This window comes from Mauremys mutica, chromosome 8 (genome assembly GCF_020497125.1).
Source record: "Mauremys mutica isolate MM-2020 ecotype Southern chromosome 8, ASM2049712v1, whole genome shotgun sequence".
NCBI classification, from domain to species: domain Eukaryota; kingdom Metazoa; phylum Chordata; order Testudines; family Geoemydidae; genus Mauremys; species Mauremys mutica.
Window position 1 is genome coordinate 86120606 of NC_059079.1, and position 72089 is coordinate 86192694.

Sequence of the window (72089 nt, forward strand, 5' to 3'; positions counted from 1 at the left end):
AGGTCAGAGGGTGTAGGGAAGCAGTGAGAAAGGCAAAGCGACGGGTGGAGATGGACCTAGCGAAGGGGATTAAAACCAATAGCAAAAGGTTTTTTAGCCATATAAATAGGAAGAAAACCAAGAAAGAAGAAGTGGGACCGCTTAAAACTTTGAACGGAGTGGAGATTAGGGATAATCTTGGACTGGCACAATATCTGAATGAATATTTTGCCTCGGTCTTTAATGAGGCTAATGAAGGGCTAAGGAATAGTGATAGAGGGACCGATGGGAATGAGGATATGGGGATAGACATTACGGTATCGGAGGTGGAAGCCAAACTTGAACAGCTTAACAGAAGTAAATCGGGGGGCCCGGATAATCTTCATCCTAGAATATTAAGGGAATTAGCGAGTGATATTGCTAGCCCATTAGTGATGATTTTTAATAAATCTCTAAATTCGGGGATTGTACCGTTTGATTGGAGATTAGCTAATGTAGTTCCTATATTCAAGAAGGGGAAAAAAAGTGACCCGGGTAACTACAGGCCTGTTAGTTTAACATCTGTAGTATGCAAAGTCATGGAAAAAATCTTAAAAGAGAGAGTGGTTACGGAGCATGAGGCCGATGGCAACTGGGATAGTTTACAGCATGGATTTACGAAAGGTAGATCGTGCCAAACCAACCTGATCTCCTTCTTTGAGAAAGTAACAGATTTTTTAGACAAGGGAAATGCAGTGGATCTAATATATCTGGATTTCAGTAAGGTGTTTGATACGGTACCGCATGAGGAATTACTGGTTAAATTGGAAAAGATGGGGATCGAAATGAAAATCCAGAGGTGGATAAGGAGCTGGTTAAAGGGGAGACTGCAGAGGGTAGTATTGAAGGGGGAACTATCGGGTTGGAGGGGGGTTACCAGTGGAGTTCCTCAAGGTTCGGTTTTGGGTCCGATTTTATTCAATCTATTTATTGCTGACCTGGGAACCAAGAGTAGGAGTGGGCTGATAAAGTTTGCGGACGACACCAAGTTGGGAGGTATTGCCAATTCGGAAAAGGATAGGGATATCCTCCAGTGAGATTTGGATGACCTTGTAAACTGGAGTATTAGTAACAGGATGAAATTCAATAGTGAGAAGTGTAAGGTTATGCATTTAGGGATGACTAATAAGAATTTTAGTTATAAGCTAGGGACGCACCAGTTGGAAGTAACAGAGGAGGAGAAGGACCTAGGAGTTCTGGTTGATCGTAGGATGACTATGAACAGGCAATGTGATGTGGCCGTTAAAAAAGCTAATGCGGTCTTGGGATGCATTAGGCGAGGTATTTCTAGTAGGGATAAGGAGGTGCTAGTCCCGTTATATAAGGCGTTGGTGAGACCTCATCTGGAGTATTGTGTGCAGTTTTGGTCTCCCATGTTTAAGAAGGATGAATTCAAACTGGAACAGGTACAAAGAAGGGCCACTAGAATGATCCGAGGAATGGAAGGCCTGTCGTATGAAAGGAGACTTGAGGAGCTCGGTTTGTTTTCCCTAACCAAAAGAAGGATAAGAGGAGATATGATTGCACTCTTTAAATATATCAGAGGGATAAATACCAGGGAAGGAGAGGAATTATTTCAGCTCAGTGCTAATGTGGACACGAGGACAAACGGATATAAATTGTCAGTCAGGAAATTTAGGCTTGAAATTAGACGAAGGTTTCTAACTATCAGGGGAGTGCAATACTGGAACAGCCTACCGAGGGAAACAGTGGGGGCGAAGGACCTCCATGACTTTAAGATTAAGCTAGATAAGTTTATGGAGGAGATGGTATGATAGGATACCGGGCTTAGTCAATAGGTTAATTAAGTGCCATACTGGTAAATAGTACAATGGGTCAATGATATGATATTCTTAACCTTTTTCCAGAGGGTATGGCTGGAGAGTCTTGCCCGCATGCTCGGGGTTCAGCTGACCGCCATATTTGGGGTCGGGAAGGAATTTTCCTCCAGGGTAGATTGGCTGTGGCCCTGGAGGTTTTTCGCCTTCCTCCGAAGCATGGGGCAGGGGTCGCTTGCTAAAGGAGTGGGGGGATCGGCTTATGTGGCCTGCATCTTGCAGGAGGTCAGACTAGATGATCATAATGGTCCCTTCTGATCTTGAATTCTATGATTCTATGATTATACAGACATATCTGATGACCTTCAGGGTATATTGAATGTCTTTTTCCCCCAGACATTTTAAAATGAGGGGCTTGGGGGAAATGTAAAGATGGGATGCTGAGCTGTTAAGGGTGTAAATTGTGGGGAGCATATGGGGAGGGAAAATTGAGGTTTTATAAGATGCCTGGATAACTGGTGTTGGATCATCTTAAATTGTACTGCTGCACAGTCATTTTAAGTTTTGTCATTTTAAGTGCCTACAGCTTATGGCTAAGTGCCCTCATTAGCATTTCTATAAATCTGATAAGTATATTAGGCTCATGCAACCAAATAATATCTTTGTTAATAACTTTTTGATTACAGGCTGATGGTGGGGAGGAGAGGTTTGGTGAATTGTATTCCTCTCTAAGAAGAACTAGTTGCAAAGAGTAGCTAGAGTTTGCCACAAAGTTAATGGCAACTGTACAAACATCACTGATTCCTCTCTGTTAATGCACCACAGGCCTAGTGGAAATCCCACGGTTAGGAAATTAGTCTTAATTTCTTGTAGTGTTACGTGACAGGGTGCTGGGCAGAACTGCTGACTCAGCTCTATCACACCAACTCCCATTAAAGGAAGTAAATTGGAGCTGGCTAGAGAAAACCCGTGCCTAATTGGGGAATGTGAGACAGCTGCCCACCAATTGGCCTGGGGCTGTAAAAAAGCAGAGGAGTGAGGGAGTGGAAGCAGAGTGATAGCGCTTCCCTCCTGGCTGCAGACACTAGAACCCAAGCGGTGTATGGTGAAAAGGTGGTGGGAGCACAACCTGTAAATAAATGGCACCAATGGTTACTGAACCCCAGGGTCTCTGTGTGACTCTGTCAGCACAGCAGGAGCAGGAGCTAAGAGGGCAGGGTAGGCCTTACCATGAGGCAAACTGAGGTGGCCGCCGCAGGTGCTAGACTGTCAGGGGGTGCCACTAGGACCCAGACTGTAGAAAATTGTGTCTGCTGCTGGTGCATATGTATTCTCTCTGCTCTACATGCACAGAGATGGTGGAGTGCTGTGCTGGAGGAAGGAGGGCACAAGAGACATAGGCAGGTAGGAGAAAATGTGAGAGGGAATAACAGAAAGCAGCAGGAGCTGCAGGGAGAGAGAGAAGAGGAGGAGCCTCTTATGTACCTCTCTAGCACCCCCAGGAGCCTGGTCTGATTAACACCAGCTTCTCAAGGAGCTTCCTGTTTCCTGCTGCTTCCCTGAACCCACTTGAGGAGAACAAGCAGTCAACTGAAGTAGTAGGAGTCAGTTAGGCCCTTAAGACGCTGATATCTTCCCTCACTCAGGCCCTGCTACGATCCTGCTTATTTGTCCCCTTCAACTGAGTATTGCAAGCCACTATAGCTGGCGCAGAAGAGCAATCATGAGTGAAAGAAGAAAATGCCCCTCTGGGTCAGCATTCAGAAAAAGAAAGAAAGCAAAGGAAGATTTTCTATCTAAGCAGGAAGGCGCTCTCCTGAGATACATAGACATAAATGTTCACGGTGAGCCTTCCGGCCCCAGTGAAGATGTGAGTGGTGAGGCGATGCCTGATCTTCCAGTTAGTCAGAGTGCAGGTGACCTGGCAGCTATTGCAGCACCATATCTCCATCTCAAATGGATGTAACCATGCACATTCCTGAAGAAAATTGTAGATCAGAGAAGAGTGTGGTGGAGGTGGAAGAAACAGCTGCTGCTGAGTTTAGTTCCTTAAGTCTAGATGATCCAGGACTGTGGACCCACTTGAGCAGTAGCCTGAGGGACTTCCTTGTACTGCATGGGCCACAGCAAGTGAAAACTTCATGTTCCCCAAAGACAATGAAAATAGAAGTTTCCATCCAACACATTACTGGAGTGAAATCCCCAATGGTGACAAAGTGGAGAGGCCATGGCTTATGTACTCAAAAACCCAAATGCTGCATACTGTTTTTGTTGCAAACTCTTCCAGTCTAATGTTCCAGCCACATTGTGTTCTGCAGGAACAAAGGACTGGAAAAATCTGGCTAGAAATCTGGCATGCCATGAGAAGGTAGCAAATCACCAGAGAGCATTCCATAGGTGGAAAGAGCCTGAGATGAAACTAACGTTAAAGGCCACCATAGATGATCAGCATCAAGAGAAGATTGCACCAGAGTCTCTTTACTGGCAAAATTTTCTGAAAAGGCTCATTGCCATTGTGAGATTGCTTGCTACCCAAAACCTAGCACTGCATGGCATTTCAGATCAGCTGTATGTGCCAAACAGTGGAAACTTCCTTAAAATTGTGGAGCTGATGGCTGAGTTTGATGCTGTACTCCAGGAGCATCTAAGAAGAGTCACCACCCAAGAAATGTACACACACTACTACCTTGGAAAAACAATTCAAAATGAGATCATACAGTTACAGGAAACAAAAGTCAAACAGAAGATTGTGGCAGATCTGAAGTCAGCAAGATATTACTGCACACCTGACATAAGCCATACGGAACAAATGACTTTAATGGTGCATTTTGTAACAACAACAGAACCTAGTGAAAATGTCCCTGCAATGGTGACTGTTAGAGCTTTTTCTAGAATTTATTGACATTGACGATACTACAGGAGCTGGTATGACAAATGTGCTTCTTAAAAAGCTGAAAGATATGGGAATTGTGATAGCTGACATGAGAGGTCAGGGCTACGATAATGGTGCCAACATGAGAAGAAAGAACAGAGGAGTGCAGACACGGATCCGAGAATTAAACCCTTGAGCTTTTTTTTTGTCCCGTGCAGTTCTCATTAATTGAACTTGGTGGTCAGTGATGCAGCCTCAGCTTCTAGTGAGGCTGCTGATTTTTTTTGACATAATTCAAAGAATCTATGTATTTTTCTCTGCATCAACTCATTGATGGGAAATTTTGAAGCAACATCTGAGAACATCTTCTTTGACACTAAAACCACTGAGTGCCACACAATGGGAAAGCCGCGTAGAGGCAATAAAGCCTATAAAACACCAAATTGGGAAGATAGATGATGTCATAGTTGCCATTATGGAGGATAATGCTATGACAGGAACTGTTCATAGGAGAACAGTGGCAGAGGGAAATGGAATCACCAGAAACATACATAATTTCAAATTTCTGTGTGGCTTAGTGTTGTGGCATGACATACTGTTTCAAATAAATGTTGTAAGCAAGAGACTCCAAGGTCTTGACCTTGATATATCTGGAGCAATGGAACAACTGGAGAAAGCAAAGTCATACCTACTGTCTTACCGGTCAGATGAGGGATTTCAAAATGTTCTGGAGAGTGCACAGAAGTTGGCAGAGGAACTTCACACTGAAGCTATTTTCCCACCCATTCAAGAATACAAGAATCACTGAAGAAGATATTTTGATTATGAGTCACGGGATAATCCCATAAGAGACCCCAAACAACTATTCAAAATTGAATTATTTAACCAGGTGCTAGATTGTGCAATACAGTCAGTTGAAGAACGTTTAATGCAGTTCAAGGAACACAACAGTATATTTGGGATGTTGTATGATATTCCAAAACTCCTCACTATACTGAAGAAGACCTACACCAGCAATGTAGGGCACTAGAGACAGTGTTGACACATGATGCCATGCATGATATTGATGCGAATTATTTTGGTGATGAACTGAAAGCCCTTTCAAGATACATTTCAGCAGGATCAACTCCAAAGGCTGTTCTGGAATATATGTGCACAAACAAGATGACCACCCTCTTTCCAAATGCTTTTGTTGCTCTGCACATACTTCTAACACTTCCTGTAACAGTTGCCCATAGAGAATGCAGCTTCTCCAAGCTGAAGTTAATAAAACACATCTACGCTCCACAATGACACAGGAGAGGCTGGTCATCCTTGCATCCATCTCAATAGAGCAGCTGGCCCAGACTGTGGACCTTCAGCAGGAAACAGTTCAAATCTTTGCAACCAAGAAGGCACAGAAAGCACCACTTTGATTATTCAAACAGATAAAAACGCCAGTGTTTACTATGCAGACAAGAAAAGTTACATTTGCTGTTCAGGCATTTGAAAGTTAATTTTTGAACAAGGCATTTTAAGTTGTTAGTTCTCCTTTATTGGGGTAGGTAGCAGAGCAGTACCATGAGAGGAGTAGAACAGGAAGAAGGCAGAATTGAGACCTTTCAAAGTTTTGGCCCAAGTGAGGGGGCATGGGGACATCATTTGAGCTCCCCACCTCAGGTGCCAAAATGTTGTGGGCCGGCCCTGTAAGAGGGCCCTGCAGCAACCCTGGTACACATGCTTGTCCGGGATCTTGTGTCAAGAGTTTGGCAGCCCGAAGATGGAGGAGACCCTGCAATGGCTGGTAAAACTGCCGGAAGAGGTACAAAAGGCTATGCAAACCTTTCAGCAGTCCCACCAGCTGGAGAGACAGGCCTTACTTAGCTGACAAGCCAAGCAGCATAAGAGCATGCAAGACTTTATATGAGAGCAGGCCAGCATACAACAGCAGCTGCTCCAGAATATGGTGAGTTCTATGGTGGGGGATGGCATTCGGGCGCCGGGCTTGGGACTTTGTAAGATGGGCCCTGCAGATGACCCAGATGCCTTCCTAGGCACTTTTGAGCAGGTAGCCACAGGGGCAGGATGAGATAGGACAACCTGGGCCCTGCGGCTGGCTCCCTACCCGGCTGGCAAAGCCCAAGCAACCTATATGGCCCTGAGTAAAGAACAGGCCAGGAGCTATGAGGCGGTAAAGACGGTCATCCTAGATTGGGTGGGGCTGTCCACCGAGAAGTACTGCCAGAGGTTCTGGGCGGCAAGGTGGACGGGGGTTTGTGGCCCCGGTCGTTTGCGCAGAAGTTAATGGATGGGCCACCCGATGGCTGAGACCTGATGCCCAGACAATGGGGGAGATCATGGATGTGCTCGTCCTAGAACAGTTTTTACGTGGCCTCCATGAGAACATGAGGTTATGGGTGAGATGGCACCAACCGAGCATGGTAGAGGCAGCGGTAAAACTGACAGAGGAGTATGCAGAGACGGACTTTCTCAGGAAGGACGGATGCTCATATAAGGAAGAAGAAACCAGGGGAAAAGCCAGGCAACCCCTGACCACGAAGGGTCCGGAGAAAAGACAGGAGAACAACCATGGAGCTCCCACTGGAACCAGGCTTCTCATCTGCTGGCAGTATGGGCAACTGGGACATGGAAAGGGGGACTGCCTGGACAAGGAGTGTGGCTTTGCAGAGTTTTGCGAGTGGACCAACTCTGGAGGGCAGAGGAAGGGGCGGAAACAGTCCACCATTCCCATGATGGTGGAGAGGAGACCCCAGTGGGGTCTAGTGGACATGGTCTCAGCCTGCTCTCTTGTAAGGAGGGGGGCTGGTAAAGCTGCAATGGATGATTCCCAGTGCCAAAGTGAATCTGGAATGCATCCATGGGGATGAGTGGCAGTGCCCAATGGCCCAAGTGCCTCTCGAGGTCTGGGGCAGGATCCACTGGAAACAGGTCTGGGTAGTAGAGGGCCTGCCATAACCAGTGGTGGTGGGCACTGACTGGGACCTCTGCCCAAAGGGGAAGGGAGGTTGAGGGAGGAAGCCCACATTAGGAAAAGGGGTAGCCCCCCCCCATGGAAGGGATCTCTGAAGTAGAAAACCCTAGACATCAGAGCCCAAGTCAGGAAGGACAGGAGAAGGAAAGGATAGACGAGGTATCTGCCCCAGGACCGAAGGGCCCAAAGCAACTCCCTGGAAGGGGAACCCTGGAAGACAAGACCCAGACCTTGTTTGATGGGTTTGGGGAACTTGAAGTCCTGGATGCCCAGGGGAGAGCTAGGATTAACCCTGAACCGCTGTCGGAGACAAAGGGGGAAAAGAAAGGGGGACACACCTGGGGGAGTGAATGGTGTGAGGACCTCTGGGTGGTGGCAGAGCTATGGGGGCATCCACCCAGGTATAGCTGAATCTCACAAGGAAGACCTGGCAGGTCACCAGAACGACGAGGAAGAGCTCCTCCAGAGGGCCCCGCCCAGTAGAGGGAGAAGAGGTTGTGGATGGGCAAATGTGACGGTTGGACAAGGGGGGGAGGTACTCTGTGATGCCAGCTCCCATTTAGGGAAGTAAATTGGAGCTAGCTAGAGAAAACCTGTGCCTAATTAGGGAATGGGAAACAGTCACCTGCCCAATTAGCCTGGGGCTATATAAGAGAGGAGTGAGGTTCCTGGCTGCAGACACTAGAACCCAAGCAATGTATGGTGAAAAGGTGGTGGGAGCACAACTTGTGAATAGACGGCACCAGTGGTTACTGAACCCTGGGGTCTCCAAGTGACTTTGTCAGCACAGCAGGGGCAAGAGCCAAAGGGGCCCTGCAGTGACTCTGCTACATGTTGCCTACGATTAATATTTTTAGTCTATCACATACATTTTCATTAAATATGATGTTAAAAGAAGTTTTATATATTTTTATTTTGTGATAGTTTTGTTTGTTTATAACCAAAGGACCACCATTATTTTCTGTCTTGATCAGGCTTGCCTTTTAATCTTAGTTATCTCTTTCACAAATATGCGTGGTCCTCAGAGCCCGAACTGGTAAGCTGTTTTCTGTTCTTTGACTCTTCATTCGATCAAAGTCCCAGGAAAAGGCTGTAGAGCCTATACTTTTATAATAGTCATCAGAACATTTATCCTTAAACAGAAAATACCAGCTAAGTTTGGAAGCTGTGTCTTTTTTTTAAATCTAGCTTGAGTTACAATAATTCAAAGTGATTGAGGTGAACTTTGAGTAGTGGTAATTCAATGGACATGCAAGTCGCACTCCTTTTCTAAAATTAAAAACAATAATCATTCCTACTTAGAAGTCTAAAGGCAACTCTGTAGAGGTTTCAACTTTAATTTTAAAGCCTGGACGCAAATGCAATGTGGCTCTTGCTAGGCTCAGGGAAAAGTCAATATTTAATACCCAATGCACTCCAGTTATAGAACATTTTTCTTTTCAGTCAAATAATAATGAATTAGCTGCTGTTGTACTGTGTCACATTTAGAGATGGTGGCATTCACCCTGGCATTGCAGGACAAACAAGGCTTGACTCTCACTTGGAATACATAACCATCAACCTGCTACAAAAAGGTCCAATGAAAAGATGCATAGTGAGAATTTAACTGGGCTATGAAGAAAGTATTTCCCTGACATGTCAGGTTGTAGGTAAATGAGTTGATTTACCGGAAGAAAAGTTAATGAAAAAGTCAGCACTTGCAGATAAGCCTTCAGTTCTGTAACTTACTTGAGATATACATAGTAGTGGTATCCTGTGCCTCTTTCAAGTAAACCTTCATCCATTTGAATCTGCCACAGGTTGTTATGCTGCTTTTGTTAGAAAAAGATTTAGCACATTATTTTGAGAGGCGCTTGTGATGCTAAACACCTCCATATTATCTACTAAATGACCTATAGTCTATTGTGGTTTCTTCCTGGTCTAAGATCAGTGACTATTTCAATGTCTGACCAAGCAAAGAAATGAATGCTATACAGCCCTGTGAATCAAGAAATCTCAGCTTCCCAATAATGAAAAGTAGATTTTCTATCTTTGAATGTTCACAAAATACCACACTTTAAAATAATATTTTGGTTATGCTTCCCTCACCACCCCACAACACACTTCATTCAGGATCTACTCTCTTATGAACTGTTAGCTAGGAGCCACCTGAAAGTGTGTGACCTTAGTTTTCAAGCCATATGAAGCAGTAATCTTTAACCTGCAAGAGTTTGTGAGAATATTGGCTGCTAACATCATGCTGGAATTGAAAGTGTCAATCAAAATAACCTGGTTTTTATGGTGCTGGGTGGTATCTAGTTTTTAAATCACTTCCCCCCACTATTTTTGTTATTGAATTACCATTTTAAAGTTCTCAGCAGATTCACAACACTTAAGCAAGTGTTTAATATTTATTCCTCTATCGTGATCCCCCTTCCTAGCAAAGTCTGAAAGGTTGTGTGAGTCCATATTGTTGCTATTGACAAGAATTTTCTTTTCCCATAGTGAAGAGAAATTACAACTGTCCAGTGGAATTAAGTAGAGAAAACATCACACAATAAATGGGTGAGATTGTGTTTATACAATCTGCCCTGTTTAAGGGGCAGCACACATTACTCCAAGACTAAGGTTCTCATTCTGCCAAGAATATACATGCTTAATTTTAAGTATGTGAGTAATCTGACATCACAACGGGCACTCATGGGTTTAAGGTTAAGCAGAGGAATAAGCCTTTGCAGGATTAGAGCCTTAGTTTTTTACATTCTTTGAGACAGGGACTTTACTTGCTTGTGAACTGCCAGGCACCCCATGCTGCTATGCAAATTATCATATCATGTTGTCAGTAGGGACCATTGGATCATTAGTCTGGGCCAAGGATTGAGAACCAAGTAAAATAAGAGTGAAAAGGAAAGGGTAATAAAAGTGCTGATTTTCTCCTGCAGAGCATCCACATAAGAGGGGAAGTTAATCAAAGCTTTATTACTTTAATGAAATTCTCATATTAAACACAGGACACTTGATATAATTTATCTAAATTAATTACTCTCTGCTGCTAAGAGGGACTTGTATGACAAATTATTTGTTCTGCCTATTCATCCATTCTTTAACAGCCCTTTTCCTACCCTGATACAGCATATGTTATGGAGTAGAAGCAACCCTTTCATGGTGCTGAGTGGCTTAATTTGCATTGATCCCAGGCTACAGTTATTCACCCAAGACAGCACTCAATATTTTTAATAATGCATTGTTTTTCTGTGACTAAATTAACAACCATTTTACAAGTTAGGTAAACACAACAAACAAATGGGCTTTGGAAACTGCAGATTCTTGGAGTATTTTCAATTACAAAAAGAGGATTTTATCAGAGTGCATAATAAATACACAAATCCAGAATGGTAACGTGTATTCATATATTATGCACAAGAAAATTCCAAACAAATTTCAAGAATCTAAATTTTATTTAATTCCCCACAAATTATTTCTACTGAAATAAGATGTAACAGATGAATAGCTTCTGTATCCACTTAGAGTAAATGAAAACAAAATATAAAGTATCTATAATGTTTAGGGAAAAAAAACATGTGAGATCATGGAGGACTTCAGTTTGAGTGACTCATGCTAGAGGTCAAATGCTAGTACAAAAACATTCTTGAAATTTCTAAACATCTTAGATGACAATTTTCTAACTCAGTGCTGCAGCCAACACAGGGAAATTCCTTATTAAACCATGTCTTAACAGAAAAAGAGGAACTGGCTACAAAACTGAAATTAATGGTGGCTTAGATACAAATGATCATGACTTGATCACATTTATAATGTGCAAGCAGAATAAAGTCCAGACCAAAAATTGGGCCAATTTCGCGAAGTTGAAAACAATTATGAGCCAATTTAGATGGGAGAAGAATTTAATCAGAAAAATGATGATTGGGAATTTTTTAAGAGCACTTTCCTAGATGTCCCAAAAGCCACAATTGAGGAAGAAGTCCATATTGGCTAAAAACAACAACAACCTGCTTTATAGGGGAAGTGAGAGCAGCTATAAAAATAATCAAAATTTATAATAAATGGAAGAAAGGGGGACATTGATAGTAGTGAATATAAATCAGAAGTTAAGGATTGTAGAAAATTGATAAGTGAAGCAAAGGTACACAAGGAAAAATTCATTGCCAGCAGAGTGAAAGACAATAAGAGTTTTTATAATATATTAGGAACAATAGTGTTCCCACTGGAAACATATCCTCTTGATGACAATTCTCCATTTAACAGTTACATTTTGAGACCTATCAATTAGCCAATTTTTAACACATTTAATGTGTGCCATGTTAATTAACCCTCTGATACATGTTAATTTTATATAATTCTAGCTTTTTAAATCAAAATGCCATCTGGTACCAAATCAAATGCCTTACAGAAGTCTACGAATATTAGGTCAACACTAATACCTTTATCAACCAAACCTGTAAACTTATAAAAAATAGCAAATTAGTTTGAGATCTATTTTCCATAAACCTATGTTGATTAGCATTAACGATATTACTCTCCTATAATTCTTTATTAATGAAGTCCTATATCAGCCGCTCCATTATCCTGATTGGGATCAATGTCAGACTGACAGGTCTGTTATTACCCAGGTCAACCCATTTACTCTTTTTAAATATTGACTCAATCTTAGCGTTCTTCCAGTCTTCTGCAACTTTCCCAGTATTCTAGAACTTATTGAAAATCAACATTAACGGTCCAGTGAGATCTTTAGCCAGCTACTTTAAAACTCGTGGTGGCAAGATTTTTGGACCTCCTCATTAACATCTTCCTGAGATACAAGTGGAATGAAAGACTGCTATTATATAGTATGAATTGTAGGACTGGAAGGGACTTTGAGAGGTTATCTAGTCCAGTCCCCTGCACTCATGGCAGGATGACATCCTCTGTTTTTTCTCAAAAACAGAGCATGTATGAAACTCCTTCAATGTTTGACGTTTGTGTGTAAAAATTAGCCTTAATCTTTAAGTGACTTACTTTTATCTTTAAATATGGAAAGACTATGAATCTATACATAATGAAGTTTTTAAGAGTTGGATTGTGAGTAGAGAGAAGCCAAAAATATGTAGTTCAGATCTGGATCTGAAATTATTTAAAGTCTGGGATGCTTTGTTCAACAGAGGAGGGAGAGAGGGAGGTCTACTACAAAGTTCAGTTCTGGATCCATATCCAAATGTACCCACAGTCATTCAGTGTTCAGATCCTGTGTTTTAATTTGGACCACTGTCTAATGAGGAGATTCTTTATTGTCCCCTGTTTCCCACCTAAAAGAATACCTAAATCAGTTATGAGTATAGGTGAGACTTTATGACCTAATAGTGCAGAGATCCCTACTTATTCAAATGATTTCTGAATAATTTGAAAAATCTGGGATGAACATTTATGACTCTGTAACAGAGAACCCCTCCTCTCAAGGGCTTCAACCCCTTTTCTCTGGCTGATATACCTGCTAACACAGTTCTTTTCATGGCGGTGGGGAGGGCAACCCACCTCTCATGGGCAGCCCCCTTTGGTTTGTTGGGTGTGAGCCTGTTTTTGGTTTTAGTTCTTATATCAGGATGGCACCCATCTCTTGCGAGCAACCCCCCCAGCTGATGGTTCTCTCAGCTGGTCTTTGGCAGCTCAGCCCTCTGGCCAAGCGTGCACACTTTCCGCCCTTCCGGGGTATACAGTCCAAGTTCTTTCTTGGCCCTGGTATGGGGTCAAACTCTAAGGCTTCTTCCCTGAGGCACTGCTTCCTTCAGCTACCCAGCTGGGGCCCATCTCGGAACCCTCAGCTGGTGTCCTTTTCAGAAGCCCTCCCTTAGGCTCAGTCTGCAACCAGACCAGCAGGTCCCATCTCGGTACCTGCGCCTGGTCTGGCCAGATCCGGGCTCAGTCCCCTGGGCTCAGCCTGCCTGTACTGATCTTTTCATGGGCCTGCCCCATCTCTATCCAGCCAGCCAGGCACCTGGTCTTTGGCAGCATTCCCTGGGCTCAGTTCTGCCTGGTGAGCTATCTGCAGTGAGCTGCCCATCAGCTACTGCTCATCTAGCCAGCCAGGCACCCAGTTCTCCTTCATCAAGCTCCACACAGCAACTGCATTTCTTTGTTCTGCTGCTTGTCTTATATAGGGCCCTTCTGGCCATCAGCCCCACTGATTGGCCACTCCTTTGCAGCCACTCTAGGCTGTCGGGAGGACCTCTGTCCACTATATTCTGGGGCATGGTGATGCAGGGCCATGAAGCCTCCAGCAGGGGGTCTCCAGACCTAGTCCACCCTGCCACAGGCTTGCACAGACCACAAAAGAAAAGTTAATAGTTCATATTCTTCCATATGAATTCTGTGGAAATGGTGTTGGTTTTTCATAGGTGGCACTTTCCACTACAAGTCTATACTGACCTATTGATCCAGCCAGCGTGATGTTAGGGGACGCTACTCTGTGCAATCTTTCAGATGATGTTTGCCTCTGAATCTGAAGTTAGTGTCTATGGCTATACCTATGGCTATACCTATGGCAGTTAAACACCGATGGCTGACTTGGGGCTGTGGGGCTGTAAAATTGATGTGTAGATATTCAAAATCGGGCTGAAGCCCGGGCTCTGGGACTCTCTCCCATCACAGGGTCCCAGAGCTTGGACTCCAGCCAGAGCTCAAACGTCTACACAGAAATTTTCTATGGCCTTGCTGCGGGTGTTTTATTCCAGTGTAGATATACCCTATGTCTATCAAAGGCTGAATCAAACCTCTTGACTTGAACTGCTCCTCAGTTATCGCTGTGCATCTCCATTCAAGATCCTTGGGTTGTACTGGTGCAATTGACCATGGAGTCTAGCTTTAATTTCCCTGTTTAGAGCTGTGAGCTCTTGTTCTCATAGGCAGATGGATTATCATTAGCCTGTGATACCAAATGGCATAAAGGGAAGTACTAACAAGGCAAAAGTGCAAGATTAGTTTTCAGAATAACTCAATTGAAAATTATCCTTATGATTTCTGTCTAAACTGAACTTCGCTTTCATAACAGCCTCTCTTCTTCTACCAAGCATCTAAGAAAAGCATTATATATTTTTCTTTTAGTATTGTCCCTAGCCTCTTCTAACATTTATGGAGAAATTGAACTCTACCTGTATGCTTTCAGCATGAGTTGGAAAAAACAAAGTATCCAAAGCTGTTACACTATATGCTTGCTTTCTTTCTTTCTTTCTTTCTTTCTTTCTTTCTTTCTTTCTTTCTTTCTTTCTTTCTTTCTTTCTTTCTTTTTCTTTCTTCCGCAGCTTGACCCTGATGTACCCAGGTGAAAAATGTAAAACATTCCTCTCAAATACTGAATGCTCTTTAAATCAGGCTTTGTTTTTGTTCAGCCTTTGATGTCCTGTAACAATCAGGGTATCTGAATGTATGCAGGTAAGGTCATTTGCACCACTACACCTTGATCACACAAGATGTGAGTGAATATATATCTCTAGTAGTAAGTATAGCTAATGGCAATTTAGGGTAAAGTTTGGAAGGTCATTTTTTAAAAACATATATTATGAAAAACATTTTCCAAGTGTTTCACTTGTACAGTATGTTCTGTTCTCATTGTCATAATGATTACTGCAGATATATCAGCCTCATGCAGTAAGGCCCTGAAGTAAAATATGAAGAGAACAAGAACACTTTGTTAGGTTTCATTTAATTCATAAATATAGTATTTTCAAGGCAGATTAATGCAGTCATCTAGGGAAAATGCTTTGGTTACATATCCTGTAAAGCAGGACATTGGAATATGCATCACCTAAGCTACCAATAAAATACCAACGCATCCAGTGTAGAGGGAAGTAGGTTATATATTTATTAAAGATTCCAGTTACCATCGTCTAAAGCATCAGATGAGATATTCTGTTGTTGCTAAAGGGAAAAATTTGCTCCACAAATTGGCTGTCACAATATACCCTCAAGAAAACTTGGTAGTAATAAGGCCAAACCCTGCAAGGTGCTGAGTTTCTTCATCTTCCATTGACTTTGGTGAGAATTGGAGGGCACTCAGTATTTCTCAGGAGGTGGTTAGCACCTTGCAATATTAGGCCTAAAGTTATAATACAGGACTAGATGGAGCCATTAGGTTCAACTCTGAGTAGGGGGCAGCACAGAGTGATTTCAGCCAAGGGGCAGCCGAGAGAAGAAGCCATGACTCACAGTTCCTTGACTCAGTCATAGTTCCTCCCCTGCTCCCCTCTTGCTCCTGGGTGAGAAAGTAAGTCACGGCAGGCCTGGAGAGGGTGCGGCCTAGTTTCCACCTCATGCCTGGCCAGCAAGTTGTAGGGTAGAAGCTGAGCCAAGGTTCCAGCCATACCTTGCCCCTCTCCGCCCTCTTCTTGCCTACTTGCTCACAGGAGGGAATATCTGGAGAGCAGAGGCTGTGTTCTGCACCAGACCCACACACAAGATTTGAGTCAGTCAAGCAAAGGGATGGAAGGGGAGGTTAGGGCCAGGGCACATTTTCTGTCCCATTTTGAATAATACAATTCAGGAACAAGGAGCTCTTCTCTCCTTTGTGCTTTGTCACATGAGCCATGAAGGTCTCTCCAGGATTATGATTTTCCCCTTTCAAGTGACAGCTCAAACCATTAAAATGGAAAACCAGCTCAGACCACAGGAACCTCAATGCATAATTAAAGGTAGCTGTGCAGAGAGTTGACTTTTAATTTTCATAATCTAAAGCTGTCACACAAAAGGGGAACTTTCAAGTTGTCACTTCTCACCTCAAGAAGAGATCTGTGTGGACTATTAAAACAATATATATCTTACACCCAGAAGTGCTACCAAGGAAACAAATCATTAGTGAAATTTCCTGTGTCTGGGGCAATGTGGATCATGCTGGTGCAGCAGGGAGCTGGCTCGCTGTGAACTAATTCTCACTATGGTCATTCTCTCAATCAGTCAACAGGGAAGTGGGAAAAAGTGAATAAGATCAAATAAACTAAAAACCAACCCAATTTCCAGTTCAGTTTTAACACCAAGAATATTTGGAAATGTCTGGATAAGCATCTGAATTTGTCAGTGCTTATTTGAACTGTTTAGGTTATCTTGAAGTTGTCACTAGTTGGAAGTCCCTCATCTCTCTCTCTCTTTTCTCTCCCCCCAATATCTTTGTTAGATCTATTCCCCCCCCCCCAAAGCAATTGACTTTACTGGCCACTTAATTTTGGCATTAGCAGTTAGCATGATGATTGCACTATGCATGCAGCAAGATATGGATGGTCATCTTAGGCATCTAAGTAGAAGGCAAGGATACACTGACATTACAGTCCTTGCCAAGGGAATATGACTGGGAGAAATTATGATCAACCCCTACAATCTGGCTTCCAGGCAGTCATTCATGGCAGCTGCCAATCACCTGAGATTATATTAAATTCTTTTGGACAAACACAAATTAAAATTGACAGTGCAGCACCCTAAAGTCACACTTCGACTTACTTTTGAGACTTCCAAGACTAGAGTGGGGCCAGAGATATGCAGGTGGCTCTGACTGCTGCACTCTTCAGTAGATTCTAGTCATGCACTCTTAGAAATTAGGTTACCGTACTGCTTACAAGAAATCTGGCTGCAAGAAAGAACATGAAAATGTAACCGTTCACTGAAATGCTTTATTTCTCTTTTTCATTTTAAACTCTTTGCTATGTAGCTTTACTCTTTCGTTCTTGTATATCTGCCTGTGTCTCTCTCCATTTCTCTCCGGCACTTTTTTTACATTGCTGTTCATTTCAAAGCCCACAGTTCTCTGAGTGAAATCAACTTGTTTGTGTAAGTGCTTTGCTAGGAGCTGCAGTTACTGTCCTTTTGTACATATTTGTAACTTTTAGTTTTATGTAGTATCTTTAACAGTTTATATTTTATTTTTTTTAAAAAATCAATAAAAGCAGCTTTTTTTTCCTCCCTCCCCCAATTGTTAAAGGATTTCCTTTCCTTTCTTAGCATTGGTAGATATCTGACACAGTTACTTACCAGGTAGCTCTGCTTTCTTTTGGAAGTGGAATTCTTTATCACATTAAAGTGTATTTTGGGTTGTTGAGCACATTAAGCTATGTACAAATCAGTAGTTAGCTTAAAATAGAATAATCTTTTCATCATGATGTATTAATGATCATTACTCTGTCGATCACTTCATATGCACATGCAGCAGGAGCCAGTTGTTTTAAGAAGTATGGTGCAAACCATAAAAAAACCTGATCTGTGAATGCCTCTTCCAACTTGGTGGCAGCTAGGGCCACTAATATAAAGAGTCCCTGAGACCAGCTGTACGTGACAACTTGAAATCTGTAGATCTGTTATTAAATGAACTATAAAACTACATGAAAACTAGGTAATGAATAACTCAGTTCTAGAACTGACTTAAAACTCAGTACAAAAATAATCACAGGATTTAAAAAAAAACTTTTTCTGCCTTTAGTGTCAAAATTTTGATGACATTTTCAGTTGTGAAAGAATTGATTACAGCTAAAATGTCATTGACATTTTTTGTCAATTTTTTCCCCATCAACATTGAATTTTCTGTAAAAAATGTTATTTGAAAACTCAATGTTTTGGAACATTTTGACCAGTTTCATGTAATTTCCCTGATATAATACATGTTAAATTTTCAAAAGCATCCAACTGATGTTGAAAGTCAATGAGACTTAGGCTTCTAATGGCCAAATTCTCAAAGGTATTTAGGTACCTAAAGATAATGTTTAGGTTTTCAAAAGTTTTTAAGCAGATTAGGTGCCTAACTCCCATTGATTTGAAAGTTCCTAAATCACTTTGGAAAATGTTATCTTTCATGTAGTACTCTCTGGAATGACTGTGAGTTACCTGGGATTGTTCCCATGGGCAGTTTGGAGCTGGTTTCAAAATATGGACTCTAATTGCAGATTAATGGGCACCCCTTATATTTCTGGGGGTGGGAAATAGATGATGACTTGAATCATGGAGATGCAGTAAAAGCACATTGTTTGTGACTAACCTAATAAGTGAAGTAAATTGAGGTGGCTGGAGGAGGATGATTTAGGAACACAGTGGGCCACAATTTCAGAAGCAGCCTCCAAATCAGCAGCCCTACAATTGATCTGATGGGTTTTGGGCTCTCAAGATTTTGCTCACAGAAAGATGTGGATGGGAGCTATCTGATTTGTTTTAGCCAGTACAGACAAACCTTGATGTTCTTACTCAGACAAACTGTTAGTCAAAGTCAGAATTTGTCCCACTGGATGCATACCCCATCTGTGATTATTCATGTGTAAGAAATGGGGTGTGCAGGTTTAGGCTTGCAGATTTGGACGCTTTGTGGAGGTCCCTTTGGAAAGTTAGTCTAATGTTTCAATCAACAGCTGAAGGAGGAGAGAGGTACAGTGATTTCATATGCTTAAATTTCACTGCCAGAATCCTGGGTTTAGTTTTGTCTTAGAAGTGAAATGTACTTAATGTAGTGTCAGGCTGTATTTTAGTGGACTTCTGTCCACATCACTAAGACAAATGAGCATGAACCATAGAATTCAGATCTACATTTTTAACTCCTCAAGGGTGTTTTGAGCCAGGGGTGTGGTTTGATCCATTTCAGAGGCAGATACCAGCTATGAAATCTGAATTTGGATTTGGGACTGAATTCTACACGTATCCAAAATTTAGTGGGGTTGGTGCAAATTTGGATCCAGGAGTCTTACTTTAACCATTAAACCACCAGTCAAACAAGGCAGAGTACAGCAGAAGTCATGCTGATCCTTACTAGGGACTTGATCCTGCAAAGTGACAGGTATCTCAGATGACATGCTCATTGCCTGGACAACTGCCATTCACTGTCTTGGCCACTGAAAGGGTGCTCAGGACCTCTTATGAAGGCAGCCCAAAATATATTTTGCCAGGTCTTCATTGTGGAAAACATTTATTTTTTCTGTAAGGACTATACTGCAAAGGTTGAATAGTCTTTGAGAATTTCCAGCATTCTCTTCTGTGGCTCTGTCACTCCTTGTAAAATAGAAAACAGTCCACCTACAAAAACAGTAAAGGTTACTACCTTAGTGTTACAAAGGGAGTGGCAAACTTCTTGTTCTGAAGGTAAAGGGTAATTCCACCCCACAACCCTTGAATTTCTAAAATAAAATTAAACCTGAAATGTGACTATGGCTTGACATGTCTGCAGGCCTCTTCTTTTATTCTCTAACTTTATTGTAAGAACCCAGTTATGTCCCTTGGGCTGCTAGGAAGTAGGATTTTTTTATTATGCAATGACATTTCTGACGTCTGCTGGAACCAAAGGTTGCATTTAAAAATCTATTTATATTACTTACTTGTGGGACTGATGAGTCAGAGCAACTGTTAGTGGGAATGCCATAGAAGGAAGATGTTTTTTAAATACCTACAGGCTGTGACCCAATTATCTTCTTACACTGGTATGAAAATGATGTAGCTTCATTATCTTCCAGGCAGTAACTCTTGGTTTATACTGGTGTGAGAGGAGAATCAGGTCCAATAAAGAAATGACTGTACTTATTCTTCAGAATGTGGAAGGCATTAGACTCTCTTCCTTATCCATGTCCCTTTTTAAAGACTCCCTTATGTGGTTCTTCACAACTTAAGTCAGTTAGTAGCTGTCTTCCTTTTGCATCAGTACTAAGCCATATCCCAGGATGGAGGGCCAGACCCTGAGGTCTCCTGGCTCCATCCCTTTCCTGCCCTCTTTGGGCTGGCTAGTGATGCTAGCTCCACACAATCCTTGTGCTCAACTGATCCCCACCCCTGAGCAGGTGGCACATGTGTGTCAGACGCTTCGTGTGCTCTTTCATCTCTGTTGTGTACGTATTAAGGCAGCAGGCACAATCTGGTCCTCAGGTGGTTCAGGTAACTAATGAAAATTTTCCTTCTCTTCAAAACATCAAGAATAGGTCTTTGCCAGAGCCAGGCAGAGCCGTCCCGTGGGTAGGGTGAATCGGGGCGACTGCTCCAGGCCCTGCGCTTTGGGGCCACAGGCCAGTGCGATTGGCTGGTGTGGTCAGTCCTAGAAAAGCCGAATCAGTCACTTCTGCACTGGGCTCCTCCCCCGTACCCGCTCCGGGCCCTGCGCTTTGGGGGCCGTGCAGGCCAGTGTGATTGGCCGGCATGGTCAGTCCCGGAAGAGATTAATCTGTCACGTCTGCCCTGGGCCTCACATCCCATAGGGACATCTAGATGTTCTAGATGGACCAGTCTAGATGGACCATTGGTGTGTTCTGGTGGGTCATGTAATATTTTCTGCAGTTTTGATTGGGGCCTTTCTTTATTACTGGCTATTCAACTGGTTTAACATCAATAAGTAAATTCATAAATTGGTATCTATTAAATCTACAGTGGCACTCTTAATCCCTTTGGTTGCACTGTTTAGTTAAAAAACAATTAATTATTAATATTAAATCGTGGTGAAAATTCCATTTCCTGACACACACAAGCAGTTTCCATTGGTTTCAGTGTATATGCCTGAAGACAGAATTTGCCCAACTGAAGTTTAGTGGGATTGAATGGGGTACAAACCAGCACATAATGCTGGCTTCTTAAAACATAGCTATCTTTCAAGGAAACTCATGAGTGGGCGCTTTGCTTTTATTTGCAAACATCCACCTGACCTTTCCCAGAAAGGCCCATTAGTAAATGGCATCTAGAGAATTCCAAAAGAGTAATTTTGGATCACCCTGAGAAAGTGATAAGCCATATTTTATGGTGGTGATCCATCATTGCATGATAGGTATCTCAAAGTGAAATACAATGCAGCTAAAATTCTGTTTAGAAAGTCTACCAATATAAAATATGCACAATGGCTATTTCAAGGACTCCCATTTTAAATTCAAACTAGGTTAAATTCTCTCTAGGGTTGGTCAACTGTCTTCTTACCACCCATTGTGTGCATCTTGACAGAATTAATCCAAATGAAATGCCACAAATTGGGGAAATATATTTCAGACAGAATTTAGTCAGGTTTCTATTCTCAGATATGATGAGGTAGGTCAGTTTCCTTGCAGTCAGAGTAAGCTTCACCCTAAATCAGAATGCAGGAATAATGAAAAGGCAAAAATAACACACACATTAATAGACACTCATTAAACTCCGTAAGAAACACATGCATTATTCCAAGTTATTAACTTTCTGACACAGTTTAAATTGCCATAAATTAAATCTGCATGAATGTTTTAGACCCCCTGTAGTGCAGAATGTTAGGGACGATAATGGGGTTAGAAGTAAATTTAAGCCAAGGGTGAAATCTTAACTGATGAGAGTTGATGGAATTCCTTATCTGTGTTGACAGTGAAAATACCAAGAGGACCTCAGGTCGTCCTGATGAGACCAATCAACACCACAGTAATTAAATCACTGCCCAGCATTTCTCTTGTTGCTATTATGAATATACAGGCTGTAGTTTTGTATATTTCATACTGTCCTTCTCTTATTAAATATACAGGGCTAGAGGAAAGCTCTTACATTATTGGCCTATGAAAAAACACCTAGGCTTGCTAGGCTTAATGAGTGTTTCTGCATACTTATCATTAGACAAGTCTTTTCTAGATACACAGAATCTGAATGTTAGGATGGAGGAGCATATGATAAGATATTTCAGTGGCTTTTAATACAGTCGAAGGCAGAGTGTAATGGCTTCAAAATAGACATGACCTTGCAGGGGGCAGGGAAAATTTGTTAGCTGATTTTCTTGTATTAACTGACACACAACAGGCTGTTTTAGTCCAATCAAAGATGCAAATTGGTAAGTTTACAATTCATGAGCTCTAGGTAAGTGGGCATGCGTGTGCGTGTGTACTCAGCTATACTTTGAATTATAGCCGCTAGAGGTGATTCTTACTTATGTTTATATAAAAATGTTGAAATGTAAGTAGGCCGAAAAGTTTATTTCTTAAAAATAGGCTTGTCAATTGTCAAGTAAGGCCTGGTGAAATATGAGTAAAATGAAGTGAAGCAATTCAGAAGCAAGTTGTAGATAAGTTAGTTCAGGTTATGTTTTAAACATGTTTTGGTCCTACTTTTTACAAATGTATTAAATAAAATGTTGATTTGGAAAATGCTGTCTACGTTGATAGTTACTGGTGTGGCATTTACACAGATGTTAATTAAGATGAAGCTTAATGTTAAATAGCCAATAAGAAAGTAGATTTAATGTTAATTAAGGGGCATTGTTATAATTGATTATAAAAAGGGTAATATGCTAATTTTAGATTAGGCACATCCATCTACCATCAAGGTACCATTAGAGAAAGTATTATACCTATTCTCTTCATTTATGGGCTGATCACCCCTAAAGGCATCATTCCATCTTAGTATGTGAGTATGAGTGCATTATATGTTTATATTATGATGCCTGTTTGCATAACTAACAATTATATATCAAATAACGTTTTTTTAAATTTATTTTATTTTATCACTGTGTCATTCACAGTCCTTCACTAAATTAAATTAACTGTAACCTCCCTGATAGAGTGACCCTTAAAGAATTCAGTTTGGTTTTATTCCTTATTTTTAAACGGCTAACTGGGAACACAAATCAAAAGTTACAGTATATCTACTTTAAGATTACATGAGTAAGATGATGTTTCTGATTAAGCAGAAACAAAATGCAAACATAGGAAGCAAATATTTTCTTCAGAGATTGATGTGTATAACCAGAAAGGTAAACCCATTTAACAGAGAGTGACTATAGCATGACTCTCATCCTGGGCGCAAACTCTTTCCTTCCCACAAGGCAGTCTCTCCTCTTTTTGTATCCCAAGGAGATAGGGTAGTTCTTTCTTTATGCCCCTGTGTATAAGCATATAAAAGCTGAGCTGAGGACCATCACTTGGCTGGGGTCCAGCTGTGCCCCTCCACTGTGTCCCAGTTAGACCTTGCAATTATGATGGGGGTGGGGGGGAATTCAGGCTGACCCAAAAAGGACAATGTTTTTGATTTTTTGGCAAATTGAATAAAAAATGTTTCATTTTGATTTTTGAGCATTTTAACATTTCTAAATGTTTGAAATAAAATGGAAGGAAATTTCAGAATGAAGAGTTTTGAACCAAAATATCAAATTTTTCATCTGCAAATATTGAAATGAAACATTTAGACAGTTTCAGAATGTTTTTGTTGTTTTTTTCCCTCCAACATGAGCAATTTGGTGAAATCTACATGAATTTGTGAAAGTGTAGACGTACCCTTAGAAGCCTAAATCTCATTGCATCACTTTGGTCAGTCAGAAGCCATATTTGTTGACTTTCAGGGCACATTGCAAAGTCTGTTCACCAAGCTTTTCCTAGTGACTGGATGTCGACTGGGCTAGGGATAAAAGGCTAGTATCCTGCAATCAGAGGCTATCTATCATCTAGTATCTTTGTTTAAAATGTTATTTAGATATATAACAGTTTTTGAAATACTATTTTTATTTGTTTGCAACATGAATTTCTGTATACTAAGTATTGGAGAATGTTTCGGTCTTTGGCAGTGACTGGGAGCTGCTGTTAAGACCTGAGATTGTGTAAATAACATGGCCCTGAGATTGACTCTTTGAAAACGTTGGCCTGTGCATGTGGCAAACAGTTAAACTGAGGTGCAGGAAGAGGGTGGGGTGGGTAGTGCAATTGCACAGAATTTGCCCTGCTGTCACACTACAGAAGCAAATGGATGGATCCATTTTCCTAACCTGACTCAAATGTCCAACTCTCTACCATCTGATTCTGCCATGTCAACAGAATGCTGAAGCTGTGGCATTATTCCTGAATCCACCATTTAAGGGGGCTGCAATTTCTAAGAATGGCGTGCGTATGGTGTACGTGTGGGGTGTGTGTGTGTAATATTCAATTTTATATCTATATATATCGATAGGTATTTGAGGAATTCCTACAGGAACTAGGAATTCTTTATCCCTTGTCAAATTAAATATATTATTATGTTGTTTGGTAACGTTGATGTTATCACAACCAATGTAAATTACTGTTACACATTTATCCTTTATTTGCAATATATATAGAGACTATTCTAAAGGAGGACATTTAACAATTCAGGAAAAGCAACAGCACTTTGAGTATTAAAGAAGTAATTAAATATACCATCTTGCCAGAAAATTAACATTTTTAAAGTTTCAGTCTTCAAATCAAATAGCTTCAGATGTATTTATTCATGATTCTCTTGTAATACCTCTGCTTTTAGCAACTCAGACAACAGATGAAACAGTAACAAGTGAAACAATTTCCTCAGATCAACCTTCTGAGCAATTTACATAGACAGAGGCAGTTGTTGTAATAATCTGTTTTAGCAACATACCTACTGTGATTAATGGGTTTATTTCTGTTCAGATTATATTCCAGCTGTCCTAAACAGCTTTCTTATATCTTGAATTATATTATAGGTTGGTCTGGAAAACATAAGTATATCTAATGTCTCTATTCTACTATGTAAATGATCCTTATAATTGTTAAAATTGATTAAATATATATTTGCAAAAGTTAACATTTGTGTCTCGTACCAAGCACATTTCATGTATATGGTTCCTGTTTGAGTGAGTGTTCTCCTGCTAGTCCTCATATTTGTCTGTTGTCTCTGCATGATGTCTCTTGTATAACTAAGCCCTGCTCCTGGAACATGTAGTGCATGGCTAGACTGCTGTACCTATGCAGAGCCCTATTGCAGGATATAGTTCACTTGTACACTGCTGGGGGGTCAGGATTGTCTTTTTATCATATGTGTATACAGGGTCTTGCACATTAAGGTGCTGATTGGGACCTCTAGATGCTACTTCACAATAAATATTAATAGTCACATTACATTTCCGTGAGGTAGTATGGCATGGCATACCACTTCCTCTATCCCTGGTGATACTGATTTCTCTGGTTATTACAAGGTTGTGACTATTACTTAGCTTCATGCAGACTGTTATCAGCTGAGTTAATTTTCATGCTGTCTCTCTGAAATGTTGTCCCCCCGCTGTACTTTATAATTCCTCCTTGACTTTCATTAACTTTGTCCCTTTAAAAACTTGATCAATGGACACAATCCTGAAGGGTTCTCAGTGTCTTCAACTCCCACTGAAGCTAGTGAGAGTCCAGGGTGCTCAGTGGCTTGCAGCATCAAGCCCCTTCCTTACTTGAGAACTTGCATGCCAGGCTTGTTTCCCAAAGTTCCGTTGCCCCTAGCTTTATTTTCCTGGTTCAGCTGTTCACATAGTTGCTGCAAGGATCAAAACAAAACAAAACAAAAAAAGCACTTTCCAAGTACAGCTCTGTATAACTGACAAAGATGCATTAGGGGGGTTTACCTTCACTGAAGCTTCAACTATTGTCTGCTGGTAAAGACAGTAGATTGTATTTGACAAACCAATGGACTGATCCAGGAGGCAAATGCTTCATTCCTAACATCTCATTAGATTTTTAACTACTGGAACAAACTACTAAGGGAAGTGCTGTATTCTCCACTGTTTGATATCACCAAAACATGACTGGATGCCTTTCTAGAAGATATGTCTCTATTTTCCTCTTTCCTCCATCTTCCTCCCCTTCCTCCTCTCTCCCCCACTGCACAATGGAAACTTTATTCAAATCAGTACAACTGTAATATGAGCATTGCTGGATCTGATCCATGGGTGGATATTCCAGTATTCCACTGCCATTATAAGGATGATATGCTCAAAATATCTGTTACCCAGTTTAGCAATTTTTTAGTGACATTAACAGGCTCTTACACATTAGTTCATTAGAAAAAGTTTCATGAGGCTGTTTTTCTTTTTCTTTTTTCTCAAGCTAAAGATAATTCATGCTGCAAAACGGATATAGGTTAGCATCAGTGACACAGAGAGGTCAACAGTAGCTTTCAGAATCTCAGATTGAACCAGTGGATTGTAACTATGGCACATTAACTGACTTTTCCCTGGAGAAAATGTTCACTAATTATATTACAGTGCTTCTATATTTGGTGTGTGACAGTGCTTTTAATGCCTTCAGTTTATACTGCCCATGGCATTTTCTTGTGACTTTAACCTGCTTTCTCACTCTTGTTTTAACATTGTCAAATGTAACAAATGTCAATGGAAGCTTTGGGATCAGTGTGTTAAGTCTTTGATGGTGAACCATAAAGACCAAACAGTTTTTCAAGCCCCATTTCTCTCATATGGTATCTGGAACACCTGAAGGAAAGTTATGAGGGATTAGTCTGTGGGAGTAGGGTAAGAGTGAAATATATTGTACAAGGTTTTAGAGAAGATTATGTATTTTGATATAATAACAGCTATAGTGAACAATGTTTGCGTGATTTCAAAAGTGAATTTTGAACCCAACATAACTTCCCTGTTTTAGGTCTACCATGAAACAGTCATTTTTGTACAATTTCTGATATTTTATTCATCTTCTTGTGAGTTCAAAGAGAGAAAGAGGTAGTCAACTTCCTCAAAAATGACTTGAATATGTGTAGAACATATACTATTTTATTCTTAGCAAATCACATTGTATATATTCTCTCAAATATCAAAAAGTTATGGAATGAAAACAGTTGGGTTATGTTCTAGTCTGTTACTCCTGTTTAGATCTAGGGGAATAACTGATTTTTCAGTTTACTGGAAGCTCTGAAAATTTGGAAAAAAAATTCAGCTGGAAGAGGAGAAGGAAGGGATTGCGGTGATGCCTCCTTTGTAACCTTTACCCCAGTGTTTAGGGCATGCACTCGAGATGCGAGAAACTTGGGTTCAATTCCCTCCCCTGCCTGATGTAGAGTGCAGATTTGAATTTGGGTTTCCCATCTTTCATTTGAGTGCTCTAGCCTCTAGGCTAGGCAATATTCTGAACCATGTTTCTCTCAATCTCGCCTGTGGATGCTGTTCCACTATGTATAATTAAATAGTAATTGGAGCAGGGACATTAATTTGGGTCTCCCACCTTCCAGGTGACTACCCTAACCATCATGCTATAAAGTCATTCTCTCTCTGGCCCAATGATTATTTATTTATCCAAAATGGAACAGCTTTAACAGGAGACATGGAGGGAGACCACCCCAGACTACCCTGCAGCCCAGGGATTGGTGCATTCTTTTACAATGTGAGAAACACAAGTTTAAATACCTGCTTTACATCATGCAGAAGAAGTAATTGAACCCAGTACTCCCACATTCCAGCTGAGTGCCTGAACCACTGGTTATACGGGAGGCAATGCCACCTGAAAAATTTCAACCAGCTCTACTTATCATTGATATTAATAGGACAGATAGATTGCTATAATGAATGAAGGGCCAGAAGAAGACCAGTGCAACATTTGAATCTTCAAGGCTGGATTTAAATGGGACACAACAGCACATAGGCTTTATCCTGGTCTTCTGCATAGAGGTGAATTTCACCCAACAATATCAGAATATACCTTAAAGTTGATTCAATGGTATTTTTCACTGTAGATAATCTGAGGAAAGAGTTATGTCCAGTATAAAATCACTAAAACTACAAGACTCATTTCAGAATTAAGGCAAAAGTTCCAGTCTTAACCTACTTGGGTTTAGCTATTACTGTATATACAGTGCACTAATTAACTGAGGAATGACTTTTTTGAGTTTATTCTACAGGATGAACTAATCTGGATCATGATATTGTGACTCTGCATCATGCTGTGATACGATAGACATCACAGGAAAAGATCAATACATTATGATGTAGAGTGATGAAATTTCATAAAAGTCTCATGCAATGTTATGACATGGTGATATGTTGCTGGCCCAGTTTAAATTTAGTGTAGTTAAAGTTATTCTTCAAGCTATTAAAATATTAACGTTGACACTGAGGTATGGCAGAAAATGAGATATTGGATATTATTTTTCCACTGAAAGGCAAAAAGCATATGATATAAAGTGTAATTTGAGAGGCAGGCAGAATCACACCCACAATCCCTTTGGTGCTGATAACCTTCTGCTCTTTACTATTGAATATACAGTTAATATTTAATGATAGCAGAAGCAGCTGTTTCTGTCACTTCAGCTGCATGTCAACTCCTTTTCACTTTACTAAAAAGTTGTAAATTCTTTAAAAGGATAACACTGTCAGCTGCTATATTTGTATCACATAGTGAGTATTCATAGGCATGGAACCCTAATGTGACCTTTAAATTGGTTGCACACATCTTGGTACATCTTGTTACAAATAAAGTGGAAATGTTTTTTTCATTAGTTATAGAAACTAAGGCAAGATCACAGGTCATGAAAAACTGATGCGAACAAAAAAGAGAATTTTGAGTGAATGTTTTGGAAAGGATTGTCAGCTGGGTAAGATCATTGTCTGTAATGTACCAACCAAACAACCTGATTCTTGGTTACAAATATTAGTTTTTCAATTATATTTTTAAATTTGGCCTTTTTGTGTTTAACGATGTCATAGGTAACTGTTTTATGGTTCTTAGGATAACCGTTGCATGTTCTAATACAGTTCAGCAGGATGTAGCCACCATATTTTGACATTCCATTTGTTTGAAAGGACATTCTTCAGAATTAAGGCTATAGTTTTAAATATGCAAATACTCTGTCAGTTTGTCAGATGCTCTTGCCCTTTCTGGAGCTCCTCCCTCCCCTAATGTCCACTGGAAGAATTTGGAAGACACTCCACAAGGAAACATCTCCTTGCATATGTGTCTCTAAGACTGGTTCTCACAGGCTGTATAACTTGTGTATACTCTCTTTATTCCTCTACATTGTTTTATCTTCCTGCTCTCACCCTGTCCCTGAACCCGTTGTGAGGTTTTGTTTGTTTGTTCATTTCATATTAGATAATTACTAGAGCTGGTTGAGAATTTTCTGTCAAAATGTTTTTGACAGAAAATGCAGTTTTTACGAAAAAAAATTTCCAGAAGAAAATTTCAATTTTGTAGAATCTTTTCAATTTTCCTTTGGATGGATCAAGTCTCAGGATTTTTGTTTGTCAAATTGAATCTAATCTTTTTGTTTTGGTCAGTTTCACGTGAAACTGTCTGCTTGAGATGCCATGGTGCCTCATGGGAGTTGTAATTCTGGTGATACATGTCCCATTCTCCCGATGGTCTACCTTGTTTAGTCTACACGTCCCATGATGCACTGTCTTCTCCCCCAGGTTGACTCACTGTGGTGCGTCATGAGGGAGATAGTCCAGGTAGGGAACTGAGCCCATAGACAAGAGTGGGGGGATGTGGCACCAGAATTATAACTCCCATGAGATCCTAGCTCAACTTAGGCAATATTGAACTGTCTCTAAATGGTTTTAAATCTCAAACAAATTAATTACATATCACCACTGATTTCTAAGGGCCTGATATTCAGAACGTACAAATATACAGGTGAAGGATTTCCAACCCATTAAATTATGTTCTTGTTTGTACCTAAAGATGACTCAACGTTCTCTAGAAACAGTTTGTTTCCTGATGGTGCACCAGTTATAATGAGGCTTAAATGTAGTAAACAGTATTTTCAACCTAAATCCAAATTTGCTATTGTATTAACTTGAAAATGAAGATATCTTATGGAAAAAGGGTCTCCCTGGTCTGCCTGCTGACCTTTCACTGAAGGATAGTTAGACCTTTATTTAAAAGTAATGTATACTTCTAAGGGTTGATCCTACAATGAGTGGTACACAGGCAGAATCCTTTGCCAGGTTAGAGCCCCACTGAAATGTATGGTCAAATAATTATTTCCTGACAATATACAATTTATTGAAATTGTTCTGCACACAGGGATTTGCCTGCAGGCATGTCATTGCATGACCAGGGCCTTATTGTCTGATACCCGGTCAGGAAACTGAAGTTGAGAAGAATGACAAAAATAATAGTAATGAAGAATTGCATTTTTCCCCTTCCTGGCATATTACGAACAGTGCTTAAACTAACACAGTTCAAAAAGTTCTCCTTTGCTTCAAGATACTTTAACTGGATTTATTTCAATCTTCTTTCCCAGCTCAACAAAAGAAAGAATACAGTCCTGGAATGCCTGCTTCCTTTGATGGCTATATATGCATCCGACGAAGTGGGTATTCATCCACGAAAGCTCTTGCTCCAATATGTCTGTTAGTCTATAAGGTGCCACAGGACTCTTTGCTGCTTTTATATATTTAAATGTGATTGCAGTATTTTCTTATTCATGTACAATAAATGAATATAAATAAGAAAAAATGAAATTTTTATTTAGTTTCATCTTCTGAGCAATGTAACCGAATTTATTGATCTTTTTAGTTGTCCCTCTTTTTTTGTTGATTCAAAATGCTTTAAGTACATCAGACTTGCTAGCAGAAATTCAGTTTAAATTGTACACTAAAGGAAATTATTACTTGCCCATTGTTTCATCTAAGCAGAAATTTGAAAACAGCTACTTATGACCTGGCCTCTGAGTTCAGAAAGATCTAAGCAATCTTGCAAAATATTATGTATATTTTAAAAAGTAAGTTATTCACATGTTGCATATTCTCTGATTTGTGTGTAGAGGATGAATATCTCTCGATGTACTATTAGCTAAATTTAAGTGCTTAACCTTTACTTGACTGAAGTTCTTGGGCCCCCAAAACTATGGTCTGAACCATATGGCCCAAACAAATAGATGTACCGGTAGTTTAATGTATTAATTATTTATATTAAACCATTTCCCCATGGGCCACAGTAAATATATGCTCAACCCAACATCTATTTCTATCACTACAAAGAAGCAAGCTAAAAAGAAAATATATATTTCCCTTTACAGTCAAGAATGTTGCTTACTAAAGTTAATATTTTTGAGCGAAAATGCTACTCACTGGTTGCATAATAGGCATGGAGAATACTTTCACAACAACTATTGGACTGATTGCTTTTGGATACATCATATCAGAGCTCCAAAATACTCACAATGCTGCTATGAACTTTGAAAGAGACCAAAAGCCCAACTTCTGGTTGAAATTCTCCCAGAGCAGAAGGGTCAATATGTCTTTTAAATTCCATTAAATCTGAGGAACAGATTTTGGTGTTATATATAGGCAATAATTATTTTGGGTAGGGAATAAGCAGCCCAGGTGAATTTTTAAGAAACAAAGATGCAAAACCTGTTTTCTTTCTCAGTGTCTTGCATCTTGTTGTAGTCATTTACACCCATGCAAAATGGGTGTAAAATGTTAACAAATCATAGTTCTCCATCAGACCAGTAGTAGCATTTGATATATACTTCTCACTTGCTTTGCAGTGTTATAAATGACTATGGGCCATTTTGTACCATGAGCTGTTAAACAGACTTTCTCAAGGATTTCAGTGGAAACATCTGCTCAAGAACTGATGGTGCAATGTTGCCCTCCACAGGGTCCCAGGCAGTGGAGAATCAGGACCCCGGTTTTTATTCAAATACTCTTAATAATAAAAATAGAGAAGACAATGAGATAATTTGTCTCAGAGACAATGTACTTCAAGGCATTGAGTTAGGCACCAGTTGTGCCTTAAAAATACCACCTCTGCCTTAGATTTTACATTCTCGCTACAATCTGTAATTACTTTTCAGACTAAAATCACAAATGCTTTATGGTCACAACTCATCCTTCTTTATTAATGCTTAGGTCTGAGCCTGTGCTGCACAAGCAGAGACACATCACTTCAAAGAACTCCAGCTGATACAAAGCCTGAAAATTTCTAAGGCATTACTCCTTTGAAGTCCTGCAAGACATGTATGTAACTGTGGTCATCTCCTTGTCTCTCTTTTAAGGTATGATATTCGTAGCTCTCAAAAGGTCTGATTACACATATAAGTAAAACTCTTGTGCTTTATAAAATACATATCCTTAGACCTATCAAAAACTAAGAGTTTAAAAATGATATGAAAAATGATCCAATAATAATGATTTTTCTAAATTTCCTATACCTATATTTTTTCTTTAAATAAAACATGAGAAGTAGATCAGATGTCCTTTATCTGCTCAGTGCAGTGGGGTAAAAATATTAATAGCATTCTTTGGATAACTTTCACTTGTCGTCTCAAAAGCTGGGTGGAATCATTTATCGGTGTCAGCACTTGCGGGTTTGTAACCACTGAAGATTCTTCCCCCTGTTGTCCCTCCACCCCCCAAATCTCCTGCCATACATGCACATACAGGAAAAAATACTTCTTCTCAAGGCAGAGGCTGGTAATGAATGACAGCTGTGGGGAGTCAACAGTATGGAGGGGAAATATGCTTTAAATTCAGGAGGACACTATGACTCAGCAAATCTAAGATTCAAAGTAATTATCCACTTTCACTAAGTGTTCTCATTTTTAATATCTACTTGGCAACAGTCATTAAATTAGGCAAAGTACTTTGAAGTAGGAATCTTATGAAATAGGACAGGAAGGGAAAGATAGGAATAGGATGCCGGATTTGGGGAAGTTAGTGGGCTTTGGAGTTAGCTGCTTGCTCTCCTTTTTGCCTAGGGTACAGACTTGCAATTAATGTCTGATGTCCTCATCCTCATCCATGTTCTTAACTGCTCAGTTCCATTTTTTTGGTTTGTCTCAGACAGCTCAATGCAGGCAGGAATACAGAGGACTTGATCTGTGAAATCCCAGAAGACATCCAAAGATCAAATGGGCTTTTGAAGTCTTTTGTTGTTTTGTTTCTTGAGAAAAATCACTGTGACCTTCCTGACCCAAGTGAGGTGGACACCTGGTATGAGGCATCACTGTCATACCTCAATTTCATCTAAACTGCACTCCTTCTAAAAGAAAAAACCCTCTCATGTGGGTCACAGCTTTCACAAATGTTTGGATATTGCAGGCAGATAAATGTAGCTATCCTTGAAACATTCATAAAGCAGTCATTCAGGAAAAACTTCCTAAATGTAAGAACACTCGGACAATGGAACAGACTGCCTAGGGAGGTTGTGGAAGCTTCTTCATTGGAGGTTTTAAAAAGGAGGCTGGATAGCCATCTGTCTGGGATGGATTAGACACAATAAATCCTGCATCTTAGCAGGAGGGTCAACTAGATGACCCTTGTTGTCCCTTCTAATCCTCTGATTCTCTAAAAGCATTGGGGCAAAGCTCCCAGCATACTTCTAGGGCAGAAAATAAAGAGGCTGATTTAATTTCTAAATTTGAATTCTCCAAATATGTATATTTTAAAGAGAAAAACAACTGCTGTCCATGCAAGCCCCTCATGCATTTTCACTCCTCAAGCAGTTTTATAGGATTACAAACTTTGCTAATATTCTACATGATGGTTATGCTAAAGAATGAAGCATGAAGATGGGCAGTTCTGCATGTCCAACATGCACTGTGAAAAAGCTTTAACTTTGAGCAAATCAAATGGAAAGAAAAAAAAAGGGGGGGAATGGAAGGAATAAAGAGAGATTTTTTGGACTAGGTCAGTGTAAACATTCATTATTCATCATAAAAGAACACTATTTGAAATCCAAGTGGATTTTATTGTTCACATTAAGTCTCATTGCTCCTTGAAGTTAATGTAGGCTGATGAAAATCATTAACATTCTTTCCTCTCTTGGTTTTAAAAAGAACATTCCTTGTGCTGCAGTTTTCTGTCTAATTCTGATCCACCTTCAATGTTGATTCCCTGGGAGTTTCCCTTCTTATACTCTGGATAAGTCAGAGAGATATTGTAGACCTGCTCAAAGAGACACAACTATGAGGTTCTTAAGGATAGCTTTCTTTTTTCATTCTTCCCCTTTGTATTTTTTACAGTCAAACATCTCATCATATTTAATAAAAATCTATAGTTTGGGTAGTTTGCTAATAAAAGTGTTCTTCAGTTTGAAGGCATTATATTTCTCTCTGTTGGGCTCTTATGTAGACATTTTGGCTCAGATCTTCAAAGATATTTAGGTTCCTAATTTCCAATGAAATCAAGTCAGGGAGTTACGAGCCTAAATATTTTTGATGATCTGGGCCTTTGAGTCTAATTTCCGCACTTTATAAAGTCAGGTGTTCTAGTGTGCTTGTCTATATGTTTGGATGCTAGCATTGCCTTATACTCTGTTGTTCATGCTACAATATGCCAAATATTTTTCTTGGAGAGGTGTTTTATATCAGTATGACCCACTGTAATGTAAATACAGTATACAGTGCCAGCCATATTGAAATGGACCACACAGTTTCCTTGTCATCCTCTTACCTGTCCATTTAAGTGTGTGAGAAATGTTTGTGTTTCATGCCATCACACTACATGGCTGAAATGGACAATGAGTGCTAGAAAATTTGTGTTTTTCTCTGCCCACCTGCCCCCTTTTCACCGATTGAAATGTCACTTTTTTTGTCCATTATCTCAGAGAAGACAGATCCCAAGATCTCTGTTTAACCCAAAGCACGCTCACCATGCCAGGCAGAAAAGATGAGCAAATAATAAAAAATGAGTATTCCTTAATTAAATTATAAGGTGCCTATTTGACTTTCTGCTCCACTGCTATAGGCCATGTGTGCCCTTGTCACACCATGTTCAATTGGATATCCATGAGGAGGAATATGTAGTTAACAGATGTGCATCAAACACAAACATGAACAAAGATTTAGAAATACAAAAATAGATTGTTAACAGAACTCATAAAACTCTCTAACCACATGCCAGTAAGTTGTTACCTAGAAGTTATTACAGATTCTTACCTTACATTTTGGATTCATATAACTGAGCTAATATTTAGGACAAGAAAGCCTTGCTTTCACATTTTAATTCAGACTTCTGGGGCCAGATCCTCAACTGGTGTAAACTGGTGACTATTGACTTCAGGAAAGCTGTGCTGTCTTACATCAGCTGAAGATCTTGCCCTGATTTATAAATCAGAACCATGTTTCCTTTATTTGTATGTAGTTGTAATGCAAGAACTACTTAGTCAGGCTAGTGGAAACAATGGATATGACACTGGAGCTTGCATTAAAGCTGTTACACCTTAACTGTCCAGTTAACTCATGTCACTGCTCTATGGAAAGTTTGGCCTTTAGCTCGTGTTTAATGTCTCAGTTGCCAACATAAAAGTGTAACATAATGTGATATGAAATGTGTGTGAGAAAGAGATATAAATTGACTATGTATTGTATGTAGCCCTCTGGAAGAACTATTTATATTATTCTTCCAGTGTGGTAAAATATTAACTCCAGGTAGCTTTCAACTCTCCCCAGCAAACTGCCAGTTGGTTTTATGTCTTAAGCAATAATAGCTATCCTTCCCCTTTCACTTCAGTCAGTTATCAGTTGTTTAGAACTGCCATTCCATCCATCTTTTCTGGCAGTTTCATTACTCGTCCCTTTACTCTTCTTGGTTCACTGTAATGCAGGGTGGTTTGGATAGAGTTATTACTTCTGCACAGGAATTATTTTGCCAAGTCCTTCCCAAGATTGGCAAATGGTCAAGAAACAAATGAGACAGTAGCAAACTTAATGCATTTACTGTATATATGTATCATTTGATCACCTTTTATTGGAGGAACTATATGGACATCAACACTCCAGGAGAAAAGTCAGATAAAATATACTACTTGATGTGTAGTGCTGTTATTTCTCCCTTTGAAATTTCATGATTGCTGCTCCCCGTTTATAGAAGATGTCCTGTTCTTGCATGTTGAAGAAAAGCTCTTTCCAAGGGACTATATCAAAAAAAGGCTCTAACTCTTCATGGATTTTATCTATATCCTTATAGCTAATTATTATTATTATCTCTTGTAATAGTTCCTTGCTGCAAGTGACAGTCGAAGGGCCATACCCAAAGCTTGACTTATTTTTAAATTGTTTTAACAGAGCAAGGAATGTCTTCTGCATCTTTCAAACTTCATCTGCTAGAAGGAGCACAAGTTGGATACCTGCTCTAGTGATCAGCAGTGCAGATGGCATGACACATGCCCACAAGTTGGTCAGATCTTTGCCTTGCCAAAGGCAGTGGCCTGCACAAGGGTTTGCAGTGCTGCACAACCTCTTTCAGAGTTCCTAGAGAGATCGTGCTTCAGGGAAGGCACAATCCTTCACCAGGTTTAACAGCTTGAAGGAGGAATGCACCTGCTGCCTTGATGTTTAGGAGTATGCAGCATATAAACTTCCATCTCCATAGGCTGGGGGCAGAAGGCAGGAGAACAGCTATGTGACAAGGGGTAAAGGCACTCTGGTATGTAAAGGGTTATTGGGTTCCTGCCTATTGCATAACTGATATAGGTGTGATTATGAAAGGAGTGGGGAAGCTGGTACAATGGAGGCTTCCATAGGGTAAGGATGCCCTCCTCTTAACTGGCCAAAGCTGGAAAGGCCTCAGGTGGTTATTGTCCAGTAGCTTGAGTTGATTTAGGATATGAAAGAAAGAAATGGGAAGTTACCACTAGCTGGGACTTCTATTTCTCTTTCCCAAGTTGGTGAGTGTACAGGCTGCATTTGGCATGATTTGTATCCCTAGGAGCATTGGAAGATTGTTATTTGCAGGGAGAACACAAGGGAGCAAAGCTCCTTGTACCCTCTCCCCTTCCCAGTCCAATTTTACTGACACAAGGGCCGCCAGAGCCAATAAGACAAAATAATTGCAGGGAAAGTTTAAGTTCAGTGGGAATGGTGGGTGCTCAGACCCTCAGGATCAGGCCCTAATACTTGAAATTTCACTAACAAAAAATAAGATATTTAATTTCCAGTTAGCTTAGAACAACAACAGGAGCACAGAGCTATAGAACTATAGCTCAACAGGGGCATAAAGCATAGAGCTATAGCTGCCTATACTCAACTATAATAGTTTTTCTACCTTGGAAAGGTTCCTGGTTTGAATAATATCTCACAAATTAAATGACTGGATTCATTATATTTAAAGGGAAACTATTTTAGCCAAATATGAAGGGGAATGAGAAATCTGTTATGATTTGACTCTCTTGTATCAAAGCTTGTGTCAAAAGTGCAGGTTATGTAATTATATGTACAGTTAAGGAAACAGAAGAGAAGGAGAGATAATAAGAATTAATCTTAGGACTTGACTTGAATCTGACAAGGGAATTAATTTGCTGGAAATCTGTAAGAAAGAATAGAGCTTGCCAAACATTTAATTTAAATAAAATGAAGAAAGACTGAATTGAAAGCTCGAAAGCAGAAATTACTACAGGACTTGCTGATTTAATTGTGTATGTAACCAGAATTAATGCGAACAAGTCATACTGGCCCTTTGGTGCAGGCAAAGTGGGCTGTGTAGCTATGGGGGAGAGACAGATGTGAGCACACCCTGAAGATGGTCTTGGTCTCTGGGGTGGTAGAGTTGCATAGACATATCTGTTTTCACAAGAATCTATTTTCCTATTAAGAAAATTAAAGAACTTGCTCCTCTATTGTCCTTAATTCTGCTAGCCCCCTCATTGAGCTTTTATTTGTAATAGGATAGCACCTCGAGGTCTCCACAAAACTCTGTTTCCCTGTGTGCTAGGCCCAGTAGAGAGAGAGAGCAAGAGGTTCCTTGCCCCAAGGAATGTACAGTGTAAATAAACAAGACAGAAAACAAAGGAAGAAAAGAAATATTATTTTCATTTTACAGAAGGGAACTGAGGCACAGGTCACAGGATGTCTGTGGCAGAGCTAGGACTTGAACCCTCTTTCTCCTCAGTTATCTCCCTGTCTTGTCCTTTTTCCTTGAATCCTCTAGTCTCTGTTATCCCTTCAGGACTTAATTTCTTCTCCCCTTCTATTTTTGCTGACCACGACTAAGCTCTGGTCTACACTACGAGTTTAGGTCAAATTTAGCAGCGTTACATTGATTTAACCCTGAATCCATCCACATGACGAAGCCATTTTTTTGACTTAACGGGCTCTTAAAATTGATTTCTGTACTCCTCCCCTGATGAGGGGATTAGCGCTGAAATCGACCGTGCAGGGTTGAATTTGGGGTAGTGTGCGGTAATGTGGTCGCAATTCGATGGTATTGGCCTCTGGGAGCTATCCCATTGTGACCGCTCTGGACAGCGCTCTCAACTCAGATGCACTGGCCAGGTAGACAGGAAAAGGCCCGCAAACTTTTGAATCTCATTTCCTGTTTGGCCAGCGCAGCAATCTGCAGGTGAGTGAAGATCTCATCAGCAAAGGTAACCATGATGGAGTTCCAGAATCGCAAAAGACATCGAGCATGGACCAAATGGGAGGTACGGGATCTGATCGCTGTATGGGGAGACGAATCCATGCTATCAGAACTCCATTCCAAAAGACGAAATGCCCAAACATTTAAAAAAATCTCCAAGAGCATGAAGGATAGAGGCTTTAAGAGGGACCCGCAGCAGTGCCGTGTGAAACTTAAGGAGCTGAGGCAAGCCTACCAATAAAAACAGAGAGGCAAACTGCCGCTCCGGGTCAGAGCCCCAGACATGCCACTTCTATGATGAGCTGCATGCCATTCTAGGAGGTGCAGTCACCACTACCTCAACCCTGTGCTTTGACTCCATCAATGGAGTAGCACACAAGAGGGATGTGGATTTGGGAACGAGGAAGATGAGGAGGAGGAGGTTGAAGATAGTTCACAGGAAGCAAGTGGAGAAACCGTTTTCCTCAACAGCCAGGAACTGTTTCTTACCCTGGACCTGGAGTCCGTACCCCCTGAACCCACCCAAGGCTGCCTCCCAGACCTGCCAGGTGGAGAAGGGACCTCTGGTGAGTGTACCTTTGTAAATATTGATGTTCGTCCATCGTTTTCGAAGAAGACCTTAACATCTATCAGGTTGTGAGCTGTCCACAGTGCGTCCGCAAATGGCTGGTAAGGCCAATACGGGCACGGAATGTTCTGCCACATGTCGGGCAGACATGCGTGGGCACCACTGTTACAACATTTGCAGCTCTGGCTTTACGGAGTGCTCGCTTCTCTTGTGCTAGTGTTATCCTTCTAGCTTCAGATGTCTGGCAGCCTTGGTGGATCAGCGTACGCCATGTCAATCGGTCTTGTGCCAGGGTTTCCCAGGAGGTGATGTCGATATCCAGGGACTTAAGAGAGGCTTTCAGCGTATCTTTGTATCGCTTCTTTTGTCCCCCGTGCGATCGCTTTCCTTGAGACAGCTCACCATAGAAGAGCTGTTTGGGGATGCGGTGGTCTGGCATCCTCACAACATGGCCTGCCCAGCGTGTCTGGGCTTTCATAAGCAGAGTGTAAACTGACGGCAGGCCTGCTCTGGAAAGGACTTCTGTGTCAGGCACCTTATCCTGCCACCGAATCCTCAGAAGTCTGCGGAGGCAAGTCGTGTGGAAGTGGTTCAATTGCCTAGCGTGCCTCCTGTATACAGTCCAGGTCTCACTGGCATACATCAAGGTAGTTAGCACTACTGCTCGGTAGACTTTAAGCTTTGTAGCAAGGCTTATTCCACGGCGGTCCCACACGTTGGTCAGCAGTCCGCCAAATGCAGAGCTTGCCTTGGCGATTCTGCAGTTGACCTCGATGTCAATTGTCACTGCACGGGAGAGGGTGCTGCCAAGGTATGTAAATTGGTCCACTGCTTGCAGCTTTTGCCCCTTCACTGTGATGGTGGGCTCTTGGTGTTGGGCTTTCGGAGCTGGCTGGTGCATCACTTCGGTTTTCTTTATGTTGATAAGAAGGCCAAAGTTATCGCATGCTGCTGCGAATTTGTCCATGCTGGCTTGCATTTCCTGCTCTGATCCAGCATTCAGGGCACAATCGTCAGCAAAAAGGAGGTCTCGTAGCACAGTCTCCTTTATCTTGGTGATAGCCTGGAGTCTTCGCAGGTTGAACAGTTTCCCATCAGTCCTGTATCTCAGGCTGACTCCCAAGGAACTGTTCTGAAAGGCGTCTGACAGCATGGCTGAAAACATCATGCTGAACAGGGTCGGTGCCAACACACACCCTTGCTTGACGCCATTTGTGACGGGAAAGGCCTCTGAAGCTTCTCCGTCGTCCAAAACACGAGCCGTCATGCCGTCGTGGAACTGACGTACCATCAGGATGAATCTATCAGGGCACCCAAACTTCGACATGATACGCCACAGACCTTCACGACTGACAGTGTCAAAAGCCTTAGTGAGATCCACAAAGATGGTGTACAGTTCACGATTCTGCTCTTGACACTTCTCTTGGAGCTGTTGGACTGCGAAGATCATGTCCACAGTGCCACGCTCTTTACGAAAGCCGCACTGTGTCTCGGGTAATAGACCCTGTTCCAGGTGGTCAATCAGGCGATTCAGCAACACTCGTGCAAGGATCTTGCCTGCGCTGGAAAGCAATGATATTCCTCTATGATTGTCGCAGACTTTTCGATTTCCTTTCCTCTTGTAGAGGTGTACGATGGATGCATCTTTCAATTCCTGAGGAATAGACCCTTGATTCCAGAAGGACTGAAACAGTTGAGTGAGTTTGTCAACAAGCACTGCACCACCATCCTTATAAACTTCTGCTGGGATCGCATCAGATCCTGAGGCCTTGCCACTGGACAGCTGGCTGATGGCCTGTAGGATTTCAGACTCTGATGGTGGAACGTCCAGACTGTGGTTGATATCCGCCTGGGGCATTCTATCAATCGCCTCGTTATTAATGGAAGATGGGCGGTTCAGTACGGATTGAAAATGCTCAGCCCAACGCTGTAGAATCAGAGTCTTCTCAGTAATGAGAGTTACACCATCTAAATCCAGTAAAGGAGAGCTCCCTGAGGGCCGAGGGCCGTACAAGGATCTGAGGGCTTCGTAGAACCGTTTGGCATCGTTTCTATCAGCAAACATCTGGATTTCACCTGCCTTGGCACTCAACCAGGAGTCCTGCATCTTGCGAAGCTTGCTCTGTACGGTCCTGCGAGTGTTGTTAAAGGCATTTTTCTTAGCTGATGACGACGGGTCGTTCTGATGAGCACGGTAAAGGCGGTGCTTTTCAGCAAGTAAGGCCTTGATCTCTTCATCGTTTTCATCAAACCAGTCCTGCTGTTTCCTGTGTGAGGGTCCAAGAACCTTTAGTGCAGAAAAGTGCACAATATTCCGGAAGCGTTCCCAGTCCTTCTCAGCATTTTCCTCTAATTGCAGCTCTAAGAGTTGGTTGTCAAGATCTTCTGCTAGTAAAGCTGCTGTATTGGGGTTCCTCAGTTTACTGACGTTAATCTTTTTCACCACAGCTCTGTTTCCCTACGGACGTCTCTTTGGCTTGATGTAAAGGCTTAATTTAGAGATGATGAGTCTATGATCAGTCCAACAGTCAGCACTCGGCATGGCCTTAGTCACCCTTACATCCTGTCTATCTTTCCTCCGCACGATGACATAATCAATGAGATGCCAGTGCTTGGAGCGTGGATGCATCCAGGACGTCTTTTTGCGAGTGGGCAGGCGGAAGATAGTATTGGTAATGATCAGATCATGAGCCACACATGTCTTCAGGAGTAGTAGGCCATTGCTGTTACATTTGCCGATTCCATTTTTTCCAATGACGCCATCCTAGGCAGAGTGATCAGATCCTACTCTCGCGTTAAAATCGCCAAGTAGAATCAGCCTGTCGGTACGCTTCACGGATGAGAGTAGGGCATCAAGATCTTCATAAAACTTGTCCTTTACTTCATCCGGATTCGTCATTGTGGGTGCGTAAGCGCTGATTAGTATAGCTTGCTTTCCTCTCGGTAGTGGAAGATGCAGTGTCATGAGTCGGTCGTTCACACCCTTGGGAAGACTGGCAAATTTGCGGACAAGTTGATTCTTAACCGCAAAGCCAACTCCAGATTCACGACGTTCGTCACTGCTACGTCCACACCAGAAGAATGTGTAACCACCCCCTATTTCTGTGAGCTGACCTTCGTTGGCTAGACGAGTTTCACACAAGGCTGCAATATCGATGTTAAATCTTGCGAGCTCTCTAGCGACCAGGGCTGTTCTTCTTTCTGGTCGATCTGCTGAGGGGTTATCTTGAAGCGTGCGTACGTTCCATGTACCAATAATGAGTGGTGTCACCTTGCGGTTTGTTATTTGAAGTTTTGTTGTTCGACCGCATAAGATGGGATCCCCTCCAGCCGCGGTAAGCTGGCCAGGGTTCTGTGAAGCAAACAATGTTTAGGGCACCTTTTCTAGCCCCTTCCTCTTGCTACGGAGGTGAGCAGTGCGGTCCTAAAAAGGGCTGCTCAGTCACTCAGGTAGACGCCGAATCCAGCTGTTGCTTCGATCAGCAAGAAGACGACCATTAGACCTGAGCCGCCTGTGTGCAGGTCCACGGCTACAGCTCCGAGTGTATCCACACCTGCTGCTTCGTCGCTCGCCCATCGCCACAGGACTTTGAAATTTACGGAAGTTAGATGTCAAGACTTGCGCGTGGATTGGATTAAAGTGAGGGAGAGGTGCGCATAGTCAGCCTCACTCTCTCTTCCCAGATCCCATCTTGCTCCAATGGCAGGACAAGAGTCGAGACGGTTGGAGATGGGCTGGGCGCAGTGGTTGACCAGGGCGTCTTTCGTGTCTTGCCGTGCTCTTAGCGTACCACACCGCTTGCAGAAACCGCCTTCATGACCGTTGGTCCTATTCTAGAAGGTCTCATCCGCTCAATCCGCCGGAGTCTGTCTTCACATGTTCGGGATAGACAAAGCCCTATCTCACCGGAGGTCTAAGCCCAACGGCTACCCTCAACCTGGTTTAGCCAGCCTGTCGAAGCTGTTGCCCGGGGTGTGGCCGCTGCGCATGCTACAGCTACAGGGAGCCACAGGTGAGAGCTGAGTGACAGGTGGGGACCAAAGGTGGACGAGCTGCCCTGAAGGGACACGACATGCCCCTACACCAGAGGTGCTACCCCTCCCTGAACACCCCATACACCCCTTTGTAAATATTATACATGGTTTAAAAGCAAGTGTGTTTAATGATTCATTTGCCCTGGCATTCACGGCCAGTACAGCTACTGGAAAAGTCTGTTAATGTTTCTGGGGATGGAGCGGAAATCCTCCAGGGATATCTCCATAAAGCTCTCCTGGATGTACTCGCAAAGCCTTTGCAAAAGGTTTCTGGGGAAGGCAGCCTTATTCCATCCTCCATGGTAGGACACTTTACCACACCAGGCCAGTAGCACGTAGTCTGGAATCATTGCATAACACAGCGTATGGTCCCGGTGTTTGCTGACATTCAAACATCATCCGTTCGTTATCTCTCTCTGTTATGCTCAGGAGATTGATATCATTCATGGTCACCTGGTTGAAATAAGGTGATTTTATTAAGGGGACATTCCCGTTCCTGCTGGGCTGTTTGCCTGTGGCTGAACAGAAATGTTCCCTGCTGTTAGCCACGCGGTGGGGAGAGGGGTGAAGTGATCATCCCCAGAGAATTGTGTGTGTAGGAGGGTGTTAGTTGGGTTTGTGCTGCACATTAACCCGAAAACCGCAGCCCCTCCATTTAAATTGCCAACCCATTTTAAATGGCCAACCCAAAGGCTACTTGATATGGGAAATGAGGGCACTGCTGTTTGAAACTATTCCCACATGTTATTAAGGTTAAAGAAGCCAAAAGACTGTGCCTTACCATGGCTGCCTGCAAGCTGAATTCTGTTCCCCGGACATGCCACTTCTATGATGAGCTGCATTCCATTCTAGGAGGTGCAGTCACCACTACCTCAACCTTGTGCTTTGACTCCATCAATGGAGTAGCACACAAGAGGGATGTGGGTTTTGGGGACGAGGAAGATGAGGAGGAGGAAGTTGCAGTTTTAAAGTGCAGTGTGGCCTTGTCCTTCCTTTCTCCTCCATCCATCATGCGTGAGTGATCTCTCACATCAAACCAGTATACCCTCAAAAAGAGGCAATGTGCGACCTTGTACCGAAAGCACATGTGCTATGTAATGTTAACAGCAAGGTTTACTGTGAAAAAGTCTACCCATTTGTAACGGGTCGGACTCACCCCTGCGGCGCCCCCTGCTGGTGACTCTGGGAATTAGCTCTGTTCCAGCGTTCGGCGCGCCCTCTGCAGGCTGGTGATCCACTTGTCTTCAGGCCCCCGTGTCCCTCCCTGGACCCGGTGCCCTTTTACATGGGGTGCTGCCCCCTAGCAGTAACCCCTTTCTCTTAGGGTCTCCCCTCCTCAGGGAACCCTCACTCTCTGTCCCCACCTTGCCTCAGTATTGGCTACTGACAGTCATTGTCTAGCCCCACAACCTGGGGCAGACTGCAGTGTCAGCCTACTCATCACTGGCAAGGAGGGTTTGGACCTGCTGCCTTGGCCTACCCCTGCGCTGCCCTCTGCAACCCCCAGTACCTGTTGGCCCACTGCTAGGCCGCAGCCTGGGGCTTTCTAGGCTTGAGCTCCCCAGCTCCTCAGCCTTCCCCAGCCCTGCTTCACTCAGGTATCCAGTCTCAAGCTCCTAAGCAGCCAGGCCCATCTCTCTCTGAAGGCAGAGAGAGACTGTCTGGCTCCTGGCTTCCCTGGCCTTCTTATAAGGCCCTTGGCTCAGTTTGGGGCGTGGCCCCAGCTGCAGCCACTTTCCCAATCAGCCCAGGCTAAAGGCTGTCTTCTCAAGCCCTGCCAGGCCACTTTTTAAACCCCTCTGGGCCGGAGCGGGGTCCACCCCGCTACACCATTGTTCTCTAAAATGTTTTTTTAAACTACCACTCTCCCTTTTTTTCCTCCACCAGCTGCAAATGTTTCAACGCTCACACTATCTTCTCCTTCCCAGAGACTAGCGAAGATTAGAAGGCGAAAAAAACGCACTCGCAATGAAATGTTCTCTGAGCTCATGCTGTCCTCCCACACTGAAAGAGCCCAGCAGAATGCATGGAGGCAGACAATGTCAGAGTCCAGGAAAGCACAGTATGAACACGAGGACAGGTGGTGGGCTGAAGAGAATAAGTGGCGGGCTGAAGATGATAGGTGGCATCAGCTTGGTGACAGAAGACAAGAGGCAATGCTGAGGCTACTGGAGGAACAAATTGATTTGCTCCAGCGTATGGTTGAGGTTCAGGAAAGGCAGCAGGAGCACAGACCACCACTACAGTCCCTGTGTAACCAACCACCCTCCCCACAAGTTCCATAGCCTCCTCACCCAGATGCCGAAGAATGCGGTGGCGGGGCCTCTGGGCACCCAACAACTCCACCCCAGAGGACTGCCCAAGCAAAAGAAAGCTGGCATTCAATAAGTTTTAAAGTGCAGTGTGGCCTTGTCCTTCCTTTCTCCTCCACCCCACCCGGTACTTCCCTCCTCCTCCACCCCTCCCGGGCTACCTTGGCAGTTATCCCCCTATTTGTGTGATGAATTAATAAAGAATGCACGAATGTGAAGCAGCAATGACTTTATTGCCTCTGCAAGCGGTTATCAAAATGGGGAGAGGAGGGTAGTTAGCTTACAGGGAAGTAGAGTGAACTGGGGGAGGGAGGGTCATCAAGGAGAAACAAACAGAACTTTCACGCCGTAGCCTGGCCAGTCATGAAACTGTTTTTCAAAGCTTTTCTGATGCACACCGTTCTCTCCTGTACTCTGCTAACTCTCCTGTACTCTGCTAATGTGTCTGGCTGCACATCATCAGTGGCCAGGCAATTTGCCTCAACCTCCCACCCCGCCATAAACGTCTGCCCCTTATTGTCACAGATATTGTGGAGTGCACAGCAAGCAGTAATAACAATGGGAATATTGTTTTCACTGAGGTCTATCCGAGTCAGTAACTGTGCCAGCGCCCTTTTAAACATCCAATTGCACATTCTACCACCATTCTGCACTTGCTCAGCCTATAGTTGAACAGCTCCTGACTACTGTCCAGGCTGCCTGTGTACGGCTTCATGAGCCATGGCATCAAGGGGTAGGCTGGGTCCCCAAGGATAACTATAGGCATTTCAACATCCCCAACAGTTATTTTCTGGTCTGGGAAGAAAGTCCCTTGCTGCAGCTTTTGAAACAGACCAGAGTTCCTGAAAATGCGAGCATCATGTACCTTTCCCAGCCATCCCACGTTGATGTTGTTGAAACGTCCCTTGTGATCCACCAGTGCTTGCAGCACCATTGAGAAGTACCCCTTTTGGTTTATGTAATCAACGCCTTGGTGCTCCGGTGCCAAGATAGGGATATGGGTTCCGTCTATCTCCCCACCACAGTTAGGGAATTCCATTGCAGCAAAGCCATCCACTATGACCTGCACATTTCCCAGAGTCACTACCCTTGATATCAGCAGCTCTTTGATTGCATTGGCTACTTGGATCACAGCAGCCCCCACAGCAGATTTGCCTACTCCAAATTGATGCCCGACTGACAGGTAGCTGTCTGGCATTGCAAGCTTCCACAGGGTTATCACCACTCGCTTCTCATCTGTGAGGGCTGCTCTCATCTTGGTATTCTTGCACTTCAGGGCAGAGGAAAGGAAGTCACAAAGTTCCATGAAAGTGCCCTTACGCATGCGAAAGTTTTGTAGCCACTGGGAATCATCCCAGACATGCAACACTATGCTGTCCCACTGGCTTGCTTGTCTGTGCTTGTTTCCCAGGCCCAGAATCGGCATTCCACAGCATGAAACTGCCCCATCAACACCATGATGTCCACATTGCCAGGGCCCGTACTTTGACAGAAGTCTGGGCCATGTCCTCATCACTCTCGTCACCGTGTTGCCATCGCCTCCTCACCTGGTTTTGCTTTTGCAGATTCTGGTTCTGTGTATACTGCAGGATAATGCGCGTGGTGTTTACAGTGCTCATAATTGCCGCGGTGATCTGATCGGGCTCCATGCTTGCCGTGCTATGGTGTCTGCGCTGAAAAAAGGCACGAAATGATTGTCTGCTGTTGCTCTGATGGAGGGAGGGGTGACTGATGACATGGATTACAGGGAATTAAAATCAACAAAGGGGGTAGGTTTGCATCAAGGAGAAACACACATAACTCTCACACAGAATGGCCCCCTCAAGGATTGAACTCAAAACCCTGGGTTTAGCAGGCCAAGGCTTAAACCACTGAGCTATTCCTCCCACCCCCCCGTATTCACAGAGGGAGGGAGGGAGGGAGCGGGGAGCAAATGAATACAAAACAAATCTGATCTCTTTCTTGTTTTGATACACTCCATCTCTCTTACACATCTTAGGCTGGCAGCAGATGGTGCAGTACGACTGCTAGCCATCGTCGTCTCCTGGGTGCTCGCCAGGAGCACTCATGTCTGCCCAGGCGCCCCTGACCAACCTCACCGAGGTCGGTTAAAAGAGCACCCAGGAGATGATGATGATGGCTACCAGTCGTAATGCACCGTCTGCTGCCAGCCTAAAATGTGAAAGAGCGACGGAGTGGATGTGGATTTGAGTGTGGGTGTGGGGGAAGAGAGCACAGTGCTGGGGCGGTAGGGAGTATGGGTTGGGGAGGGCACTACTGGGTGGGGTGAGAGCCCAGGGCTGGATTGGGGTGGCAAAAGACCTAGAGCCGGCCCTGCTGACGACATGTACCCAGAACCACCCGCAACAATGTTTTTGACCCATCAGGCATTGGGATCTCAACCCAGAATTCCAATGGGCGGCGGAGACTGCGGGAACTGTGGGATAGCTACCACAGTGCAATGCTCTGGAAGTCGATGCTAGCCTCGGTACTGTGGACACACTCCGTGGAGTTAATTGTCTTAATGGTCTTATACACACAATTGACTGTATAAAAACAATTTCTAAAAAATCGACTTCTGTAAATTCGACCTAATTTCGTAGTGTAGACATACTCTAGGCGTGCTAGAGACAGGGGTGCTGGTGTGTCAAACGCAGCTTTCATGACCAGGCTAACATTAAATAACTGGCTACCTCTGTTAGGTGACAGCCCATACATGTACAGCTGGACCAGCTACTACAAACCATCCCAGTACAGTAACTTGAACAGGGTTGTGTTCAACATGTGAATTTACCAAAGTCTAAACTCCAACATAACAAAAAGTGGTTAGTATTAGGCATTAGCATTCTGTGATTTGAAATATGTGTTTGTGATTCTTATTTCACACAACTGATTTTAATGATGTTACAGCTGAATTACCCTAGTGTTGGTAAGATCAAAACTGGTTTTTTAGTGTGCAAGGATTCAAGAGACACAAAAGTCCTTTTGAAAAATAATTGTCAAGGATAAGTGCCTTACAGGTTGACTTGTACCATGGGTGTATTATAAGATGCATCACTTTTCACTTTGCCTTCTCTAATTGTCTCTCCTGTCTTTTTAGAAAATGTAAGTTAGAACTGAAACAGCCCTGTGGGTTCAGAATTTTAAATTCCTGACTGGAAGCCTTTCGATAAATAAATACAAATGCTTTATTACACTGGGAAGGGAACATATATGATGTATTGCATGATATGTTTCATTGAGGTCTTGACTTACAAAATTCTTGTGATGATTATCCCTTTGCATAGGGGAATCTGTTGACACCTAGTGCTAATGACTTGTATCTAGTAACCCACAGCTTTGCTTTTTTATTGTAATAACTATCCATGTGTGAATAACTGTGAGTTAAGGGTAGATGAATATTTACTCTCTTAAGCCAGAGGAGCTGTGTTTCTTCTCCCCCAGAAGATGTATGTTCCAGGCTTACTCATGTGGTTTCCACAGGGGTGCACTCCACTGCTGTTTCAGAGACATGTATTATGATGTCTTACATACCTGGAAACACTCAAACATACAATTTAAAAGTCAGCTAGGCCCAATTTAAGCCCTGATTTTCAGATCCAAGCACCCACAGCTCCAAACAAAGTCAGTGGGAGCTTCAGGTGTTCAGCATCTCTGAAAATTAGTCCAAAGATATCTCTGATTCGATTCCCCAAAAACTGACACCTAGAATTGGAGTCCACTTTTGTAAATGTTGACCTTAAGTTAATGTCTAGTTTTTAAGCAGATAGTATCGAAAAGGACAAGAACTCTCTCTATGTTCCAAGTATTTTTATCCTTATTAGGCAGAGCTATTTTAGGTATATCCATCTTACTGTGCCAAGCAGAAGATTTATGCATTAAAATAGCTAAGTATGTAATACAGAATTTGTTTTAAAAGCATTGTCCATCATCTATGATTCTTTTCTCTCTCTCTCTCTCTCTCTCTCTCTCTCTCTCTCTCTTCCACTCCCTTATCAGGTGCTTGATAAATCCTTGTGCTGCTAATACTATAAAATCTCCCAAATCTATCCTTTCCTCTCTTACCTGCTGCTAAAATTCTCCTCCAAGCCTTGATTTTCTCTTGCCATGAGCACTGTAAATTCCTCTTTTATAGCTGATCCTATCTGCTGTGTCTTTTTTTCAATCTATCCAAAATGGCACAGCTAAAGCCCTCTACTGGTGCCAGTGTGCTGACCATGTCACCCTTTCCTCCTGGAATCCCATCAGATCCTTTCATTGGCTTCCTGTCTCTTATTGCATCAAATAATTTGTCACAGCCCAACATAATCTTGACCTCATCTGTATTTAATCTCTCCACTCATTTCCTCCTATTCTTCTCTACTTCTTCTAATGCTTTCTTCTTTGTGTCCTTTTACTATTCCAAGCTAGTCTTTGGGCCTGCAAAGCACACAACTTACGATCTACTTGATCTGGGATAACAAACAGCAGGGGTCTATCTCTGAAGCAAGAAACTAGGGGGCACTAAAGCTCCACACCCAGCATCCAAAAATGCTAAGACTGGCTTTGGCTTCTTTGCCATTTTCTGCTTTGTGCTTGTTTTCTTTCACACTGCCTCTGACAATTGGAACAGCCTCCTGCTTCTAGTTTAAGTGCTTGTCTATTCTCTTTTAAGTTCCTCCTTAACACCACTCATTTCTGTGCTGTTTTTCTCCAGATTGCCTCTGTGGCATAAATATTCAAAAGGCTGCCCTGTGTTTAAGATGCATAACTCTGTATAACTGCAGAAAGTGATTTAGCTTGTGAAAATAAGAAAATACCATTTGGCTTTTCCAGTCAGAAAGAACATATGACAGATGGAGAGAGACAGTAATTGGTGGGGCTGTTTAATACTAAATGATGTGGCATGAAATAAATATCCCCTGCTCTGGATCAGAAGCTTTTTAAACAGAGGATGTGTGCCATATTATGTGGCTGTTTCTGAACAAAATCCTAAATCAGGAGAAACTGGATTTGGGTTCAGCTGTAAACATAAAACACAGACCAGGTTCGCTGAAAGGTTCGAGAGTTTGCAGCTAACCTGGGCTGATTTTTCAGGTGAAACTCAAGCCATTTATTGTTTTGGGTAGAAAACATGATGAGAGAAGTAATGTATATGGGAATACAGACATTATATACATTTTAATTATTTTTCTTTTTAAAATGGGTTTTATCTTGGTAAGTTTTAAATTAGCTTTTCTCTGTCAACATGAAGAACCCAGAAGAGAGAGACTTTTTGAGTTTTAACCAAGTTCCTAAATAGAAAGATGACTGTAAATTGTTGTTTGTGAGCAGAACAACAACAATGGGCATAAGATGGCAAGTTTATTTTTAATTTTGGTGGTGGATGAATGTTGAGTTGCTGGTTTTTGCATCTCCAGGACTAATCACTTTGGGGAGAGGAAGTCATCACATCAACAACCAGACCACTCCAGCCTTTGTCCTGGCCTCATGCACCTGAAGAAGAACTGCTAGCAAGAAGTTCTGTGCCAGCAATGTCATCTGGCTCTTTGATTGCAGTTCCAGCTCCATTCCATGAGAGTCTAGAAAATTGAGAGCCGAAGAGTTTGAAACCTCCCCCTAACCTAAGTATCTGTTCTTTTCCTTTTTTTCTGTTTTTGTTTTTATTAGCTGAGAGACAGCCTTTTTATATTCTTTGGGGTATGAGAGTATGGTTGTGTGTATAAACGTCTATAATGTCCACATTGGGAATGTGCCACACACAGCAAATGATCTAGGTTTTAACTGGCCTAAATGTTGTCTCATAAAAAAATCAATTAGTGTGTCCCATATCTGTTGGGTAGGGAAGAAAGGGTTTAGATCTCATTCAACAATTGAAATAAAAGGAAGATGATTTATAATTGGCACTAAGGTTATGCTTCAGACATTGGATAATTTGGTTTCAGTATTAAAATATTTTACCAGCTCCCAGTTATAGCTTTGATTGACTTTGGTAAACTTCTTTAGTTGGGATTTATAATCAGATGGACAGCAACCTCCTTAGATCTCTTCTTCAGAATTATAAAAGTTGATTATCTGTTGTATTAACCTAGTGATTTAACCAGTCTGATAATTTAATCTAATATTGAGACTATCTTGTTGATTTGACCTTGATTTGATAGTTGTTTTGCTTAATTCTTAGTCTACTTTAGTAGCATTAATAATAGCTTAGCTTTGGAGAAGTATTTTCTTGATTTTATTTTTGTTGACAAGTATCAGAGGGGTAGCCATGTTAGTCTGGTTCTGTAAAAGCAGCAAAGAATCCTGTGGCACCTTATAGACTAACAGACGTTTTGCAGCATGAGCTTTCGTGGGTGAATACCCACTTCTTCGGATGCAAGTGGTGGAAATTTCCTGGGGCAGGTATATATAAGCAAGCAAGAAGCAAGCTAGAGATAACGAGGTTAGATCAATCAGGGAGGATGATGTTGTGGCTGAACATCACCGGTTCATTCACCTGCACTTCCACCAATGTAATATATGCCATCATATGCCAGCAATGCCCCTCTGCTATGTACATCGGCCAAACTGGACAGTCTCTAAGGAAAAGGATAAATGGACACAAATCAGACATTAGGAATGGCAATATACAAAAACCTGTAGGAGAACACTTCAACCTCCCTGGCCACACAATAGCAGATCTTAAGGTGGCCATCCTACAGCAAAAAAACTTTAGGACCAGACTTCAAAGAGAAACTGCTGAGCTCCAGTTCATCTGCAAATTTGACACCATCAGCTCAGGACTAAACAAAGACTGTGAATGGCTTGCCAATTACAGAACCAGTTTCTCCTCCCTTGGTTTTCACACTTCAACTGCTAGAACAGGGCCTCATCCTCCCTGATTGATCTAACCTCGTTATCTCTAGCTTGCTTCTTGCTTGCTTATATATACCTGCCCCAGGAAATTTCCACCACTTGCATCCGAAGAAGTGGGTATTCACCCACGAAAGCTCATGCTGCAAAACGTCTGTTAGTCTATAAGGTGCCACAGGATTCTTTGCTATTTTTGTTGAGTAGTTTTAATAAAATGTATAAAGCTGATACTGAGTCACATTTCTTCCAATAAGCAGCATGGGTCCAAAACCTTTAGGAACATGGGTGGATATCAGCCATTAACCTAAAAGCCTGACCAACTCCCCACTAATTAGCTTTTGGTTCTCATTGCATCTTAGAGCCTGTATGAACTGGGGATAATTGTGCTAATGTAGCTAGATGTGCTGCAGCAGTGTAAAAAGGGGCTTGTACCTGATGCAACTAACCTCAGTTTGAAACCAGTGCAAGGGCAGTGTTGTACATTTGTACAAGTATTTCTGCAGAATACAGTCAGGCATTTAGGTCTACAGTCAATTTCTATCTGGAATCAGGCAACTCTTGGTGACTCTGGCAAAGTTTTGTTTTTAGTATTTGGGTTCATGTGAACCTGAAACTCCAAGTGAATGCAAAGTAGTGCAGACAAAAAACTGAGAGCGGATTATCAGGAAGAACTGGAAGCCAAAAGTATTGTGTTGAGCACAGCTTTGCCTACACCTACAACACATCAAATTTGACTTAGAGAGTTGTGTCTCCAGTTGACAATAATAGCAATTACATGCACACAATTTGAATGCAGAATAATTGACCCCCTAGGAAGGAAAGAGAGCACATGGAGTGTTCTTAAGGTAACACGTCTTTTCTAACAGGATTAAAAAGCTACACAGATTTATTGAAAAATATTTTTGAGAACTGCACCAGGTTTAACTTTAAAAATTTAGGAGCAAAAATCCCTGGATTAGAGGGATAAAATCAGGTTTACTTTCAGGTGGATAAATCTTCCCCTCAAGAAAGAAGGCCAGAAAGAAATTTGCTGTCACAGCCTATCCACTGCACTTTTATCCTCCTCAAAATACCCTCCCCGCATGCACTCTCTTTTCTTTTTCTTGTTAGTAAGTTAGTGGATCTCGGGAACAAGAGAAGATTGAAAGAAGCTGTCAGGAAGGGCAAAATCAGTACTTTAGACTTCTTACTTTCATGTCTTTTCAAACCTTCTGATGTAAATAGTTGAGCTGGCGGGAGAACAGAAATCCCCTCTGAGAAAAAATTTGGTTTTTGAGTTAATTCTTGTTGTGAAGCAGGGCAAAGCATCAAATCCGTGACTTTTTTGTAGGAAGGGATTTCAAGAACATTCCATTTCAGGAGAGCCCAAATGGATTTTTTTGCCTTCCCAGATGCTCCCCTGAAAGACTCTTGTAAATTTTACTTTCCACCTGCAGATGAAATTGACAAGAGCCTTCCAGACCAGCCAGTGGAGAGGCAGAGACCTGGGCTGTTCTGCATCTCTGGCCTCAGAGCTTTGAGGGGAGGTGGGTAAGCTTAGTGCTCTGGCTCTCGGTTTCTTGCTAAGCAGTCCAGCTCTCTGATTCCAGCCCTAGGAGGGAAGTGGAGAGGCTAAGGGCAGTCAGTCTTGCCTGCCCCCCCTGGAAGGCTCTTGTCAATTTCACTTTCTGCCACAGCAAGAGTCTCCCAGACAGGTACCTGTCATTTTGATTTTCTTGATAGAAAAACAATCCCCCCCCCCAAAAAAAAAAACCCTGAAATTTTCCTGTGGAAAATTTTGAATTTGCAAAAAGGGGGTCAGAAAATCATTGACAGGAAGTTTCCAAGCAATTCTAGTAAATACGCTTATTTGCCTTCTATGTTTCTCTGGCATAGGTACCACACTGAACTAGCTTTTGAGCCAGAGGCTTGTAAATATTAAAAAAAAAAAAAGGCTATGGGGACTGGTGGGTTTAAATGATAATTTCTTGCAATAGCAAACTGCAAAGCACAAAAGTGTGATACACAAAGGTGACTTCTTCCCATCACCCCATGTTAATCATTTTACACATTGTTTGCACTCTTTGAGCTTGGGTTACTGAGTAAATGATGAGATCTGCAGACTTGCCAACCTCAGGAGATCAAAAATCATGAGTCAGATCCCCAAAATAATGACTGGCTCAAAATTCATGAGATTAAAAATAATGTAATAATATCATGTTTCTTAGTCTGTCTTCTCTATTCCTCTGCCCATGTGTGTGATAATTTCACACTAAATTACAAATTTTAAAAGACAACTTTTAATGCACACAAAAATGCAAGCCTTTTCTTGGCTGTTCAGATGGAGATTCCACTTACCCTCTCTTCACACCTGAGATAGGGGAACAGCCATCCTTCTCCTAGTACTCTCCTGACCCAGAAGCTACACTTTTCTGCCTCCTGTTACTCCAGGACTTTTCTACCTTGGAACCAACAGCACCAGTTCTCTAACCCTCCACTCCCTGCCTCCTGCTGCCTGAGGACCCCTCTGTCTGCTCTGGGGCCATAGATGAGGCAGTGCTCAGTGGAAGGACACGTCTGTGTCTTTAGCCCTTGTTTATTTTCAAAAAGTGTTTTCTGACTGCTTCTAGCTCTCGAAAGTAATGGGCTGATGAAAGAGGACTATCAATCATAATATCAATGTGTTTAGTACCTTATGGAATCTAGCCAGTTGTTGGTAGTAGTGCACTGGTAAGATTTAGAAAAGTTCTGCTGATGTACTAGATAAGTCAGATCAACTGTATGTGTGGTAATAAAAAGGGTGATGAACTATGGAACTCAAGTAAAATTTCAGCTATGTTTTCAGGGTGTCAACTCAGCAATTCTGCTTAGGGTTATGCTATAACAAATGTTAAATGTCAAAATGATCTGCTAATGCATCTAGTGCATTATCTTATTAGTGGAATCAACCAAAAATTCTCAAGTCCTACCTTTATCATTTATTCCCTCGGAAAGAAAGCAATAGGATTATCCTTGATTATTATTAGTATTGTTTATCTAAATTGTAGGAGAGCTCAGAAGCCTGAACAGGATCAGGGCCCCATAGGAATATGGTTTAGTGGTATGGGCTCTGGCCTGGGACTCAGGAGATATGGGATCCGCTGACCAGCTGTGTGACTTTGGGCAAGTCTTTGCATCTCTGGTTCACCTGCCATCATTTCTATGTCTTATTTATTTAGACTGTAAGCTTTTGGGAGCTGGGATGGTCACCGGGGACCTCTGGAGCTTAATGTATGAGCCTCTACCACATGAGCTAAAAGCCAACTGGCTCTTAGCGAAGGCTGTGGAGCAGACTCATTTTATCTCTCTCACTAGGTGGTGTTGGAGGTGTGTGGGTTACATCTGTACAGCACAATGGCACGCTGATGTTGTTGGGGCCTCTAAGTGCTGCTGCATACAGAAAATAATTGTGATGGATACTGTCCAAACATGAACCCTTCCATGAAAAGCTTACAATCTAGGAAGGCAAGCAACATATGAAGGTGGAGAAAGGGGATAGTGTAATGCATGGTAGAGGTGGGGGCCTTGGAACCAATGCAATCAAAGTATATGCTGACACAATCAAGCTATGTATCTATGTGTATATTTATATACATTTAAAAACATGAATATCAGTGATACTTGGCTGCCGCTCAACCTGTCCTATCTTGGACTGGCATCATATCAGTGTCTTGGGAAAAGTGACTGGAAACAATGGAGAATTCTTCAGAACTTATGGTATAATACAAATTAAAATATTTGCCCAGGGAAACTTTATGTAATTACCAGGTAATTAAAGAAGGACATAGTATAACTCATGTCATGCCATCAGTTTTGGAGGACTCTTCATACGTAATGAGTGAAGTCCAGGACTGTTTGAAGTCAATGTGAGCTTTGCCATTGTGTCATGAAGTTTGAAGGAGAATTCCCCATTGTTTTCAATCACTCTCTTCAAAGAGATGACGTCATGACAGGAGTGGTTGGGAGGCAGCAGGGTATGGCTGATGATTTTTTTTAAAGGTACATGTAAAATAAAAGGTAACCTTACATTTTAGAAGGGTTGATTTCAAGGAAAAGGCAGCTTTGGAGTGTTTAGTTGTCTGAGCCAAGTAAATTGCTGCCTATATCATTATTGTTTGTTTTTCTATTACAGGAACCAGAAAGCAATGAACTGTGAACAACAGAGAATAATGGAGAGTTCTGCTTCAAAACTGAGAGCAGGGTATGGCCCTCTAATTACAGCTATTTCTGTTTTTTTAAGAGATTAGTAATAATACTTTGCATTTCTATGGCATTTTTCATTTAAGTATCTCAAGGAACATCATAAGCCTTAATTAATTAAATTCCACAATTCTTCCATGCTCCCAGGAAATAAACATTATTTTTTTCCCATACAGGCATATGTTAACCTGAGACCTTGCCAAAGGCACACACTGATTCCGAGTCACTGTCTCAGTGGTAGAGGTTGGAGTAGATTCCAGGAATTCTGTCTACTAGTTCCCTGCTCTAACCAAAAGACAACAGCTCCTCAATCTATCTGTGTTCTTATATGGCAGCTATTAACATAGGAATTTATCCTCAGAATGCTGCGTAGAGTATCCTCTCCACATTAAAGATGGAGAGTTGAGGCACAGAGAGAATAAAGTGCCTGGCATAGAACAGGGCTGCAATCTGAATCCAGAGTTCCTGAGTCCAAGTCCAGTGCTTTAACCCAGTGCTTAATTTGTAATGAAAGAGGTGCTGGGGCTCAAGCAATATTTTACTTTTATAACTGATGTGGCAAGCCCAGAGGTGCCAGGGCTATGAAATGCCAAGTCTAGAAGTGCCCTGGCTCAGCCCTGGCAAGCCCTGGCACAAAGTAAGTATTGCTTTAACCACAAGGCCCTATTTGTTTCCACTTACAATACTTAACTGGAAATAATACTTAGACCCCAAACTAGAAGTATTTTGTACTAGCTCTAATTGTATTTTTGCTCCCAGTAGCTTTTTGTGTGCTCTTTGACACCTGAGTATGTTTTTCCTTTCTACCAATATTGTCCTTTCCCTGCTTGGTAGCTTTGTTTTTTTCCCATGTTTTCAATGGATTTGGAGTAAGCATGATGGGTTTTCTTAACAACAAAAATCTTCAACTTATCTAATTTCTTGTCACATCTTAGTTTTTCATAGCTGTCTAGTCAATGCTGTTAGTTGAACTCTGAACAGTACCCAATAGTTATCTATGTCAGTAGAAGTAATGATTATTGGGACCTATGTTACAAGGAGGGGAGCAAAGTTACATTAGGGGCCAGATCCTTTGGTGTTACTTGGCTTTTCCACACAGGAAACTTCTACTGTCTTCAGAGAGGATGCCACTGACAATGCATTTCAGATGTTGCTGAATAGTATACCAGTCATCTTGATCACCATGCGCACACCAGTCCTGCTCCCATGAAGAAAGAATTAGTGAGAATGCTAGTACCCCAGAAACAGCCTGGATGGGTATTAAACTTGTCTTTATGCTTATACCCAGTAAACTCAAACTGATGCACACAGATGGACCTTTGATTCTCTGCAGTGCCCCTTGATGCTCCATGAACTCTGCACAAACATAAGGAACTGCTTATGTGGAGGAGGTTGCAGAATCAGGGCCTGAATATTTTTTTGCATGTGGCTGCCCAGCTGAAGTAAGTACAAGCTATTGTAGCATATCTGTATAATGTATATTTAGCCTGTTTTATTAAAACATTGAATACAACAAACACTGGCAATGAAAATTACATGCTCTTTATAAACATTTTTATTTTAAACTAGATTTTGTGCTGTGCTGCTGCAGCAGCAGCAGCTACAACATAATCAGCCTGGTAATAAGAGAAGAAAGTCATTTCTTACAATGATCCTAGAGCCCTTTGTTAATGTCAAGGATAATTTGGGCTGACTGATTTGATTGCTGCTCTTTTACTGCAAGAGAACTCAATAAATGAAACTGCTTGCATGGATAATTTAGGCTTATATGATTGCCAGCAAGCTAATGATGCAAACACAGCTGAAATAAAATTTTCATTTTGTACTGATGGCTTAAAAACACACACACACACACACACACACCAAACACACACAAAAAAGCGCTTAAACACCTGCCATATGGACTATGTCAGAAGAGTGAAGAGTAATCTGCTGCTCTCAGAGTGGAAAGTGGTTTGTGTGTGTTCTGAGACACAGTTCAGCCAATCACCTTGTTTGAATAGTAGAACATTACTTTCTATTGTTGAATTTAACATATATTTAGAGCAGAATGCTATCTTTCAATAGTACTTCCTGTCCAGTTTTCACACTGCTGAAGGGGCAGCACCTTCAATGTTTTTAAAGTTAGGTATTTTTTTAGGTAGAATAATTATATATATATATATATATATATACACAATATATATATAAAATCTCCATGGATACTTTAATATAAACACTCATCAGTGTCTCGCTGCAGATTTGAGTAGATTCATTGAGGAGAACTACTCACATATAGATTGCAGTTCTTTTGGTCTCATACAAAGTGTTGATGGGATGACAGTGTGATTTGAATAAACCTTTTCAGTTGCAGATATTAATATGTAGCGCATGTACTTCTAAATGGGATTCTGCAAGAAAACCAGAGATATGAATCTGTTTCTCAACTACTGTACCTGATTATTTCACAGGCCTTGGGAAAAAAGTCCTATTATACTTGGCTCCTAAAATGCCGCAGAGACAATTCATCATTTGATTCTAGGTCAGCCTGTTCTTTACTTCTTGTCATTTCTTCCTGATTCCTTGTCATTAGTTTTTACAATTTTTTCATGTAAGTCCATCAGAGCTTGCCAACTGTAAGCAAGTTTTCAGATTACTTGGGCTCAAAGCAAAATCTTTTACAGTAAATGGTCTTTTGCCCAATTATTTCAAAAGTTTTGTTGGTGATTAATTTTCTTCAGTTCTTCAGGTGTTTTTGGCTGAAGACTTGCAGACACATCAGGAAGAGAAATGTACTTAATTGTGAACAGAAACCTCACATCACTAGAGACTGGGGGAAGCAGAGGTATATAAATTATTAAGCCATGAATGATATAATGCTAATTACAGTATTCAGCAAAGAAAATGCTAAATTTTTGAGCTGATCCACAATAGTATCCTCACTCTTCTTTACTATGCTTCAGCTTATTTTAATCTTGTTATGATGCTACCAATTATTGTACTATCCTACAGTGCTGCCTCTCTTAATGGACTAAATTCTTCTCTGGCGTAACTCCACTGTCGTCTAACCCAGTTCTTCACATGATATAGCGGTACATATTTAAAGGATAGAGAATGAGATTAATTTGTGTGTGTGTGTGTTTGTATAATATACACATACAGATTGTGCATACACATATTATGTGTATGCACAATCTTTATTATGCATACACATAATAATTATGTCAAAAGTGGGTCTCTCTGTTTGGGTCTGCCCACTTATGAATGCATAAGTGTAGCATAGATATCCAAAGGGAAAAATACACATGTTCCATCTAAAATCTATTGCATAAATGGGGACTAGGAGGGATACGTTGCTGAAGGTAAGTTTAATTATACTGGTCTACAATTTTTGAGAAGTCGTCTGCTTCAGAGATAAAATGTGCTATTTATTATGTATTTTGATGTGCTGAATTCAAATATGACAATTAAAACAACTGATTGGCTACTGTTTCTAAGATATTTAAGTTTTTACATTTTATGTCTATGTATATTGTGTAGATAGTAGAGTTTTAATCATAAATTGTAAACCTAGGTCTTTTCATGTGTTTATGGTTGCTTTACACGATAACATTTCACCTGTCCTGTTTATGTAACACTTTAAAAATCAGCAAAAGGGTTATATAAATTTATTATGAAACAAAAGGCAAAAAACTATTATGTACATAGTTTAGTCCTATTCAGTGTCTACTCGGCGCTTCTTGGCTTGTCTCTTGTATTCATTAAATGGAGCATCTCTTGTCACTGTCCAGCAATAGTCTGCAAGCATTGATGGGCTCCATTTGCCCTGATAGCGTTTCTCCATTGTTGCAATGTCCTGGTGAAATCGCTCGCCGTGCTCGTTGCTCACTGCTCCGCAGTTTGGTGGAAAAAAATCTAGATGAGAGTGCAAAAAATGTATCTTTAGTGACATGTTGCAACCAAGGCTTTTGTATGCCTTGAGGAGGTTTTCCACCAACAACCTGTAGTTGTCTGCCTTGTTGTTTCCGAGAAAATTTATTGCCACTAACTGGAAGGCTTTCCATGCCGTCTTTTCCTTGCCACGCAGTGCATGGTCAAATGCATCATCTCGAAGAAGTTCACGAATCTGAGGACCAACAAAGACACCTTCCTTTATCTTAGCTTCACTTAACCTTGGAAATTTTCCACGGAGGTACTTGAAAGCTGCTTGTGTTTTGTCAATGGCCTTGACAAAGTTCTTCATCAGACCCAGCTTGATGTGTAAGGGTGGTAACAAAATCTTCCTTGATTCAATAAGTGGTGGATGCTGAACACTTTTCCTCCCAGGCTCCAATGACTGTCGGAGTGGCCAATCTTTCTTGATGTAGTGGGAATCTCTTGCACGACTATCCCATTCGCAGAGAAAACAGCAGTACTTTGTGTATCCAGTCTGCAGACCAAGCAAGAGAGCAACAACCTTCAAATCGCCACAAAGCTGCCACTGATGTTGGTCATAGTTTATGCACCTCAAAAGTTGTTTCATGTTGTCATAGGTTTCCTTCATATGGACTGCATGACCAACTGGAATTGATGGCAAAACATTGCCATTATGCAGTAAAACAGCTTTAAGACTCATCTTCGATGAATCAATGAACAGTCTCCACTCATCTGGATCGTGAACGATGTTGAGGGCTGCCATCACACCATCGATGTTGTTGCAGGCTACAAGATCACCTTCCATGAGGAAGAATGGGACAAGGTCCTTTTGACGGTCACGGAACATGGAAACCCTAACATCACCTGCCAGGAGATTCCACTGCTGTAGTCTGGAGCCCAACAGCTCTGCCTTACTCTTGGGTAGTTCCAAATCCCTGACAAGGTCATTCAGTTTACCTTGTGTTATGAGGTGTGGTTCAGAGGAGGAGGATGGGAGAAAATGTGGGTCCTGTGACATTGATGGTTCAGGACCAGAAGTTTCATCCTCTTCCTCTTCCTTGTCTGACTCAAGTGAGAATGATTCTGGTGCATCAGGAACCGGCAGTCCTTCTCCGTGGGGTACTGGGCGTATAGCTGATGGAATTTTTGGATAATGCACAGTCCACTTTTTCTTCTTTGACACACCTTTCCCAACTGGAGGCACCATGCAGAAGTAACAATTGCTGGTATGATCTGTTGGCTCTCTCCAAATCATTGGCACTGCAAAAGGCATAGATTTCCTTTTCCTGTTCAACCACTGGCGAAGATTTGTTGCACAAGTGTTGCAGCATATGTGTGGGGCCCACCTCTTGTCCTGATCTCCAAATTTGCAGCCAAAATAAAGTTGATAGGCTTTCTTAACCATAGTGGTTATACTGTGCTTTTGTGATGCAAAAGTCACTTCACCACAAACATAGCAGAAGTTATCTGCACTGTTCACACAAGTACGATGCATCTCTGCTCACTTTGGCTAAACAGAAATGTGTCCCTTTGCAAAATCAAACACTGACAAATAAGAGAGCACGACACTGTATGATTTCTAGAGCTGATATAGGGCAATTTGTTCAGCAGAGTGATGTAAGCTTCGTTCTGATTGCATCATCCATGTCTTCTAGGAATAACATGATGCAATTCATATCATGTATGACGCAATACCAGCTTCAGATTGCATCATTCATTGTTTTGCCTAAAAAGCAAGTACTGTCCAAACCCAGTCATAGATTTATTCATAGATCCAGTCAAAGATGTATTTTAGTCATTTCTGGTTTAAATTGAGATCCCTTCCCTTTATAACTCACTTATCCTCCGCAATTCCCAAGTCAAGGGTCGTATATACTGACCAATAGCATAACTTGAAAACTAGAGCTAATCAACAATTTTAAGCATCATTTTCGTTCTCAGTGACCCAGAATTAGTAAAGTTTGACTACATTTATTTCAGAAGCATTTTGACTGTAGAGCAGTGTTATCAGCCGTGATATGGGCATTTACTCTAAGTTTCCAGTATTTTTGAGACTTAGAAATAATTGAGAAAATATTGTATATGCCCTGGTCTACACACAGCCCCGGGGTCGAACTAGGGTACGCGAATTCAGCTACGTGAATAACGTAGCTGAATTCGAACTACCCTAGTTCGAATTACTTACCCGTCCAGACGCCGCGGAAGCGAACTCCGCGGCTCCAAGGTCGACTCCGCCAACTCCTCCTGCCGCAGTGGAGTACCGGAGTCGACCGCGGCGCTTCCGGAGTTCGAACTATCGCGTCTAGATCAGACGCGATAGTTCGAACTCCGAGAAGTCGAACTCGCCGCGTCGACCCGCGCGGTAAGTATAAACGTACCCTATGAGTATACATATATAATTGAAGAACTCAACGGAAATAATATAGGCAACTAGAATGTAATCATTGCTACAGGTAAATCAAGTAAACAGAATGAATGGGGATTAAATTAAGATAATATAGGAAATTAGCATGGAACAAAAATTAAATTGGGTAGTTTATCAGTGTAGGTATCAGATTCAGTATGATTAAGGCAAGAAAGCCAATGGCTCAGTAGCTTAATGCACCTTTCACTCTGGGAAGGAAGGGAATCTTGGTTTAAGAGCCATGTGTTTGCAGTAAAATGAAGATCAAGAAGATTTTAGTATTATTTTTCTTTATCCCAGGGGATAGTTCTGAGAAGTTCCCCACACTATTAGGTGTTCATCATGTGGGCTCAAATTGTATGCAAGTATCTTGCCAAGTTCCAGCTATTCCCCCCACCAGCATTATAAAGTATATCATATACCTGAATCTAATTTGAATAATTCATTACAGCAATATTAAAACTATAAATGAAACTAATAATCTATTTTGGCACAACATGTCTATCCTCTGAGGTACAAATATTATGCATGAAGCAGCTTAAGTTTGAAGAAGTCCATAGTATTAAAATTTAAACACTTTGTTCTGAGTTTATAGTATTTTGGTATCCACCTCTTACAAAGGAACACATTTAATTTAGCTGGTGGACAAATAGTATTAGGATGGAGGTAGGTATGAAAGTTGTTTATGATGTCTCATCCATTAGGCCTTCAGGACTTTCTTCTATAGAGAGAGTGAATAGGGTTATATAGGTGGTATCATTCTGCCCACTGTGTGATGCACAAGAGATTAACAAAAGAAGAAATCCTGCTTCATTTCCCCCAGAATGTTTGGAGAGAAGAAAAGGGGGACAAGTGGCAGTATTATTCAGTAGTAACAAGTCTGCACAAACCTCATTCATGTCAACAGAAGGTCTGTTTGCAAATAACAGCAAAACTCTCATTGACTTCACTGGAACAGGATCAGATCCACTATGAGGTCATGGCTCTCCTGTGTTTAATGGGCATGACCAGGTAGAGGATGGCCAGGCCAGGGATAACTGCACCACACAGTCTCCTGGTCCTGTCACTGTCAGTATTAACTCTCTCTCTGGGTACGTCTACACTGCAACAAAACAACCATGGCTGGCCCATGTCAGCTGACTTGGGCTAAGGGCCTATAAAATAGCAGTGTAGATGTCAGGGGTTGGGCTGGAGCCTGGGCTCTGGGACCCTCCCCACTTATTGTGTACCAGAACCGGGCTCCAGCCAGAGCCCAGACATCTGCACTACAATTTTATAGCCCTGCAGCCCAAGCTCCACGAGCCTGAGTCAGTTAACATAGGCCAGCTGCGGGTGTTTTATTGTAGTGTAGACATATATCCCCTGAGTCCTTTTCCATACCCTCTAGCCCTATTCAGTGTGGCCTGGGCCCAGGAAAAAGACAATATGGGGGCTGGCCCCTGAAGATGCCTCAAAATCTATAGCACTTCTATGGCTTGGTATGTCCGTATAGTGAGAGAGGCATAAAACCTTCCCTTCCCAGGCCAGAAAATCTACCTCTGTATGGGGAGGATGATTAAAGAACTTAGCAAGATCCATCTTAGTGAGTTTTCAGATCCATCTTAGTGAATTTGCCACATGACTTTGTATTTTTCTGCCAGATGGAGGGTAGTTCAGCCCTATCGTCAGTGGGAGAGAGAGAAAGTGGAAGGAGTGCACAAGGCAGAGATTTAAATAGGAAGGATAAGGGAGTTATATAGTGGTAAAAAAAAATTATAAGAATTGAATTCTGATTAAAGATGAGTGTGGTCCTTGGTCCACATGCAGAATTCCTTCATGTGAATTTAGGAGCTCTGAGAGAGACTGGGGCTAGATATGGCCATGAAAAATTTAAGAACTAAGTGTAGGGTGACCAGAGGGCAAGTGTGAAAAATTCGGGCTGGGGGTATGCAGCCACATTAGCCATGCCTGGGAGGAGAGAAAATACTTTTAGCTTGTCAAACTTGCCACTTGTTGCAAGGTTAGATTTGTCCTGGATGGCTAAGCCAGACTCTTATTAGACCAATAATATCTCCAGTGAGATATTCCATTTCTTGTTCTCCCCGTAGAGAGCAATCCGATCCCTGAACTATGGAACTGGATATGAATTTAGATCCAATTCAACCTTTCCCAAATTGAGAGTCAACCATTGTACCATATCACATCACAGGCAGAGACCAGTAGTTTTCTAGTGGTGAAACACACTGATTTAATTACTCCATTTTCCTCACTACAGAAGTACAGGTATTTCAAGATAAGGGCAGCTTCTGGGGTGGAAAAAGAAGCATCAGTGGGTCCACAGTATGCTGTGAAGGAGTTGCTTATGACAATAAGAAATGTCCTCACTTGTCAGAATCTATTGCATGCCCTGGAAAGATATGATCTGGCAGGAACAGAGCACCAACTCAATCATCATGACTCAGACTTATGTCGTGTCTTGCATCTATACAGTGCAGATCAGGCTAGGCTTGAGGCATGCAAGAAGCACTGGCAGATTCTGTTCTGTCTGTGAAACAGCTGTCAGCCTAATCACTAACATAATAGACAACACACTTGCTGCCTGACTGGAGAGTAGCTATTGATCTACAACTAAAGGCTTTCTCTCTTAAACTTTAGCCATCACATCCCATTACATATTTGATGGGGTGAACTTTTAATTTCCTGGTAGTTCTTAATAAGACCTGGGCATATGAACCATTTAAAAATCTTACTGTATTGTGTTCACCATTCTGGTACTTGGTTGTACAGATTAATTTTATGCACAAATTGGATGTTGCACCATTCAAAAATGTATCCCAGTAAGTCTCAAAACAATGACTAAAGTTAAAAGAGAGAGAGAACATTTTCCAGAATGAACACCTTTGACACATTTGCATCATAAATAATGGATCCAATTTAATGTAACAACTAGCAGCTGATGAATTATGAAAGTCTTGTATCAGCATGTAAGCAGAGTCAGAATGAGCTCTACCCTGACATCTGGTGGTGAGCTGTGGAAAAGGACTGGGCACACCCACCCCACCTAGTACGATGGGACTGCTTGCCCAAACGGTCACTTTGGCTGCTGTGAGATCCCCAGTCTCTTTGTTATTGAGGCAGGAGTAATAAAGTGTCGTTATCCTGGTTATGTGAATCAAGGACAGTAGAACTATACTTGGTATTTTATGACGGGGGGACTCATCTTCAACTAAGTAGCACTCGCTAGGCAAGGGACATGGGTTCCAAAGCCCAGTGAACTGAGAGAGGCTGGGGATGGGTATTTGTACCTGGCAGTGTGGGCCTTAAACACCACTTTGATCCCTCCTTCCTCCTCTCTCCACTGTGTAATAGCAGAGCTAATTTTGACTCCAATAGGAGTCTTGTTACTGCTGCAGAGCTGAAATCACTGATACCTAGGTCTAAGCATTAGACTTACTTTGGACTAGTGGTTCTGAGTGCATCAGCACTGAGGATCCCCTACTAACAGCTGAAATCACTGAGAGCTGTGGGGTGGGGGGCTGAAGACATATTGGTGAGCAGTCAGCAGGAGGAGCAGCTAGCAGGGTGGCTGGCGGAGAGGCGCCTCTGGCAGTGAAGACTGCAGTAGAACCCCATGGAGAGGCATGGCAATTGGCCATCGACCTGAGCAGTAGAGCATGTAAGGTGCCCCCATATCTCTCCCCACTTCCACCCAGGCTGGGAGGTAAACTCTGCAGGTGAACTTCTGAATTCTGAGGGCTGCATTGACCAAGGACAGAAACTGTGAGTGGAGTTGCTGTTGGGTTGCTGGATTTAAGACCCCGAGGAGAAAAGGACACTGCCAAACTTACTTGGGGGTGGGTCTTTTGCTCATGGTTTGTGTTATGAACCTTGTTTGTGGTGTTTCCCCAACATAATGCTGCATTGTTTCCCTCCTTTATTAAAAGGCTTTTTCTATACTCAGACTCTGTGCTTGCGAGAGGGGAAGTATTGCCTCTTAGAGGTGCTCATGGGGGTGGTATGTAATTGTCCCAGGTCACTGAGTGGGGGCTCGAGCCGGTTTTGTGTTGTGTTATTGAAAAGGAACCTCTAGATACTGAACCCGACCCTTGTTGCTGCCAACTCTGATGGACAAAAAGGTTACAAGGAATATCAACAAGGTAGCTGATACTCGCTTAATCAGTACTTTGAACTGATTTAAAGCCCAAAGAACTTCCTGTACCAGTTTTGCTATTGTTAATGTAATAGAGAGAAAAGGGTTTAGTCTGATCTGTAAGACATCTGAGATGAAGGAATGGTTAAAGGGCTCTTGTATCTATCATCATAAGAAGCTAATTCTGAAACCCATATTGAAGGCTTCTTCCTAAAGACCATAACTTATTGTGCAGGACAGGAATATCTTTGCTCAGACAGAAAAAAAATAATAAGGAAGATATGGTGCTTTGTATCCTGCAATGCTGTAACCATAGATACAGGATTATTTTTTTTTCATTCGCCAATGAAATGCAGCAAGCTCGTCGTGGAATGTAGTCAAGGCTAAATCCTTGTTGTACTGAAATCAATGGCCACTCATATCATTGGGGAAGGATTTGGCCCAGAGTACTCACAACAGTTTAGGATAGGAAGTGAAGAAGAATAACTGCAGGGAGAATTCAGGTAGCAGAATATAATTACCCCAATTGGAGTTTGGTGAGGACATCAGAGCTAATAACTGTATTCTTGTGAAAACTGTCATAGGATTTTTAATGATAATTTGGTTTTATCACTCATTACAAACATTGCCTGTTTTTGTTGGTGCATAACTTGAAGTTTGCAGTTGAGACAATGGAATATTTATGACTGGAATTTAGGAGACAGGGAATAGCATAAAACATGGGAGGCATGTAATTCAAATTTAAAAATAAAATAATTACAAATATATATATATATATATATATATATATATATATATATATATATATATATATATATATATATATATATTTTCAGCCTGGATACCTTACAAGTAAGTTTAAATGTATAGTAAGAGAGTTTTGTGCTTGCTGAGTGCACATCTAATTCATTAAGGGCAGATAGGAAAGGATGAGTTGTATGTCTTAAAATAGAGCAAGTTACATCATAAAACGCTGATTGCCAGGAACCAGCTGTCAGAAAACATGTATCTTCCATGCTGAGAAATACCAGCACTGACTATGCATCCAACTTTGCGTTCATGTACAAAAGTGCATAAATAAGAGCGAATGTATGAGGGACACTAAAGAATCTAAACATGATTTTGGTTTTAAAATAGCAATGTATTTAGATGAGAACTGCCAGGGGGCCTTCAGGAGGCTCAATTCTGAACTCGGAGCTGTTCTGCGAGGTTCAGAAACTCACTGTTGGATAAGGGTAAGAAGACAGATTAACATGAAAGATGGTTAAGTAATGGAGAGGAGTTGAATTGAGCTCAAGACAAACATATAAGGGGGCTGATTCTGATCTCATGCTGGTGTAAATCAGAAAGAACCCTGCTGAAGTCAATGGGGTTGCACTAGTGTAAAAATGTTTTGAGAGAATCAACCCCTGCACAATCCATTGCTGATTTTAAGAAAAAACAATCATAGATTTTTCTTACATCCATGATCTCTCTCTCTCTTGCTTGAGACTTAATTCAGTTCCTTACCTACTCTTATCTTTCTTATGAATAAACCCCAAATAAAGGCAGCTTTGCTTGGTCAGCCTTTGTGAGATTGGCATTATTAATAAAACATCATCATTTTGTTACTTGTTTTTGAGAGTTGTTATTTGCCTACTCCCAGCCAGGAATGTGTCACATTAATGAACAAGTGATGCGTGAAAGGTCATAAGCAAAATAAACAATTTAGTCTTTCATGATTTACCCTCCTAAATAAACATTTTGTTGAACTTTTTATTTTTGTTTTGTTTTGGGGGGATGCGGTATTTACTGTGTGTTATGATGTATTATTTGTGGCATTCGACTTAATGAAGTAAAATACTGTACTCGTTTGTGATCACTGACATTATTTAACCTCCTACTTACTTCCTATTTACATACACCCACTCTTCAGCATCTTTACAAATAGTAGTCAGAGAAGCCTGTCACGTCTCCTTTTATGTATGTTAGGTAAGAATTATTTACGCCTGTCTTTACAGATAGGTAGAACAGAGTAGTCAAGGGTGAGATTCTTTGCTGCACTTCTTACGGGGGTGAGAAGGGCTTCGAACCACCATCATGCTTTCCAGATTTTAGGCTGGTCTTCCATGGTAGTCCCCTGATTGTGGTACATCATGAAAGATGTAGTCCAGTGAGGGAGCCCGGCCCATAGAGGAGAATGGGAGCAGGAGGCAGCCAAACTACAGGTTCTGTGAGGCACTGTGGTGGCTGAAAAGAGAAAAACGTTTGGCTTTGGGATTGCCACACTGTCTGGAGTGGCTCACAAATGTGGGTGCCAAACACAGGGCAGGTTATCAAGAAGCAGGGCAGAACCCCCAAACTGGTCATGTGTTCTGTAGTTAGATGTCACCAACCAAGTATCAAGTGTGAACTCCTCAAGTATTATAGTAGCCTGGACATGTAGTCACAGACAGGCCCCTTGGGCACTCTAGTCTATCAAGCCTGCCTTTGTGATAGATGGACCCTTACACCAAAAATCACAACAATATTCAGGTTACTCCCAGTCCCAAAGGATCAGTCACTTACCCTAGGTCAATTGTACCTCAGATCTCAAACCAAAGACAATGCCAATGCTGTAATAAACTAACTAAATATTTATTAGCTAGGAAAAAGAAATGAGTTATTTATAAGGTTAAAGCAGGTAAACATACACACACGAATGAGATACAGTTGTAGATTCCAAAAGATGATAGTAGCTGCTATAATATGCAAGCTCTATATCTCCTTTAGGGCTAACCCAAGCTAAACAGCTGGGGACCCCTTGCTTATGCTTAGAAAACTTCACCCCTCAGAGTTCAAACAGCATAAGAATAACAATTTCTCCTTAACAGGGATTTGTATTCCTTTCCCCCAGTGTTCAAGCTTGTGTATGTACCCTCTTCAGGGATGTGGGGGGAGCAATCTTTTCACACTTGGTAATCCTTCTGCCCTGACTGTGGGCATTTACAATCTTAGCACATATTTTTATAGTTAGGAGCAAACACTCAAATATTACCTTATAACATGGGATACAGACATTATAAGTAAGATTGATACATGTAGAATCCTCCAAGCATTTCACAAAGTCTAAACACTAAACATGTTCTTTTAACTCTAATATGTATTTTAACAATACTAACACACAAGTGAGCCAGACTGGTCTCCAGCTATGCATTTGTCAATGTTCAGAGAGGCCCAGGAGACTTGGCATGAGCTGCCATGTGGTCTGCCAGCATCACAGGGATGTACGGTTTTTCCATAAAAAGTCAAAATTTTCTGTGGAAAGCCAATGATTTTCACAAAAAATGTAATTAAATCAAACCTTCCTATTTTCCGTCAAAGTAGTTTTGAGGAAACAAATTGGACCATTCTTAGCAGTTGCCATCTATCCATTTAACTTATTTCTAGAGCAGATTTATTTACCAGGGCCTGCTTCTTCAGTGTAAATTCTAATGTTTTCCTATTGGGACTGAGTCTGCAGTTAGAGTGGTCAGAGTGGTGTAATGCAGCTTTATCATATATCTTTAGGACTGATTATGTTTTAAAGTCTACAACAGATGAGAACAGAGGTGGTCAGAGAAACTTTAATTTGGAACCATATTCTGACGAAATTGAAATGCTACATTAAATTTAGGTTAATTTGGCAAAATTTTATTTAGGAGAAAAACTGAAAATAAAAGTTCCAGCAATGTCAAAATATCCCTTTTCACATTTTTAGAACCAAATGGTCTGATTTTTCATTTTGAAGCAACTTTTTGTTTTGAAAATTTTGTTGTGTATTATATATTAGATTAATTATGTATTAAATCATTGAAGTTGAAGAGTTATTTTAGAAAGTATCCCATGTAAACCATTCACCTCACAGCACCATATTTCACTTTCATTACCATGATACCAGTCTTATCATATTAACCACTAAAACAAATTTGAGATTGACTCATTCTGTTGGAACCCCCTGGAGAGTGAAAGCCTACCACAATGACATATCCATCTAGGTCCCTTCAGACACACTTGTCTGCCAGCCTTGACTCTGTCTGAATGGGAACAAAGCTGGGTAACTATATTAAATTGAGGATATCTTATGTAACACTTCAGAAAGTTGTTAATAGGATCAGACTCTCATTTTATTAGAAGGCTGAAAGTTCACTTTTATTTCTGAAGGACTCATCTGATTCTATAAATGATTTGTCAAACTATTTGGAAATAATTTCAGTAGTTGTCTACTTATTATTTCTGTGTCTTTGCAAATGGTACAAGAACTGAAGAGTTTGTTCCAACACTGCTACTCGATAGTGTTATTAAAAAAGTATCGAATGAAAATAGACTGAACCCTCTCTTAACTGAGCACTCATGGCCCAACAAAAATTAGCTGTTTTACAGCAATGGCATTCTAATAAAGATGGAACAGAATTGCACTCAGTGTACTTGGAAATGTAATCAACAGGAGTCAATTGCTGTTGTAGCTACCCCAAGCCAAAATCATTATTATGTTCATTGGAGGGGAAATTGAACACCCTTGCTATTGTCACATAGGCAAGGAAAATCTTCATATGTGATGAGTGAGAATGAATATTCTCTCTCTGTCTAAAACACCATCTATTTCCCCTTACATTTTTACCATAAAGTTGTTTAATAAAAAAAATGCAGTGTCACTTTAACTTTGGAGCAGCTCATTATAGCACCACTGTAGCTCAAGCCACGGTGAGTATGGGGGTGTGGGGAGCTGTTGCACAGGAGGGTTCAGTGTTGGGTGCCCCTTACATACGAGATAGGGAAAGTGCAGTGAATATTGCCAATATTTTCACAGGCCATGGTGGTTTTGGCTGCTATCTCACTCCTAAGGGGGACAAAGTCCCAGAGAACACAACTGCTGCTGGAGTCCTGAAGCTGCTCTGGCACATATGCTGCTAACCTGTTTACTGAAATGGTGGCCACAGAATTAATTGCAGAGTCTCTTATTGCAGGGAAAGAAACAAGGCCACCATCCCGAGAAATACTTGGGATAGGATTGCAGAATTGCAGAAAGGGTCATCAAGATTATTCAGGAGGATAAGAGGGATGTCCCCTGCTCAGCTAAACAAAGTATTCTGCACAG

General features: G+C 41.6%; 1 long non-coding RNA gene across 1 annotated transcript; it reads left to right on the top strand.

Moving 5' to 3' along the window:
• Window positions 1–30539: 30539 nt before the first annotated feature.
• On the top strand, window positions 30540–59380 carry LOC123375537. Its single transcript, XR_006581502.1, has 6 exons — window positions 30540–30610; window positions 32157–32302; window positions 50918–51125; window positions 56500–56568; window positions 57901–58009; window positions 59296–59380. It is a non-coding gene; the product is annotated as an uncharacterized LOC123375537 (long non-coding RNA).
• Window positions 59381–72089: the final 12709 nt, after the last annotated feature.